Here is a 62,217-nt window from a genome sequence, read left to right as displayed (position 1 = left end):
ACCATGTAGGATGCAGACGTGTTGAACAGACGTGAGGAGATTTTTGATGATGTCCTAAACAACCTTTGATATAGGTGTAGACATGGCACTTTAGTCTGGGACCTCGATAGTGTTTGGCAGCAACACAAAGAACAGTGTAGTCATAGCCATAAAGAGCTCGCTGTTTACAATTCTATCCTTGACTTTGATCCAATGCTAACATCTTGAAAACTTACGTTTATTTCATTCATGTAATAACATTTAGAAGAAGCGCCATCATTCATGGAACAGAAGAAATGAAGTTTTCTTTTTACATTTTCATTTTAAGGCTAATTGTGTAATACATTTTTCTTGCCACAAGGCTCTGCTTTCAATTTGTTCAATGAATAAGCAGAGGACCAAATTCAGTGTGTTCCGAAGAATTATTAGCCCTACTATCTATGCAATTTTAGCTCATGGAGACTTCACCCAGTTCCACTGCTTTCTTGTACTATACAAAGATGAGAGCAAGTATTCCCTGTCTCATGAATGCACACTTACCTCCATGACCTCCCATCAGAACTGCATGCAAGATCCATAGGCAGGAAGCCAGCAGCCCTTAGAAAATCCCATGTGTCCATGGAAGCACTTTACATCTCTGCAGCACAGGCTGCCACAAATGTATCGGTATCTCCTGCTCTCAGCATCTTACTGAGTACTGAATCAATCCTTTTGTTGCTAGTGCTCAGTGGTATGGGCCTTGCATATTTAAAAGATTTCCTTAAGCTGTGCAATTTTCTCTGTCAATAACTTCACCCACTTAGAACATTTCTCCCATAGCGGGAGAAAGAAATTCCATAAGAACAGCTCACAGGCAATGGGAATAAAGTCCCTCTGGCTCTAAGGTCTGCTGTTTCCTACTCCAAGTACGTGTATATGCTGCATTTCTATGACTTTGCTTTTGTTTGCTCTCATAAAAATCAAGAACATTTAGGGAGTGTTCATGACAAATGAATGTTTGCCTCCAGGTAGGTAGGTTATACACATCTGCACTCTAAAGGCAACCCGGTCCTACCTGAACCAAAGCTGCCGTGTCACACACCATGGGAGTTTTTAGCATGCACTACGTGCTCCATTTGCCTGCCACATGTAGATGACACTGTTGCATTCGTTTACCCTCTGTGAGAATGATGCACTGAAGTTTTTCCTTTGTCACTGCTCACCCACAAACCTCATGTCCCCCACAAACGATGCCGCTAATCAATTCTGCCCCACTGCTTCAGCTGCTGCTCTGTGGAGCATGCCATGGTGACAAGCCCATCAGGGGGCCACATCCATCCTTCAGAGGTGCTGAACTCGATATGCCAGCAGGGAGCTGCTGTTCCCAGTGCCTGGGCACTGAATGGCAGAGGGGGACAGGTTTCACCATGCTGCAAGTCACGCAAGGTGTCTGTCCTCTGCAAGGCAAAATGTGACTATAACCTGAATACACATTCTCCCTCTACTAGTATTCTCAGTTTGGTGTAAATGTAACCAAAATAAAGCACTCTTCAGAGTCGGGCTCCTTTGTCAACATGACTGAGCATCCTGACTGGAGACTGGAGCTAAGGATGCCCAGAAACTGATGACTTGGCCCCACAGTAACGTCCTCCGCTTATGTGGCCTATTGTTCTTAATTCTGCATGGTCATTGCAGGCCAAAGATCTCCCTTTTCCCCTCACATGTCAGATTTCATATGAAGGCCAGATCCTTCAAGTCCATTGTGTACCGTGTAGCATCCTGGCCAAAGATTTTATGCAATTTCTCAGACCAGAGACACATCTGATGAGCCACTTTGGTTATTGTATGTGACCTGAAAAAAAAGATGGCCTTCACCTTGTTGAACTTGCATTAGAACTGCAGTCCTTTTACTGTAAATTGTTGGACCAGCTCCAATATTACTTCTGGGAAATCCACACAGCCGCAAAACCCTAGTCCTCTCCCTGCGTAGCCAGACAGGAGCAATGCTTCCTGCCTGATCTCCAGCTCACCTTTGTGTGACTGGAATTGGGCTGGTGTGGAATATCTCCCTTTTCTCATGGAAAAGAAGCATAAAAAGAAGAAAAAAAAAATACTACATAAAAGTCAATCAGGGATAAGACAGTAGAAATAGGGGAAAGAGTATCAAAAAGAAGGGAGGTAAAAGGAGTAGAAAAAAGCAGAGGGAAGAGCAGAAAATAGCAATAGCAAAACACACAACAAATTAAGAGCCAAATACTGAAATGGTTGCTTTGAGCCACAGTGCAGAGCTGTTCTTATAAGAAAATCTAGAGGAAACGTTTGGAGGAGCTCTACGTGCTAATGGCATGAGGTAGGGCAGGGGGAAGAGGGCTTGTTTCTGCTACCCATCCCCACTGCTTAGGGAGCAGTAGGTGGAGGAGTGAACGCTCCTGTCATCTGCACCATGACTTCATCTGGAGGGCAAACAGTTGTGCTCCAGATGTCTACGGAGAAGGAAAATAGCTCTTGCAGAGCTGAAGAACTGGGGACCCAGACCACACCAGGTAATGCACCCTCTGAAAAACAGGGTAGAGGCTCCTCTAGCTTACCACTGTTTATCAAGCCAGGTTTCCCCTGGCTAAAACTAGCATGTGTGAATGCTTTCCAGGAAAAAAATAAATAAATACAGTAGGAAAAATAAAATGCTACCCAATGTAAGAGTGATCTGAACAATTCTTCCCTGCAAAGAACCTGTGAGAAATGGCGAACCACCCCGTATGCAGCCAGTGTACAAGTGGAGGGTGCTCAGACAGCTGTGATCTGAGCAGAGTGAGAAAGGAGAACAGGATAGCTTTCTGCACTCTCAACCCAAAATAGTCAAAAGAGTCTGTCAATGGCATCAAATAAATATTGATACTGTATTTTACAGATAGAGAACACAGGGTAAGATACAAACTTCTACATTTAAGTTTCTACTTTACCTTAAGCACTATGAATAATCCTTTAAAACTGCTTAAATTAAGCATGCATTTCAGTGTTAGCAGAATAAAGGATCCAAATGACTCACCAGAGGTTGTAAAGACAACTGTGGCAGGTCTGTGAACTAAGTTCATGGCACGAGGGCACCAGACGGGAAGTGAAGAGACTTGTACTTCGCTCTTGGCTGTGCCACTGACTTGCTGTGTGGCAAATCACTTCCTCTTCAGGTGACTCAGTTTCTCCCACAGGCAAATGGAAATAATGATTCACCTTTGTAAAAGTCCTGTAAGAATGATAATGGAAAATGTTCTAGAAAAGTTGGAATTCCATCCCAGTGCTTCCCCACCCCATCCTTTGTCCTCCACTTGCTGGATTTTTTGGAGAATGGTACCTTTGTTACTGTGAATGGTATCCTTGTTAGAGATAACAAAACAGCAAATTATACAGAATTAAATGCAGGGTGACTATTATTTTTTGCTATAAACAAACAGAAGATGTTCTGAAAGAAAATTCTCCATGTTGCAATCAGTCAGCCAAAAAATAAAATGCCAGTTGGCTACTCAATCCAGAGGGAAAAACAGTATGTAACTATGTAATTTTAAAAGTTGTCATAACATAATCAGAAACAAGGTAGATGGATGTTATTATGCCTTTATGAGTTGTGTTGAAACAGGTAGAGATAAGAAGAGCTGAGTGAGACAGTGTTAGATCATGAAAGGAAGATTTTTAAAGCCAACAAGTTTTTTAACAGCAGAAACAAGAAAACACATTGCAGTAGAGGTAAGGTGTTAGACGAGGACAAAAATGGGTACAGGCCTTGCATTGTGGGTTTGTGGCCAGGGAAACTGAACTAACCCTGCTACAAACTCACTAAGCAACAGGGGGAAGATGAGCAAACCAAACTTCTCAGTGAGCCTTTTGCAATGTCTTCATTATTTTCTAAATGTCCAGGTTCAGATGAATACAAGACCAATTTTTAGAAATGTTCTTGCCAGATCTAAAAGAAATTAAATGGAAAATCATCTAGTAAAATATAGGAGGGAAACTCTTCCAGCTAAAAACTATAATTGCCATTATTAATTACTTGTATGCAAATTTTCAAAATCATACAAGCACATTTTCAACTTAGTGTACATCTGCTATTTGTTATAACCATATGACAATCCACAATCAGATAATTAGCCAACTGTATCTGAGCTAGCTATGTTGATCAAGATGGTACCTTCAAATTCATGATTCAATCTTCATTTTACATATGCAACTGAACATGTGCAATTTAGAAATTATGCTTCAATTATTATTATTTTTTTAATAAAGCATTTTAAACTCTTTGGCATTGAGAATGTTATGCAATCTCAGTAAAACCAACCCGAATAGGTCTTAAACATAATTTTACATTTTATCTTACCTGGGCAAGTTTTCCAAGCTCCTTTATGGTTCTTAAGCTCAGAAGCAACTGCATGCCCATTCTCAGATACATCTGGATCTATTTTGATCTTGTGAAAGAATATAAAAATAATTTTAAAACCAAATTGTTCCATGAAATCTGTAAGCACTTCAATTGCTTCCATAAATTTCGCATGACACTGTGACATTTATTTTGTGCTATTGTCTTGTAACTCAGTTTTAGCTTTCTTCTATAACATATCTTTGTTTTCCATTGCTTTTTTTACTGACTCTCTGGAGCATTTCCTATTTCAGTTTTCATTTACTGAAGCCATGCTTAAGGACATATTACTCCTTATTGCTTCCCTTATGAAATGATTTACCATGCACAGTACAGTACTTTTTACATCATTTTACATCATTCATATTGATGTTGTGTTGGCTGTACAAGATCCCTCATCCATTTTGTTAACTGTAGAAGTCTGGGCCCTTCTAAAGGGGTTATTTGCAGTTGTCGTTATGGTTTTCTGAAGAACTCATCCCAGACAAAAGTGGCTACATGCACATCACAGATATACGTATACATTTCAACAGTTTCCTTATCCACCTGTTGCTCTCAGAATTTGCATCTAACTTCCAGCTACTTCACAATCTCACATTATTTCTTCCCCTTTTGATATCTGGTAGTGCTGTAGTACCGTACCTGATATAATGAATGGGTTGCTTACTTCAGGTGCTGCCTGTGTCATTTGGAACCAGAAAGGCTCTTGCTTGCTCTCTGCAGTCTGCCACTTGTGTGAAAATATTTCTGAGTCCTGTCTATTGAGCAAACCTACTTCTTTGGGAATTTTAATGATTAAAAATCCTGGTGTACAAGCAGTATAGGCCTCTTGTACGTCACTCAGGCACCTGTTCTCACTACCTGCCCTCATCACAACCCAAAAGTCCTCTGCAATGCCTACTGACTTCAGCAAAAAAACATCACCAGCCTTCTGCAGAGGTTCAGTAGTCTATTATTTTCTCAGAATACCCTGTTTTAATTAGATAATTTTCAGATGTGTCATTGAGTAAATATGAAAGACCATTAATGTGATTAAAAAGTTTTGCAGTTATGCATAATGCCAAGGATGTCATATTCTCTTGCTGATTTTTGCCTTTTGCACTTTTTGAATTTGCTGACACCCTGTCCTTCTATGTCTGTTAGTGCATTTCTTCCCTTGGCTTTTTTCCCTGGATGTCAAGATCACAACCCTTGGCATTCAGTTCTCCAGATCCCTTACCTTCATTACTAAGGGGACTGCAAAGCCTTTGCCCTCAGCCTAGATGTCTGGGTTCCCTGTACTCTTCCTACACAAAACCCCCCTCGTAGTCTCTCCCCCACCAAACGATGCTACAGTTCAAAGTTGCTGAAGGTTTTATTCCTTCAGGTGGGAGAAATTAAGCTTAGCAAGTGCTAGAAACTCTACAAGATGTAAAACAGAAAGTAACACTTGAATTCCCTGGGGAACAGAGAAATCAAAACTTCTGTGGCAGAAAATAATTTGCTGGGGAAAGAATATTCCACAGCTAGAAAATGTTAGAGACCCTAATGATAAGCTCATTATTTTCATGGTGTAGTTCTCTGCTGGTTCCAACCACCTCACTGTCTCAATTTTTTCCTACAACTATCTTTGTCTATAGCTCAAGATACCTCACTTATTTTTGAGCAATGTTATGTTTTACAGCTTTCCTCCTACTGGGACACGTCATTCTACCTTTGCCTGCATGCCATGTAAGCAGAACTGCCATATGTCCCATCTTCTGCTAACACATGGATCTTGAATGGAGCTCCTAGAAAACACTCCTTCCAGGTTTCTCATTTCTGTGCTCCCACCTCTCTCGCTGCATGGTAAGAAAGAAGGAGAACTAAGGAAACTATGGGTTTTTATTTCAAGGAGAAAAGCAACTCTATTTTCTATTCTGCAAAAACATGGCCAAAAAGAAGAAGAAAAAAAAATGACAGGAAAGAGCTGAGAAATCAGCAGCTCTCTACCCTGTCATACTTAAATACATCCTTAAATGTACATGAAATCCAGGGTATAGGCAGTCCCACTCCAAGCATTTGATGTTGTCCACATCAGTCGACAAGGGGAGACTGACCGATGCCATCTACCCGTACTTCTGTAAGGCCTTTGACATGGTCCCACATAACATCATGATCTCTAAATTGAAGGGACATGGATTTTTAGCATGGACCATTCAGAGGATAAAGAAGGAATTGGTTGTATGGCTGCACCCAGAGAATGGTGGTCAGTGATTGTATGTCCAGGTGGAGGCTGCTGATGAGTGGTGTCTCTCAGGGGTCTGTCCTAGGACCAGTATTGTTTAATAGCTTCATCAACAACATAGACAGTGGGATCAAGTGCACCCTCAGCATGTTTGCAGATGACACTACGCTGAGTAGTGCAGTTGATACACCAGAAGGAAGGGATGCCATCCAAAGGGACCTGGACAAGCTTGACAATTGGGCCCAGGTGAACCTAATGAGGTTCAACAAATCCAAATGCAAGGTGCTGCACCTGGGCCGGGGCAATCCCAAGCATGAGCAGAGACTGGAAGAAGAAGTCATTGAGAGCAGCCCTGAGGATAAATACTTGGGGGTTCTGGTGGACAAAAAGCTTGACATGAGCCAGCAGTGTGTGCTTGCAGCCCAGAAGGCTGACTGCAGAGGAGGGGCCAGCAGGTCAAGGGAGGTGATTGTGCCCCTCTGCTCTGCCCTTGTGAGGCCCCACCTGGAGTACTACATCCAGGTCTCGGGCCTTCAGCACAAGAGGGATGAGGATCTGCTAGAGTGGGTCCAGAGGAGGGCCACGAAGTTGATCGGAGGCCTGGAGCACCTCTGCTGTGAAGACAGGCTGAGAGAGCTGGGGATGTTCAGCCTGGAGAAGAGAAGGCTCCGGGGAGACCTCATGGAAGCTTTTCAGTACTTGAAGGGGTCTTATGAAAAAGATGGAGTACAACTTTTTGCTTCGGCAGATATTGATAGGACAGGAAGTAATGGCTTTAAACTAAAATAGAGTAGATCTAGATTAGATATAAGGAAGAAATTCTTTACTATGAGGTATGGCAACTGAAACAGCTTGCCCAGAGCAGCTCTGGATGCCCCATCCCTGGAGGTGCTCAAGGCCAGGCTGGATGGGGCTTTGGGCAACCTGGTCTGGTGGGAGGTGTCCCTGCCCATGTCAGGGGGATGGAGCTGGGTGGGCTTTAAGGTCCCCTCCATCCCAAACCACTCCATGTTCTGTCATACTCTGATTCAGTTGGAAGAGCTGTGCAGCTTGGAGGTGAGAGGCAGCCAGGACATCATCACAGCAGCACCTGCACCCACAGTCTGTCAACACAACGTACAGTGAGACCAGCATTCTGGCCCCCTTAGGTCCACACCAGTTTTACTGCTGCCTTTACTGAGGCCAGGATGGCACCCCCCCCAGGTTTGAACAGGGAGGTTAGCAGGGCCACGCAGCCCCTTCCTTAGCACTGCTCAAAGCATTGAATGTGCCCAACACGCCATGCAGTGTATGAAGGCAGCTGGAGAATGCAGTTGAATGGCTGCGCTTTGAAAACCACATGATTTTTTGATTATTTCCTTTACCCACGCAGTCTGATGCCAGAGGGGAACATATGGCCCAAAGTGATATTTTCCCAATTTATAATACACATATTCTTTACCACATGCAAGACATGATTTCACACTATGGCACTTGCAATCGTTTCCATATCTAGTCTTCCCTACCACAGGGTGGACAACATACATTTTATTTTCCTGCTCCTAAGGCAGTGTCACTCTGATGGTCTTTTCAGACATTGGTTAATTTGCCAAGAATGCTCCTAAAAGATTTCAATATGCTTTTTGATTATTTTCCTGAGAAATTTTAACCTTATGATTAGTTTTAATTTGGATTTTGCAAGCACTTAGAGCTTTCTTGCTAGGCACGTCAAAGACCTCTTATGAAAGATGCTAGCATGATCCCATAGTTGCAGAAGCTGAGCTTTCAATCTCAAGTGCATGAGATTACGTGCATCAAAGGCCTTGTAAGCAGCCACATTCAGCAACAAATTGTATGGCCTCATACATTTCATTCCTTTCCAGTGAGCAATATTTATTAAATCTGCCCATTATCTCCTCCACTATATGTAGCTGTTACACTCTCTGAAGGTGATGTTGTAAATAAAGTAAGGTTCAAAATGGATGTTTTTTCTTTTGGTACAATACAATAAACATTTTGTAAAGGATGAATCGATGTTAGTAGTTAATGCTCTGCCATTTCTAAGGTAGAAACTTAATTGCAGCCACTCTTTTCTTCTTCCCTTTTATTTTTTTTACTTTGCTAAGATCCTTTAATTTTCTCTCTAAAACTGTATTAAATTCATCATTGCTTAGCACAAAACACTGCTCTCTAGTGTGGAAGAAATAAATCCCAGTACCTCTTTGTAAGACTGAAGGAGGCTATTTATCCCAGATTTAAGCAACTGGGACTGTCAAAAAAGAGCTAAAGGAGAGTTAGTTTATGCAGAAATAGGTTAACAAACAATATTAGCAACCTCAGAGAGCCCTGAATCTAACATAGACTGGATTACTACTGCTTGCATCTCATAACAGATTGATTTTCTACCTGAGAAGGTGCAATCTTTGACTGAAATTCCCCTGCATTTGGGACATCTGTAAGGTCTCATAATTTTTTCTGATATGTAGTAATGTGTGAGAACAGACTGCATCTTCTGTCACAAGCAGGGCATTTAGAGGGTATATCAAGGGTATACATAAAGAGGGTATATATCAGAGGCTATGTATTTAGAGGGTATATTCCCACTGTGGGAGAGGGAGAAACAGCTGGAGTTTGGTAACACACAGAACACCAAGAAGTGGAGAAGAGCAGGGCAAGAGGACTTTGGTTTCCTTAGCCTTCAAAAACGTCTGGTTTCCTTAGCCACTACAAAACGGGGGGAGGATTTCCCCTTCATCCTGGAAAAGCCAGATGAAATCTGGAAGTGATCCTGCTCAAAGCCAGGCCACAAAGCCGGCCTGCAGCACCCCCAGCGCTTCCCAGGCCCGGCCGGATCCTGGCTCCCCCTAGTGCCCTCCTTCAGGGGAGCCTTCAGTGAATTTTATTTATTTATTTATTATTATTATTAATTATATTTCTGCTTTGTACTACTTCAGAAATCCACCCTGGTAAGCAGAACAACACGGTAAAGGACATGGGATTTCTCCTTCTTCCCCAGGAGAAGGGGTGACGATCATCAAACGAATTTGCTCATCGAGATTTGAGAAATCTGAAACAGTTGAAACCACAACTGCATAGAAATGATTTGTAAACATGCAATAAAACTGAAAACAAAAGGTCTACATCTCTTTGATTATGATGACTTTGGTCCGATAGTTTCAAAACAAGGGTTCACATCTCTCAGTCAAACACGAAATCGACTCCAGAAATGGAATCTGCAACCCAACGCAAAGTTAGAAATCATGTCACCAGGAGAAGGAGCTGGGAACCAAAGCCTCCAGGTTGATAGCAATGGCCAATTTTGGAATTAATTGATAAAATGGTGTACACTAAAAAGCCACTAAAATCTAAACTTGCAACAATCTATTAAGATAATGAGAGAACAGTAAAAATTCACTAATCTAAACCAGTGTGTTTTGAAGTTTAAAAGAAGGTTTTATCTCCCTTTTAAAAGTCAAGAAATGGTACATGAGTTATAAGAAGCATGCAAAACATCACAAATCCAACAATGTGAAAACTTTTAAAACTCCCCAAACTGACACTGTGCACGTAACACATCCATGCATCGTAAGGTGGTAGTTAATAGTACAGTAGCATAAAACAAAAAATGCCTACTTGATACTTTATTTTATCCCAACCCTTCTTAAGCTTGCCCTAATCTCTGCTATACTATCAATTTTAATGACATAATTGTATGTTTTCACACCACCTCCAGGATTATCTGCCTGGATTCTGGGATGCTGCAGACAAGACTGAAGGTCTGAAGCCAGGCACCAAGAAATGAAGAACAAGAATTGGTCACTGTCTGGGAAAAATAATTCAGTAACTTGCTTATTGCCTCCTAGGAACATAACAGAAACAAGGACAAGGCTGCCTGTCTCTTCAACAATTAAATGATCACTTTTATTTCTGTCTCATTTGCTACACACTTTTAAAATTCAGCAGCAGATGAGGCAATAGCTCTAAAAATAATTGTCATCTTCAGTAGCCAGACTGATTCAAAGCTGGGCCAATTCCATGCTCTCCAAATGGTGAGCCAGGACTATTGTAGGAAAATAAAGAGAACAGACAACGGAAAGCTGTATCATATGTAATATAAAATAGGAGACGTCACCTACATCTAGACTGTGTGAAATTACAATCTTTGAAGTGCTGCTTTCACATATTTTTAACACTACATTACATAATATATTTTAAAATCACGTTATATTCAGACTAATTGAATGCAGAGTCTTTAATTTTCCATACAAAATTTCAGAAATTTCAACATATTCCAATTTCAGCAAAACTGATTTAAAATACAAATAGTTCTACTTTTTTTTTTTTTTTCTCTCTTTTCTCTCTCTCTCTCTCTTTTTTTTTTTTTTTATACTGCCAGCTCTTAATGCTTGCTGCTTTGGCCTGGCCAGCAGGACTGTAAAGAGATCTAATTTGCACTGACTAACCTTTGTTTCTGCTGAAAGTGGTGGGAATTTTGTGATTCACTGAAGTGAACCCAGTGAAGGCTGAGCACTTCTGAAAATCCTGCTGCAGTCTGGTATCTTTCTCCCTATTGAAATGATGCAGATGTTAGTTATTACCTACTGATGTTCACCGCAAAGAAACAAACAAGTACAGATGTATTTACCATTTCTACACATCTGAGGGGAAGCAGAATGTATAATTTGGGGGATGAAAATTATCACCTCAGGCTGTATTTATGCCCATTAATATTATTATTTATGCCCTTTTCTCTTTTTATGAATCATCAGTGATGATCAAAGGGCATCAGGCTCTGACTTGCATATCCCTCCCTCGACGTATCATCATTCAAACCATCCCTTCATTCATTCCAGGGCTGTCATCAGGGGGATGCTGTCAGCTGCAATGAAGATCAGAGCGTGCCACAAATACACCATAGATGCATTCCTATGCAAGTGAGTGGGACTTGCAGCCACATTCACAAAATAGTTCTCTTTTCATGTATGTTTCCCACGTCACTAAATAAAGAACCACAGAAGTTTAGCTTTTCCAAGTATATTCCCGTCGGCTATCCATAGGGAGCAGACGGGAATGGGAGTTGGGATAAAGGGGCATTTAAATAAGGAATCAAGAAGAAAATCAAGATCTATCTCTTTGCACTTCAATACAAGCTTTGCAGGCTGTATCCTCAATGTATGTCCTCATGGTGCTAAAAGGAAAGCAGCCCAGGGCAGCAGGCAGTGCCCTGCAGCAGCCCAGCCCCTGCACTGAGCCTTGCAGGTGCAGCTGGAGGAGGGGTGCACGAGGTGCAAGCACCTCACACACTCTGCAGGCACAAGTACCTACCCACCGAGCAATGTTTCAGTCAGCATCACTTATTTCTGCAGAATCTAAGCAGATCACTGTGGCATTTTCTACACAGGAGAGTTTGTGCTGTGCCACTGCATTTGCAGAGATGATGCTGTTCCAGAGCTGTTACTTGGCAATCCAATTCCACTCCGCTGCCAGATCTCAAGGAAGCCCCTTTAAGTAATAAATAAGAACACAATGCACCGTATTAGAATATACAAAATTCTTCCGATATTGAGGTCCTCTTTTAACCTCTTCCTAAAAGTGTTATCATTCAGATATAATTTCTCCTCACTGCTTTCCTCTGTAGATGCAAACTTAATATTGCTTGTGTAAGTTGGAGTTATGAAAAAAATATATATATATTTAATTTAAAAAAAAAATCTACATGGGAGCACAAGATCAAATCCATTAGAGGTAACATTTCTGAAATAATTAATATCCATTCACCTGTAGATATCGTGGGTCTCTTCATGATATAAATTTATGTGGTGTGGGCTTCCCTTCCCTTCCCTTCCCTTCCCTTCCCTTCCCTTCCCTTCCCTTCCCTTCCCTTCCCCTTTCCATTTCCTTTTCTATATTTTATTTTATTTTATTTTATTTTTATTTTGTTACTTCGAAGCCTCCCCTGACCGCCCGTCCCGGAGGCCGCTGCCGGCAGAGGGCGGCCTCGGCACGGAGGCTGCCGGGGGAGCAGAGGCTGAAGCCGAGGCGGGACAGCTCCACGGCGCTGCCCGGAGCTGTGCCCAGGTGGCTGATCAGGATAAGCAATAATTAATTAACCGAGAGTCTGCAGCCCCGCCACCGGGATGGGATGGAGCGCAGGAGCATCCAGGGAAACACTCAGAGGCAGAAAATAATCTCCAGCGCCCTGCTGGAGTGTTACAGGGGGAAAGTTAGGGGGGTTATTTTAACTTTATTCTGGTTAGATTTGGTTAATATATATATATTAACCAATATATATATTTTAACCCCCCAAAAATAATATATATATATATTCCTTCTGAAAGGACGCAGAAAATTTAGAAACAATTTACTATATATATTTGTTTTCGATTTAAAACCCGCGGCTCTGTTTAAATAACTTTTTGAACAGAAAAATTCTTTCAGCTTCCCTAGGACGAGTCCCGCTTTCTGCCTAAATGGCAACGTTTTGATGTTTTCCAGCTACCCCCCCCAAAAAAAACCCCTTTCCTCCTTTCACCATACGCGCCCCGACCCCCAGCTGGAGCACGGCGTGTGCCGGCCGGCCCCACGCGGGGATTTATTCCCCCAAAACCCACCTTTGTCACTTGTGGGGATGCTGCAGCTCCAGGAGAGGGACAGGGCCACGCACCGTGAGCCGCAAAATCCACGGGCATCCCCGCGGGACACCCACGGGGGGTTCCCCACGGGGGGGATGCTCCCATAGGGGGGTTCCCACGGGGATGTGCTCCCAAGGGGGTGCTCCCACGGGGGGGATGCTCCTTTGGGGGGGTTCCTACGGGGGATACGTGTTCCCACGGGTTGGGGGGGTGACCCCAAGCCCCCCCTCGCCCCGCCCCGCCCCGCCCGGTCCCTCCCGTCCCTCCCGCCCCGCAGCGGCAGAGGGCGGGCGGAGCCGGAGCGGAGCCGGAGCGGGAGCGAAGCGGAGCAAAGCAAAGCAAAGCGGAGCAAAGCAAAGCGGAGCGGGGAGCATGGCCCCGGCGGGGCGGCTGTGCGCGGCGCTGCTCTGCGGTGCCCTCAGCCTGTGCAGCCTGCGGGCGGCGGGGCGGCAGCCCGACACGCTGTACCTGTGGATCGAGGCGCAGCAAGCCCGGGTCCTCATCGGTAAGCCGGGGTCCCCTGCCCGCCCGGGGTGCCGCGGAGGGCTTCCCGCAGCCGCCCTGCATCGCTCCCTTCCTCCTCTGCCCTTCGCAGGCTTCGAGGAGGACATCCTGATCGTGTCCGAGGGGAAGATGGCCCCGTTCACTCACGACTTCAGGAAAGCCCAGCAGAGGATGCCCGCCATCCCCGTCAACATCCACGCCATGAACTTCACCTGGCAGGCGACGGGACGGGTAGGTGCGGAGCCGGGATGCGGAGCCAGGCAGGTGCTGCTCTTCCCCCTGGGGAAGCCCCTCCGGGGCACCCCATTGCTCCCCATTGCTCTCCATTGCGCCCCATTGCGCCCCACTGCACCTCACTGCTCCCCAAGCCGAGCTGTGGCCAGGCAGCCCCAGCTCGGGGGTGACCCTAGAGGCAGCCGGTCCCCCTGAGCTGGGGTCGCCCTCCGACCCCTGCTCCTCCAACCCCTGCACCTGAGGTTCTGAGAGGTGAAGATGGTTCTCTCGTGCACACCTCATTTTAGGACCTTTAACCCCCCAAATCCACAGCGAGCCCACATCTCCCAGATTCCTCTGTTGAAAAGATAAGCTTTGGTGATGCGCCTTCATGAGCAAACACGGTTTGACACGCTGACAACATGTGTTACTTGGGCACAAAGCTGAACCACGTTAGCCCAAGTTATCATGGGTACTGAAAAAATCCATCCTAGCAAACGTTATGGAGAAAATGAATTCATTTTTACAGTGCTGAACATTGTTTTTATGTTTTTTTGTTTGTTTGTTTGTTTGTTTGTTTTTTTTCATACATTCTATATTTTATTTTATCATAAAGAGCTTGGTAAAGATAAAACAATATATACCTTCACTAAAAAATGTGAAAATTGGGAGTATAATTCAGCTGATTGCAGCATAACAAATTTGGTTGTGGTTTTGGTTGTTTTAAATCATTCTTTCTAGCTACAGGACTTGTTTGGCTTTGGCTTGTCTGAGGCTCTTGTAATTTCTGCTGTCCTCACAATGTCTTTGAGTTCCCAAAACACTTTACCTCCTCTGTTAGAGAGGGAGGGGATATGGAGAGAGACCGGCTCAAGGTTGTTGGAGTTCCCATCCAGCTTTACAAAGAAAAAGAGTTTGTATGCCTAGGGGTGGGATTTAAATAACCAGGAATAATTGGTGTGTTTCAGGACTGTATTCCCTGCTGTTTCTCTATCAACATCTGTTATTGTACATGATGAAAATACCTCTTTTTGGAAAGGAGGTTCGAGGTGTCAGATTGAGCCCTGTCCCTCTTCTCTTGTCCTTCTTTCTTGTGCTCTGTTCTCCCTCTTTGGCTGCCTTCAGACAGCTCGTTAGGGAAAGGCAATTGTAACAGATTGGAAGAGAGTTGCAGGTTAAAGACAATGTAGAGAAGTGTTCTCTGTGAAAAACCCCTTCCGAGCTGCAGCAAAGCTGTTTAACCAATTTTTCCTCCTCCTCTTTGCTGAATTACTGAATTCCTGTTAGACAGAAGAAAATTTGCAAATGAAATACATAAATGGTTAAAGCAACATATTCAATATCCCTGTTCCTACAACAGTGTTACCTTTTAGATCTTTATGGGTCAAAAAAGTACTAAAATGGAGAGACTCTACCTTCGCAGATCTCATAATCCCACCTAGCTCCTCCTCACCAGCGCATCTGTGTGTGCAGTCAATACAAACTTTGGCACTCTGCTCTCATGGCTGTGGATATTTCAATACTGATGCAGGTCTGCAGATGAAGGGCAAGGTTTCAAACAGCAGCCTAAGCTAGGGAAGGGATTTTAGCCCTCTGGTGTTTTAGGAGCTGGGTTAAGAAATGGACTTATATCCTAGAGAAACCATCTACTTTTTGGTAGCACTACAAGCCCTGTTGGTTTCTGCAGCCCCTTAGAGGTGCTCAAGTACAGCTGCCTGTTCCCCACAGCTCTTGTGATCCTGTGGGGATAGCAGGTCACTGATTGTCCCCGTGCCACCCAAGCCTTTACCTGGTGAGAAGGAACAGGAACAAACACGAGGGTTTCTGCTGCCCATGGGGCAACAATGCTCACTGAGGAACCATTTTATACATCTTAACTGGACAGTGCCCACAGCAGTGGCACAGCTGGAGTAGCATAAAAGTTGCTTGTGACAAAAGAAAAGAGTTTCTCCAGAATTTCCCATATTTTGTAAAGGGGAGAGATGAGACTGTAGGTGTTACCAGTGGTTTATCATGGTAGTGTTTAGTTTTTAGATACAAAGGTTCTTAGAAGACATCCCTGACATCCCTGAATGTCTTAGAAGACATTCCCTGACATCCAGGAAAATGTTAAACACCTGCTACTTTTATTCTGTCAGAACAATTTTTTGTCCGGGAACTTCCTATGTCAAGGAAAGGGAGAGGAAAGACAGAGGAGAGGAGAGGAGAGGAGAGGAAAATGCAAAAACACTATTACTTTTCGAAAGAAGAAGGGCACATAAGACATTGAAGTACTAGACTGCTTCCTGTAAAACAGCCATTAACTAGCATCCAGTTGTCTCCTATCTGGCAAAAAATGAAAACTGAAACTTTTTCTTATGTGAGTCTTGTGTCTTGTGCCTTGCAGACCTCTTACTCTTGTATCCCACTTGAGATTTGAAGACGTTTCTCCAGGACTCCGAGGTTTTGGGGGCTGGCAATGGTATCTGCCACAGCCCCTAGCAGTATCTAGACCCCTTTTGGGTCTGTAGATACCAGACTTCTCCTGAGTGTGTACAGGAGATCATGTCAGTGCCCTGACACAGTTCCTAGCCCTGGGATCACCAAGGCAGGCAGGGAGGGAGGGAGCACTGTGGGGCCAAGTCTCCCCTGCCACACACCTTGTGTCCCTGCTTGCACCTGTGGGGATAAATATCCCGTGGGCAGGTCACAACTACCTGGTCCTGGGATAAACAGCCACATAAAGTGTGGGTTAGTAAGCAATCCAACCCAGAGAGTGGCAATGCTTCTCTTCTCTGTCCTGTGCTGCTGTCTCTGTCCAGGTTCTAGGTCAAAAATGCATGTTGAATGCCACGCTTTGAGGACTGCATTATGGCTGCATGCTGTGTAAAGTGGTAAAATCCCATTGCATTTGGATGTTATGTTTCTAATGCTGTGACTGGTGTATGATAACAGACAGTTAAAGCTGTTTTCACTGGAAAATATTAATCAAAGAAAAACACTTGTTGCTTTTAATCCCTGTTCCATTAGTCCTAATTAAGTATTAGGAAATATTAGGGAAATCCCAAAATGTAAGTATCTCCAGATGCTGAATCCCTGTTTTTTTCTGGCTAAGTCAAGATGAGGCAAGCAGGGAATATGAGAGGCTAGAGAGCTGCAGAACGGGATCACTATGTCTTTATGCACTTTATGTTTCTACCTGAGAATTTTAACATATAATTACAGATGTTGTGTTTTGTTTAAAAAAAAAAAAAAAAAAAAAAAAAGTTATCAGTGAATTGGCAACTAGAAAGATTGGCCCTTGATAGGGAAGATTACAAAAACAAAAAATTAGTGGTACTATATAGCATACAGTAACCGTCCGTGTAACCACTAAAACTCACTGGTGTTGCTTCATGCTCTTACATGTATTCTGTATGTTTGTTTGTTTGTTTGTTTTGTTTGTTTGTTTGTTTTACAAAAGAGAGAATAATGGCTTTTGGGCTCTTGTCCTATGGGAAAGATTGCCCTTATAGACTTCCCAGAGAGAAGAACAGACCCTATTATGCTAACTGGTACTCCATGTTTCACCCCAGGGAAACCACTGGAAGGTACCAAAGGTTGTGGTGATAACGTCATCTCAACAGCGCTTAGAAGCTTATTTAAGCTCCAAATCCATGAACACCAGTACATTGATTAACTTTCTGTGGCATTTCTGATAGCAAGAAAATTAACTTGACGTGAGTGAGGGTAGGTGGGGGAAAACCATATCCAAAATAAATAAATAAATAAATAGATAGATAAATAAAAAGGTAAATCTGCATAGGAAGATGTTGGGGACATGCCTTTGGTCTGGGAGTCTGGGAGTGCTTCTGGTCAGGGAAGCCCTAGAGACAGGAGGAAAGGGGACATCCCAGCACGTATTCCTCAGGGCTGATACATGATGCAATGAAATCTGTACCTGCTGGAAAAACTGGGATACCTCTGTGCAAAACGTTATTGATAACCATGAGTAAAGGGAAATGATACCCACCTCTTAGGGAGAGAGGATATACACCACTAGTGTATATTTTCTATACATATTCTATACATTCATATACATTTCTATACATGTATATATATATATATTTTTGTATACTAGTGTATACACCAAGTATATTTTCCACTATCATTTCCATATTTTGAACTGGAGCTTAGGAAAGAGATATAATTACAGCTCTTGGAGGCTAATTCTGATGTCAGCAATGTGACCATCAACCCCAAACAGCTCAGTGATGCCTCTGGGATTACCTTATATTGCCAAGACCTAGCTTGACTGTGAAGATAAAAAGGAATACCAGCTATGCCAGGAGAATTTTTGTTTCTCTGACCTGAGGAAAGCTAATAAACTACAGATTTAAAGGCAGTATTGTGACAATAGGGTGCTCCTTTCAAACATTACTGTTTGCTTGATGAACTAAAAGAAAGCAAAGAACAGTGAATTTCAAAACAAATAATTCTTCAAAGGAAACGTTTTTCAAAGAGACTGCCAAACTTTTTGTAAATATCTTATTCATACCCAGTGATTACAGTGATGCTTTCCAGCTTAAGAAGTGCCTAATACTCACAGCTCGTTATTTTTCCTATGGCTGGTCTGGAATTTTGGTCAAGGCAATCACGTAAACTTGTACTCCTGGGATTTACAGTAGTATCTTCCCTGGATTTCCAGTAGTACCTTTACTGCATTTTCATGTCACCAAACAGAGGAAATACTTTGTTTTCTGACCTCTGTACCAAAATTTCAATGTGGAATGTGAAGATGTTTACATACTGTGAGCATGATTTTTAGACAGGGGGCTCGCCTATCGAGAACACAGCTCCAAACCTTTAATATTTAGATTCTGTTCAGCTGTGGTATTTTGCATCTCAGTGTTGTAGACATGCCACCAGGGATCAAAGTAATGCTGTAGAGATCCCACTTCACTTAGTAAAGCAGGCATGTGCCAGCCATCTGTTGTATCTGCTGATAGAAAACAGCAGTAAAGTTTCTCAAAGTTTGGCCAAGAAGTAAAGGGGGGATTTATTGCTCAGCAGAGATGAGTTACAAGGCACCTTGTAGTGTAAGCTACATCTGGTTTCCATAGTAATTTACATGGTATATGTGTAAACTACACAATTATTCTTTTTACACAGCAGTGTAAAGCTGTGTTAAATAAACTGTTCTTCAAGATTCCCATTGTTTATCCTTGCTATAAATATTCTAATACATTTTTAACAAAAAAGCTTAAGTAATAAAATATTTTCACTACTTTTACAGTAGTAGTTGCGCTGTACAACACAACTGTTGAAAAGCACTGGAACTAACAGGGCACCCCAAAGTTTCAAGACTGTATTTTGTGAATGTGTACAGATTTTTCTCCCCATATTGCTAACAGTTTTTCTGAAATATAAAATCCATGATGTTTGGCTTTCATCTCCTTTATGCAAATGACAATGTTTTCTGTCAACATCACCTCTTTTTCAGAGGCAATTTCTTAAGTATGTTTTTAGTGGCCTGAAGTTAATGCCATTACAAGTAATGCCATGGAATTAAAAGAACAAACTAACCATAATGAAAACTAAATGGAAGAATTTCTTAATGTATTTACTTCTATTGGTACCAGGCTTCCCATGGAGTTTTTTGGTGTAGCTTGACTTTGGAACAAGCATGAATGACATGCTTCTAGCAAAGTGACCTATGTACATATAAATATATGAAACCACCTTTTTCTTAGTCCATGCACAGACATGAGGGATATGGTGTGATCCAGAACTTTCAAAGCAGCATACTAAGTACTTGCACCAAGTTGAACTTAGCTTTAACTATTGTGTACCTTTGCTCACAGCAGCAATGAGTTGCCAAAGTACCCCAGAGTTTTCATTTTAATGTAGCTGCAATCTGCTTTCCCTGTTACAAAAGTAATGGAAACTAATTGTCTAAGGGAGCCTTTGGTGTGGAAACTGGATGCAGGTTTGGGTGTAGGGAGACTGCGTTTTTTGACTGTTGTGTTATGGCCTGGCTGGGAAGAGATGGGTGCAGAGGCAAGCACCTTGTACAACTTTGTATGTGCTGTGTGAAACATTGCTTTTCCTTTTGCTTTGAATGTGATAATTTCTGTGAGTGTCATTGTGAAAATCCCTTTAGAAACCCAGCTAGGCAGTACTGACCAGGCCGTTCCTATATACTTGTTGAGATCTTACTGGATCCTGAAGATGCATTGCTCTGCCTTCCCTAGATGTCATTCTGAGTTGTGTGTCTACTCTTTGTGCCCTTTTCCTTAGCAGAGATGTCACTTAGCTCTCCAAGTCCCTATCAGAGCCTTATGCAAAAATTGGCGTTATTCTTGACATGTTCCTCTAACAATAAGTTTTGTCCCAACACGTGGGATCTCTGCAGTATAATATTGACTACCTCCAAACTCTTAGGTTACACCACCTGGTTCATACAATTTGTCACTATTCTCCACCCTGTCCTGCACCCTCAAAAAGCTCTGTTAATGACTTTTCAGTTTGAAACAACCCCTTAAGCTTCATGAAGTAAAGCTCTAGTGTAGGAATTTACTAAAGTTTTCCTCCACGAGCACAAGTGCAAAACATTCATTTAGCTTTTTCACACTTGTCTTTTTCAGTGAGGTTTTATTTGCTCTGTCTTCAGCTGTTAGCCCCATTGACTTGACAGTGGTCTGCTCTCAAAACGATTTTATTAGCATTTTGAAAGCTTTCAAGAAAATGCATCCCAAAATATTTTTTATTTACCTTATTGTGGTTTTACATTTAGTTTGCCAAGGTTTGTTTTTTATTTATCTCCCTTTTTCATTCAAATTCCACTTTCTGAAAGATGCTATTTGATTTCTATCAGTCTCTTTTATTCAACCTCTCTGTTCAACCATATTGGAATTTGTTGTTTAGTTGTTTTTGTTTGTTTGTTTCTTTTTTAAGGTTCAGGGAACTGAAACTGTTTATTTGTGGCCAAACTCTTCACTACAACAGAATGCATCCCAGACATAGTGGAAAACGCAGTCACCCAAAGCGCACAGAAAAGAACAACAGCAAAGACAGTTGCAGTGCAATCCTTAGTTTTTTGTAACAAAACCAACAGCGTCCTTTGCAATGAATTATGTGCATAAAGTTCAGTAGATATCTGGGGGTATGGGTATACATTTCAGTAAAAGCAGAAGATAGTTTTATTGGTATTTTCTGTTACGTAAGTGCCTTTTTTGAAAATTGTAAGGTAAATTGAAGAAACACAAAATCAATCACATTTTGGGTAAGTTTCTAAATGTGTGGTTAACTTCACATTTTTTCCCTTCTCTTTGGTTTGTGGAAACTGACATTTTGAAATCTCAGCTGTAATTAACTGTGATTGTAATAAAATGTATGTAACAATGTAATGAAAGACTGCCTCTTCCCACGTAAAATATCGTTCAGACCCATGCACAAAAAGTGTCTGGGCTATCTGTGACAATTTGGGCTGAGCCCATTGTGTCAAGTAACAGAAGCCCAGTTCAGTGGGTACACAGGCACTGAGGTCTGACACATTTTCCCCTTGGGTAGCACCTTGGCAGCTGATGTGTGTGAGCTGACAGTCCTCCAGGGCCTGACTGTGGTGCTGGCCCTCCCAGCCTTTAACGAGACCTGGCAGACTGGAGGAGAACCTGATGAAGAGCCACTTCTTTCCTTACACTTATTTAATTGAAGAAAGAGCTAAAATAGGTCAAAACAGTCATGTTTTCAAACTTCTGCGGGGCATGTTCCCATCCCTTCAAGCCCTTCTGATGGTCTCTCTGTGGTATGTCCATGCCTTTCTTGTACTGGAGAGTCCAGGCCTGGACCCAGCACTACAGATATGCCTCACCAGGACTGAGTAGATGAGAACAATTATGAGAAGAAGAAATTGTGAATCTTCTTGCTGGTAACAGTCTTCCTAATGCAGCGCAGGAGGCCATTGGCCTTCTTTGCCACCCACGCAATGTTGCTGGCTCATGGTCATTTTTATGTTCATCAGGACCCCCAGGACCTTTTCTAGCAAACTCTTTCACAGCTGATTAGCTCCTAGTGTGTACTGCTACATGGGGTTGTTCCTCCCCAGGCAAAGGACTTTGCTGTTCCCCTTGTTGAGCTTCTTGCCAGCCTATTTCTCCAGCTTGTCAAGGTCCCCCTGAATGAAGCACAACCTTCTGGCGTACCAGCCACACCTCTCAGTTTTGTGTCATATGCAGACTTGCTGAGGGTGCTCTCTGTCATAGCATACTGGTCATTAATGAAGATGTTAAGCAGTCTGGGATCCAGTATGAACCCTTGAGGTGCACCACTACTGACTGGTCTCCAGCTGGACTTCATGCTGCTGATCACAACCCCCTGAGCCGAGCAATGCAGCAGTCCACCTCAGAGTCCACCTACAGAAATTCCACTTTTTTCGCTTCTTCTGTGAGGATGTTGTGGGAGGCTGTGTTGAAAGCCTTCCTAAAGTCAAGACAAACAAAATGCACTGCTCTCCTCTCATGCACCAAGCCAGTCATAAACACAGAATGGGCTAACACAAAACTGAGACTGCCTTGTACAATCACAGCAAAGCAGCAAACAAAAATCTGCCTCAGAAAATATTACAAATGAAGCAAAGACAGTGATACTGTTGTATGAAGGCACTGAGAAGACTTTATACATCTATGATATCCAAAATCCACCACAGTATGTGCTTATTTAAAGCCTGTTCATAGGAGACCACTTAGCTACACAGAAATGCTGAGGAGTTAGCCTGACAAGTCTGCCTGACTTGGAGAAGAGACACTTGGGGGATAGACATGCCTTAGTAAAGGCTTACAAAGATTTGAGGTGGATTTGTTTCAGCCGAACAAGAAAAACCCTGATTTTTTTTCCATCTATGTATGAAAGTGTGCTTTGTTTTGTAACCGACTGGTGGAACCCAGCCTGTTTGGCCATACAAGGAGAAGTGGGCAATTACCTTCCAGCTGCTCCAGCACTTGCTGCCATCACTGCCAAATACTGCAATCAATAACTTAGAGACCAAACAGTGCGTTCAGAACTGCTCCCACAAATCCTCTGAAGTTACCCCTTAGCCTGGATAAAGAGCTAGCTCAACCTAGCCGATGCTAAAGGAAATAAATATGCCTGACATCAAACCTGGCAATCTCCCAGCCTCAGGGTTTGGCCCAGCACCAGGGAAAATAAATTCCCCAAACAGCAGCCCACTAATGAGAAGACCTGTCACCAGGTCTGAGCACTCAGACAGAGAGACCGGTAGCAAGAGCAGCAGAGCCAGCCCTTGCAGTGATGGTTGGCTGGAGGAGGAGATGGCAGGCTCTTGGACCATCCTGGCCATCAGAACAGAGAACCACTTCACAGCTTTCAGTCCTGTGATTATGAACCTGTTTTCATGAGGAAGGCATGGGGAGATCACCATCTTTTGATGAGCAGGAGAAGATAGGCTCTACCTGCAGTGAGCCTACTTGCTCATTGCAATCCACCTACTTGCTCTCAGCTTGCGAATGTGTGAATATTGATATACTCAATGGGAATCTGAGACTAAAAACCACATAAGCAAATAATCAAGTCCACTGAACAGCTTCAGTAAGGAGTACAAGTACCACCTTCAGTCTGTTCCTTTTAAACTTCAGTAAACACTGCTCTCATTTTTCCAGGTTTGAGCCTTAGCCAGTTCTCTTTCTTGCAGAGGTTCTGGGAAATAAATCAAACTGTTGAAACAGAGTCCACTTGAGTGACCAGGCTGAACCAAATTTATTTTTTCCTTGTGAAGCCACACGTACATTGAGTAGCTGCAAGCAGCTACGTGCCTGCAGGATTCAAGGCAGGGACCTTCAGGGAGAACAGACAGGTTGCACACAGAGCACATCAGGATGTGTCAGAGAGAAAAGAGAGGAGAAATTCAGTTATCTGGATCTGTAATCACAAGCAACAGATGATATGCATAGTCACATCAAGAGATGGGAAATAATTTACTAGCAGGGCATGTTGCTCGTTATCTTGGTTGAGATATATATATATATTATATATATATATGGTGCTGTTTTATTTTTTTCCCCCTTCCTTTTAGTTTTGCACAGGAACATCTATTCAGATTGAGTAGACCTGATCAGATTTCTGCATTGGCAAGGGAGCACAGCTGAAAGCTTAGGACCTAAGACATTGCTCCCTTCCAGTCAGAGCTGTGATGTGATGGTGGTAGGTACAGGGTGCAGAAGCTTGCACAGTCCCTCCCAGACAGAAAGCATCACATCAGGGACCACTGGGGTTTCACTATTTCATTTGATGTAACAACAGCATTCTTCTGATGGGATGAAGTCTGTGTGTTATCCTGCCCACTGACAGAGTTCACATTTGAATCATGTCAGTGTGAATATGCTGCTTACTTAATGGTTCCTTCAAAATCGTGCAGCCAAACATCTGCAGTCAGGTAAACTTCATCATTTATGTAGTGGGTGCCATGCTGCCACTGTTACTGTGGTTTGTTCAGACAGCAATTAACTGAAACCTCACAGTGTAATTGCAATGTTTAAAACATTTCTAAGCATTTAACTTGTTTATATAAGAGCTTTATTCATCCAAAAGTGAGTTTTTCTCATCCTGTAAAATATAATTCATTAGTACAAGTTCAATCGCTTAGGTTAATGGAGAAATATTTAAAAGGATAAGAAATCCTGAAGTTTGCTGGCAGGGTGCATGGTTACCTGGAGGCATAGAGCTTGAAGCATCTGCAAGTTCTCATGAAATCTGTTTCTCTACCTCTTTCCACCCCTAACATTTCTCAAACAGAAATTTCTGTCTCTGGTTTTATACGTCTCCCTTGTACCCATGCACAAAGACTGGGATAAGTGCAGTAAGGTCTTTGCCCCCTTCTTGGTTTAGAGTAGGGGATGGGGCATAGCCAGGTTCTTCCCCAGGCCAGAGGACTCGTGAAGAGTGGGAAGCAGAGAGCAAATTTTGTGAGTGAGAGACAAAGGGACAGCCGTTGTCCTTCTCTGAAAATGACATTGCAAATTTCTTCCTTCTCTGATTCTTTTATAACCTCTCTAATCAAAACAAAATAAGATCCCCAAACTAATCCTCTCTGGTCTGAAGAGACAGTTGTGTGAGTCTCCTGCATGGGTTGTGTCTGGTTATTGCTTCACAGGAGAGGGGACAATGGAGGAAGCAGCCAGTCCAGAGGTTTCCCTAAACATGCTGAGACAGGGGAAGGAGGGCTGCAGCTTTTCTTACAGTCTGAGCAGAATTTATTGAACTGATACTGGATTATGAGAGTTTGCACCACTGTTTCACACATTAATATCACAGGTAATCCAGAAGGTCTAGTAATGGTGTGGTTAAATTAGTTCCTATTGTAAAATCTAAGTTATATTTCTGGCAAGTGCAAGATGAGCTGTTGAGCACTCCCAATGCATAGGAAGTAAAGCCTTGGACTGAAATTTGTACAGCCCACCCATTGAACGTTCACTCGTTAACTAAACACATCTTTCAGGATAACATGGAAAATCCACCTTCTCACTGAGGTGTGTTGTTCACCTGTTGTCCTTTGGAGTATGTTAATAGCCTGCAGTTAAACCGTCATATTTCTGAAAACAGATTTCTACTACTTTAAAAAATCTGTATTTGAAAATGCAGGTGTCTATGTGCATATGACCAACATGATTTGGGTTTGACAATTTTCTACCATACGCATTTCCCAAAAAAACATTTCCAACAAATCTTGTGTTCAACAAGTTGCAGCATCCCAGTTTCTGCCACCTCCAGTTCATATGCATCTCAGTTTGTTAGATATAGCCAAAAGGTTACAGCAGAAGCTATTAAATTAAGGTAGTCAGCCTCTGTGTGCAAGCATATTTTCCCTAGACCTCTTCAAGCTATTAAATTAAGGTAGTTGGCCTCTATGTGCAAGCATATTTTCCCTAGACCTCTTCAAGTCTTGTACTGCACAGCGTGCAACCGTGTGGTTTGCTGTGTATCTGCATATTAATGCATCCGGTTGACTTAATGGGCCAGACTTTCAAAGGCTACTCAGCGTTTATAACAGCCCCTTGCTCTGAGGAAACCTGCAGGACTTCAGCACCACTTCTCCAGGTTTGTAAGATGCTCAGTTTTTGAAGAAGCTGAACAAAGTTGTGTGTCTTAATTGAGAGGTAGTATGGGATCATATACTTAACGAGGTTTTAATGTCCTGTAAAAACAAGGAGACAGCATTAAGTCTTGCATACAGCATCATTCACTGGTATTTCCTGAATTTTGACTGTTTGACTGGATACTATAAGAATTCTCCAAACTTTCTTTTATTACCATAAGTGGTTTAGGGAAGGAAAAAAAAAATAGCTTTGTTTCTCAGAGCCTTAAAAGTTTGCAAATAGTTTGCATGTTCCATAACTTAATCCCGTTGTCTAGACACCCGCGCATCCTTCCCTCCTCAGTGGGAGAGGGGTGCAGAGAGGAGCTCCATCCTTCCCTGGCCCCCCAGGCAGGGCTGGGGAGCTGCTCCTGGGGCCTCCCGCTCCAAGCTGTGCTTGCCTGGTCCTCCTCTGGTACGTCTGAGGAGATCCACATGAGGGAGCCCATATGCTGTGTGCACCACCGAAACTGAGAAGGCTGCAGGAGGAGTGTCAGGCTCTCTTGATCCAGTCTGCTTTGCTTGAGCAGCTTGGCAGCAAAAGTAGCAGAGCACAAGCCTCACCTTTGCACCAAAACAGCCAAGACAGGCCATGCATACCCTGTATGATCACAAAAGCCTCCTGGTGCAGCAGACCTGTCCACTCTCTTCTGTAACTCTTTGGGCAACGTTTTCCAAAGCTGTGACAAGACAGCCACTTGAAAGCAGATGTGCAGCCTGCCCTCAATTCATCTGCACAGTACACCTTAGTGGCATGCCACAGGCAGAAAGGCTTGTGAAGTACCTGGCATGTTTCTCACATTGCTGAGAGGTATGCCATTTTCCATGTGAAGAGTACAGCTCCCCAACTGCACTCAGGAATGTCTTCATAATCTGGTGCTGCTCCAAAGAAACCTGGAGCTTTAAACTCAAGCTTAAAAGCACGACAAACATGAGTCAACTTGCATTATTCCCAGTGCTTAACTTCATAAGCAATAGCAAGATCACATTTCTGGGGGTGGAATCACGTGTGTGGATTGTTCATTTTCATTTTGTCTGCTTGGTGGCACTGACAGTACCATCAGGAACGTGCATGTCCTATTTGGGGGCCACGGTCTGGTGAAACCACCTTCTATCCAATTTTTCACAGCTTAGTTTCTTCCCCACTCCAGCATAATGAAATCTGAGGGTGTGATGAAAATATCTGACATCTGCTAATGACAAGGGAACTCCATGCCACACTCCCAGTGTGGTTCCAAAGCAGCTTCAACCAGGCCAGTGAGCTGGGCTGAATCGTCACCTGCAAATGCTGCTCTCTATCCACCGAGTGTGTAGGAAGTTGAGGATGACTTGGCTTTAAAGAAGATGCTTCATTTCACTGCTGGAAAATTCCAGGGACTGCTGTACCTTAACTCCAAAGAGTCTATCAGACTAGTACTATAACTCAGGAATGAAACTGTACAGACACTGCCTGTGCAAACAGTCTGAAAGACAGAAAAGTTGTGTGCAGAAACTGCTCAGGTCCTCATTTCCTACATGGAAATATTACAGTAATACATGCCCGCAGACAGAGGTCTTATCTCAACAGAAAAATCAGTGCGATTTCAGGTACACAGCAAACACACAAGGCTTTCTTTAACCTTACAAAATATCTCTGGATTTTCAAAAATAGGCATTTATAATCCACGTGGCAGATGTTAAAAGAGAGCAGTGTTAGGGAAGTCTAAGAAGCGCTAACAACTAGTCAGAAAAGAGCTGATTTTTTTTTTCAAAACCTTTTAATCACTTGTTTGCTTAGGGTACAATGCAAAAGACCATTATCTGTGGAGCAGTAAATAAACAGCCTCACCTTCAAGGTGCCGCAAGCTTTCTTTCACTTAGATACCCACAAGTGGAAGCATCACCCTTTGAGACCACAGAAGGACTCAAGTCCGACAGAAGCTGCTGTGAGATTTCATAATTTTTGAGAGAGCTCATTGCTTATATTTCGGGGGAGATATTTATGATAGAGGAGTGCCAGTTAAAGCCAAGAGCAAAACACATGGACTCAATAAAGGTCCAATTACGTGACCTTTGCTGTTTGCCACGCTTTTAACTTGTGTAAGTTATTGATTACACTTTCATGAGATCATAATCAGAAGGTTGTTCTTTGGTAATGGTGTGCTAGAGGAGCTTTATCCTCCACTTCAAAGCTGTCCTGGGAGGCTTAAGAACAAACGGGTGGAAGTTTGAAGCACAGCCAAAATGAATCTGTGTGCATTATCCGTGTTTACCACCATGCAGGAGGAGGCTTAGCCTATTCTTCGGCTGTGAACTTTCTCTCAGCACATCAGACGAGCCACCATCTCTAAGGTTTACATTTGTGCTTTTAAAAAAAATTCCATTTAATTAAATTTACTGCTTGCTCAGATCTCCATCGTAACTTGTCTAAATACTTGTGTGCAATACTTGTGTGCCATGCTTGAGTGCAATAATTTCCCTAACTGTAGAGGTTTTATTGAAATTATTTTACATTCTCTGAGAAGACTGTGACTAATTTATTAAATACAAATAAATCTATCCATAGCTTCAAACTGCAAACAGTTTGTAATTACGTAAAAACGCATGCCTAGGACCATCCAGCCCAGGTTTACATTTATTTTTCAAGCAGCAAGGGGAAGAAAGTTACCTCCCAGTTTAATCTCAGTGTATTTAGAGCTGCATAGATGCATTACAGGTGAAGGTAGCAGAACTGTACAGCATTGTTTTGTTAGGAACTGATGTGATAAGACTTTATTTATTTATATTCTTCCTCTGAGGAGCGGTGATAATTTCTGCCTTTTTTATTAGCCTTAGGAAATTGGCATTTTGAACATCCCTGATCATGAAATCTCCATTGGAGACAGCACTGATCTTTTGTTGAATGACAAAAGAATGAATTAGCTCTTGTTGTGCCGGAACAAGAAATAACTTTTCAGCAGAAAGACTTTTACCAATTCACTGGATACCAGAAAAGTGTGTTTCATCAGACATTTCGAAATAATGTAGACTAGTATATCTTTAATTTTTTAATCTGAACTCTAAATACTAGTTCTTTTGGTGTACCACTTGCTTCTCTCCCCTTCTCCAAAGCAGAGAGATCTAATTTTCATGTGAAGGATATAGGAGGAAACAATCTGAAGGGCACTTGTGTACCATGTACACATTCCAGCCTGGTTCATGCTGAAAAATATCATTCCTTGATAAAGACTTTCATGACGAAATTAGCTGTGCATATTGATAGAAGCCTTAATGATTTCGTTTTCTTGTAGCTTAATTTTTTAGAAAGTAACTCTGGTGAAGCTGGAATAAAACTGGTGAGAACCTTTTGTTGTTGAGTAAAGCAAGATAGAGAAAGAGTAAGAAACTCCAAATCTTTCCTCAACAAGTGCTGTCAATTTGTTGTGACTTCTTTCTTTAAGAAATCCTGCATGCTGCATGCCTTTATAGCAGTGCTCTTGTAGTTACCTGGAGATTGCTGTGGATCTGTTCTTTCATGTGCTGCTTTCCAAGGTGCCAGCCTTGGTAAACATCCCCTCTGCATTTTGAGCCTCTGTCCCCATTGCTGTTCCTGCACCAAGGGATTGGCTCTGATCTACCCCAAAGGCATATTTTCGTTAGCAGACTGGCAATGGGAAGGAGCATGCAATAGGTGTTTTTTTGGCATTGTGTTTCAGGCAGCCTGATTTTTTTGTCACGTGAGGACAAGTTTCAAAGTTAACTCTCTGCTCAGGTATTTGTGTTATTTCTTTTCAATGGTGTCCCACTAGATCCTTGCTCTTTCTGCCAAGTCATTTTCCAGTCTCGGGTGGATTTCAAATGAGCTCTTCAAATGCTAGAGTTCTTCCAGAGCTCGAAGTCTAACAAGAGAAAATATCCGTTCAAAATGACAAAGTGTTTGCCCAGTTTCTCCCATCATCCAAAGAACAGACATCTACCAGAAACATAATTGCTAAAGGTAATCTAAATCCATGAATTTGGTTCTCACCATGTTTCCTGACAGCAGTTTCTTCATATTACTTACCTTTAAAGAAATTCTTGTCTCATTTCTTGGAGGAAAGGCCAATACATTCTGAAAACAATTATGTCCTTCTTCCCTGCACAAAGCATTCTTGGTACCTTGTGGCATCATCTGCCAAAACTTGGATCTCCTTTTGATAGTAATCAGGAAATATTTCTTTGATTGCTTTCTAAATCATTCCCTTGAAGGATCTGCACTGCCATCCACAATGACATGCCACAGGAGACATTAAGGACCAGTTAATTATCTTCCATTGACACAGTCAGAGAGTTTTTGTACCATTCTTCTTATAAAATACAAAACCATTATAACCAGAAGTTGTCATTGTTTAAAGTTGCATGTAGGGATTGTTAAAAAGTTGTCTTTGTCATCATGCATAGGTTTTCCTCAGTCCTCCACAGTTTTATAACGTGAAGAAGAAAGGCTTAAGATAGACTCTGCAGAGCCGTGAGCATCTCAGCACATCAATGTGTAATTAACACTGTAACACACTGCATTTTTCCTTGAGATATTTTGCTCAATTCTAATTTGGGTCCTTTTTTTTTTTTTTAGAAACACACAAAAAAACTCTCTATTTTGCCTTTCGTGTGCATCTCTTTTTGTTAATCCTACTGCTTCACTTCATTCCCATACCCTAACAGCTTTCCAGTCCTTTACACCTAATGGAAATCTGGCAGTTGGCTGGGATTAAGGTTATCCTGTCCTCTGTGTAGATTGGTTTTAATGGAGAACATTCCTATGAGGGCTGCACATCACTTTCTCAGCAATGTTAAGCGTGCCTCCCACTTTGGGGCTACCTCGTGAGGCTGCTGGCAGGTATCATTGAGTTCACTCTGAGGTGCAAAAAATGGTTTCCACATTCTGGGAGGGGACCAATTAGCAGGTAAGGCCAAGCTGCCTTTGCTGGCAGAAAACAAAACCTTCTAGGCAGACGGTTTATTATCTACTGTCTAAGGAGGGATCATTATGTTGTTCATTACAGCAGTGTCTAGACTGCACTGCAATAACAAAATGTGCTGCAGACATACTCATACTCTGGCCAAACTCCTTCAATAGCCTGGTACATGCAGTACAGCGAGAGCCTTCCCCCTTTGTTGAAATTCTTCTCATTTTGCTTCATGTTTCATCTTGGAACATAGAAGACCCACTCCTCTGACCTAATGCAGTTAATATCTTGGAGAAGCAATGGTCCATGCTGTAAACACCTAACAAGCACATACATTGCCTCACTTTGTGATTTTATTTATGGCATATGCAGCTGTGAGCATCTGCTGTGTATGATCCATGCTAGAATCTTCTGGTGTGTGCATAGCCAGAAATATCCACGGATCTGGGATAAAAAGGAACTTCTTAAGTGAGTTTCTTTCTTTAAATGAAGAAAATCAGTGTTAGGGTATATAGAACAGAATACTCAGAGATGATCTCTTCAAAAAAATGAGAAGGAAACATGGTTAATTTCTTACATCTCCTTGCAAAGGTAACACATCTCTTTTTTGTTGTTGTTATGTTTTGTTTTTGTTAGAAAGGCTGTAGATTTCATTAGGCTATTGAGCTGTGACATACAGCTGTTTAAGCTTCTCTGGTTTGCTTTAAGGTGCTGCCATTACTTCTAATCTTACATCTTTCATGTAAAATGAAGAAAACATAAAACACTTTTCTGTGAATGTTTTGATTAAATATGAAACAAAACCAAACTGGGCATGGCATGGCATTTAAGTGATGAGAAAACTATAATGCAGTAGATCTTGCCCTGAAGAAGGGAGTTCTGCAGGAATTTTAAGTGTAAAGCCAAACTGCCGACAGATGTTCGCTACCATACTTGTTAGAGGGCTTCGTTATATTTATAACCTTTTAAATTCCTCTGATTTATAGAAAGCGTCCACTTAAAGTCCATAAAAGTTAATCCTGACCATGGAATTATTTGCCTAGAATGAAATTTCCTGCCTTTGCCGAGGGCTTTGCCCCCATGGGGAAGAGTTGCAGGGTGGCTGTATGCAGCTACCTGCTGCCTCGAGGCACAAAGTCCCCAGACTGCTCACACAGGGGCTGCAGGGGACTTTCCCTCAGTTTTTTAGGGTCCCAGACAAAGTGTTCACATGCAGGGAAAGTGTTCACACTCTTCCTCGGGTGCATACTGAAGTCAAGCCAAAACTGAAAATTCTCTTGCTCATATAGTGTGCAATTGTCAAGGATCAACACTTTTTTGCAAACCCCAGTTCCTCCATCACCTCTGATAACACTGCTTCTTTAAGATTTAGCTTCAGTGCCGAATTTTGCCCACCAAACACCAGACACTGCACAGGCTGGCTTCAAAAACAAAGTCACAAGAATGTTTCTGTACAGGAAAATGGATTATAGATTGTGGTTTTTCCCCATTATCCCTCAAACAATATCTGAAGAAATTTTGTTTGCACTAGCAGGTCATTCACAATGACCACTTACAGTATGAATTGTGGCAGTCACTATACAGTACCCAAATGTCCGGATTTTAATTGCACAGGCCTATCTCCTCAATTAACCATCATGACCGAATTTCATGCTAGACTGACGCATGGTAAATATTTGCTGAGAATGTGTTGTTTGCTTTTCAGTCATGATGATTAATGCAAGTTAATTGGCAATCAACTCAAATTACACCAGGACAATGCTGGAGACTGGATGTGGAGATTGTGTCAAGACAGATTGCTTCCAAACTGATAAGATTTATGGCAGCCAAACCTCAGATTGGCAGGTTTGAGGAGCTCAACTACCCTCCTTGCAGCCTCTCTAGGCTGATTTTGTATGGTATTTTTAAGCCAAAATTTAACAAACTCAGTCCAGCACAAGTGAATGGCAAATATGCTCTGTAGCACGTGGCTTCATAACCTCGAAATCGTACTAGCTGAGTCTACCTGAGGACTTCTTAGATAATGTCATTTCAAGAAGTTGTATGGACCTTTCTTCAGAAATGGTGAGAGCAGGTATCTATCCCCAGTGCAGAGAGTGGTTTTCCTCCTGAGAAGCCTTTGCTTGTGCAGCATCTCTTCCCATCATTTTAATCCTGCCTCGGGCATTAATTGCTGCTGTGCCTCTATTCTGGTTAAAAGAATTCCTTCCTTGAAAGGCAGTAAAGATTGTAACTCATGGTGCAATCGATCCCCTTTCCCACAGAGAACTTGCTTTTTGTCTTTGTCTTTAAGCATCGTTTTAACTCCAGAAAATGGAATTCCAGTTCCTTTGCTACACATCAGAGCTTTGGCTCACAGGCTGACCTGCTACAGCAGCCCGGCTAGAGTGGAAACATGGGAGTGGAGCTATTTGGTTTAGTTACCAGTTGTTGTTTACTAGAATAGTAAGAACATAATGTTTTAATATCCCAGCCTATTATGACCTGTTTTAGATATAACCAAACATCAAAGCTAACCAATGAGAAACAGACAGTACAGCATTGACTCAGTCGCTGTAGTATTCTATAGATGTGTGGAGACATATAATTATTTTTCTGAACCAAAGTTTTATTTGAAAACAAAAATGTTCACAATCTAAGACTTTATGGCTTGTTTTCATATTTTGGCATTGTATAATGTATTGGAAAAAAAAATCTTTAATTAAAAGCAGCCTTTTGAATAGCACCCCAGACTTCAATTTTCATCTCCTGTTTTACTACTTCTCTCCATGTCCCCTCTCCCTCCCACATATGCTCCATGTGTTTAACCCACCCTTAACAACTTTCATGACTTCCTTCCCTACTGTTGCTTTGTGAGTCCTCCTCTGAGGTCTCCATGCTTACACAGCACCCTACATAACAACCTTTTTAAGCAGCTTTGGAGAGCTTTGCTGGTGCCACCAAAGGAGTATGGTGCCTCTGACAGGGCTTCTGCTCAAGTTAACACAGAATCACAGAAGGTCTGAGGATGACCTGAGATGAGATGATCTCGAGATAGAATAGCCTCTCTCTATATGTCAGGTGCTCCAATCCCTCTAGTCATTGTTGTGGCTATTCACTGGTCTCTCTCCAGTAAGTCCGTGCTATGGAAACTGGTTATTACGAGAGAAAAAGAACAGCCTTCTGGCTAAGGACATTGACTGCCATCTCATAGGAGAACTAACTGCCATTTATTGGCCCAAAATTCTCATAACATTTTGGCTTTAATCTCTCTTTACTTCACAGTCCTAGATAAAAGACAGGTTTAGCAACACTGTATATTATTAATAAGTTGCTGTATGAAAATACTTTTTTGACAGTTCCCATGCTAAGGATTCAAGTATTTTTCTGAGAGCAGCAGCTAAAGCTACCTATAATCGTACATGTTTCAGGTAAATGAAAAGCCTGACTTTAGGGAAAAGGTTTGTTTCCACTTGATCTGTGCACCTGCAGCTGTGCTGTGGGAATGCCCAACTCCATTAACAGCCGTGGAAGCCTCAAGTGCCCTGCTAAGATGCAAACACCTCAGGTGTACACAGTGTGCACATCTACACTGCAGATGCATGACACAAGGCAGGAGGAATCCCACTTTGTAGCAAATACGAAGAAAGACTGAGCAGGTGACTTAACAGAGAGGCCAGGATCTGGTGGAACGAAGCACAAGGCAGGCTGTCCAGGCTCACCAGCTGTTCCAGGGGGATTCTGCACAAAAAAAAAAAAAAAAAAAAAAAAAACAGCTTTAAGAAGTAGCCCAGTGTTCATACTTTTTTTTAATTTTTATTTTCAGTGTTTAGATGAAAGGTGTGGGTTGTAAAAAAAATGGATTCTCTGATTAACATTAATTTGCCATATGCATGCTATTTTCCTTGCTGTTATCCAGGTATTGGATTTTACTGTATGGTCATTTGCAATTTCTGAGATGAGAGAAAACTATGCTTAGGTAAAGAAGCAATTGTGGAAAAAATTAAAACAAATCCAGTGAATGACATAATGAAAGTGTAGTATTTTTCTGCTGTAGCTTATGTGCTAAATGGTTTGCTTCTGTGAATGCAATTAAAACACATAATGATTTCTCATGTCTTTTGTCATAGGCTGAGTACTTCTACGAGTTCCTGTCTCTGCGCTCTTTGGATAAAGGCATAATGGCTGATCCAACTATAAATATCCCTCTGCTCGGAACAGTTCCTCATAAAGCATCAGGTTTGTGCTGTTGGTATTATAAATTTTGTTCCTGTAAAAAATATCCCACAGCCAGTAAAGTCTACACACCTTCTTTTTAACAGAAGTTTTGAATTTTATTGCTAAAGAAATGCTTGTCATGGTGCTTGACAATGAACAGCGTGAGTGCCTTGCCTGACTACAGCAGCATATTTTGCTTGAGCCAAGTCACACGAAGCTTTTGTATGTAGATAAACCAGCAGAAAATAGTGCAAAATTTTTACATAAAATTAATGTATGTGAAACTTTAGTGGTGTTGAAAATGGATTTCATTGAAGAGTGTTATAATATTCATATCATAATTGCTGCAATTTAATTGATTGCAAGCCCAATAAGTTTGCAAATACAGACATTGACTCAAAGTAACCAAGAAGTCAGTCAGGAAGGTGAAATTCATATTAAGCATTAAGATTATTTCCATCTCCATATAAAGCAGGTGAGAAATGTGGAAGGCTGTGCACTCAGCATCCTCTAATATAAATTAGTTTCTCCTTTAATTTTTAACTATCTAGAGAGGCTAGATCAAAATGACCCCTGACTGACTGTGTTTAGGAAAACATCTAATCTACAAATGCAGGGAGGCCAGGGATGAGATCTCCTAGTTCCAGCAGAAGGTCTGGTAACCATCACGATGGGAGGTCTGATTGAAACCGAGATGGACTTACCCTGTCTGTGGTGCTGGTAGCTCAGTTCCAGGACTAATACGGGTATGTCCACGGTGTTCCCTTATGCAGACAGTGAGCAGTGCACTGCTGTACTTAGGATATATCAGCTGTGTTGAAGTCCTGTGTGGCATTATACTGCATCTGGTCTTTAACAGCAATTGATAATTGGTACATGCAGAGTATTCCAAGCATGTTCAGTATTTAGCAATGAGCCACTGGTGTGAAGGCTTTTTTTTATGCTGCTTGTAAGTTGACTTAAATAAATAAATGCTATAAAAATAGTGAAGCAATTTAAACTGGATTTAAATCACTCAGGTTCCTTAGACTCCTTTGAAAATCCTATCCCCGCATCCCAGTATTGCTACGTGGGTTAGGGTTGTTAAACCTAGCCACACGGTACAATATTGATATATGGTAAGAGGGCTGAAGAAGATGCCTTTCAGTGAGAGTTTAAAGAACTAAGACTACTCAGCTTAGCCAAAAAGAGGTGTTTGAGAGAAGCCTTGAGCAAGTAGATATCTGTTCAATGACAAAAGACTGCTCATTTCACAAGGGAACACCTACAAAGATCCAGTGGTTCAAACAAAAGTCAGCAAGTTCAAAACCAAGTCAGGCATTTTTGATGGTGGCAGTGATTAACTTCAAGCACCACACAAGTACCATGCTGGTGCCAATGTGGCTCCACATGAGCTGGCATGCCTGGTACCTTCCCCAGCAGCATCTCTGCTCACTCCACAGTTAGGAATCAGTTAAATTTTCCTCACTTCTGTGAGCACTCCATGGGAGGCAGGAGTGTAAATGTGCAAAAGGGGCAATTCTGTGGTGGGACAAATGCAATGTGAGCCACCACGGAGCTCAGTCAGGAGGGCCTTTAATGCATTTTTGTGTGCTGAGGAGTTCGGGCACGTGGAAAGTTCAAAAATATGGACACTTCCAGTTTGGGGAGTGCTGGAGGGTTTCTGACCTGTCCCCTTCAACTTCAGATGCATGACTGGTCCTTGCCCTGGGCACTTAAACCTACAGGCTGATGTCATTTGCTGTCAAATCTCCAGGCAGATTGGGGTTTTGCTACTGATGCAATGAAGTCTAGGAATTTCTCCTGTGCCTTCATCCCCACAGCAATTTGTTCAGCTAAGTCACACACATCCTCATACAAGCACTGAATTATGTCCTGCACTTAAGCTATGAGGAGGTTACTGCAGTTTGAGAAGTTCGCTGCATTTAAACTGCTTTTTATCCCTTGTAAGAGGTTTTTTTTTCTTACCACATGGTTACATGCTTTTCGTAATGGTCTTTTAAAAGACCAGTGTAAAGGCACTTCAGCAATGAAATTGCTTTATAATGAAAACTGCAACAGACTGTTCAGTCCATAGGACTTACCAGAAGCAGAATGTGTTTCAGCAATAATTATTGCAAGGTATTATACCAAGGCAGAAAATAACAAAAATTGTCTGATTATTACATGCGACATTTTCATAACAAGCAATTTAAAACAAACCAAATGTAAGGCTGTTAGCTCTACATTTTGTTCTGAAACCTCAGGCCAGCTTCAGAAGAAATGAATAAACAATCTCTATTAGCTGGATCTAATTTTTAAATGAGCTAGAAAGAGCCAATTTTGAAGAAATGACACAATCATTTCATCTGAAGATTATTTGAGATCACTTGTGACCATCACAGCGGAGCATTCCAGAGCTCTGAGGTATCAGGCTTGCTTCCTCATTAAAATACTCCAGATTTACTGGCCTTAATTATTTCCTTGGACTCTTTGTAGTTTAAAAGTGCTTGAATACTTTTCCTGGAAAGGCAATCTCCGAATATTGCTACACTTAACAAGTTCTGTCATAGTGATGTTCCTCTATTTATTTTAAATACTTGCACCCACAATCTTATTTATTAAGTGCACTGTCTTGCCAGCATATTATGGAGAAAGTTTTGATTAAAAAAGTATTTTATTTAAGTATTTTTAATTGCAAGATCTGTAACAGCAAAACATACCTAAAGCAGCTTTAAAAAAAATAAAAATGCATGAGATCTTTTTGGAGAAGTTATGTGACAGCCCATACAAGTGAGGCTCAGAAGAGATCAAGGCAGCTTAGAAAATTAAATATAGGCTTCTGGCTCATTTTAGTGGCTTTGAAAATAGTATCCTTAGATACCTCCATGAGTAACTGCCCTGTCTGCAGGCAGAAGTATGTTTGCCTTAAGATCAGTGTCTGTGCTGCAGACTGTTGGGGTTGTGTCAGCAAAGCAACCCAGGCTTGCCTCCCGTGCTGCAGTTGTTCCAGCCCTGCAGGTGTCTGTGCACAAGGTGACTCTAAAGCTTATCTGTAAATACTTATTATCTCTAGTATTTCAATGTATGCTTTTGTAGATATGCATGTAAATATGAATACTGTTGTTATTGTTGTCCTGTAAGTTGTCCAGGTTGGATTTCCTTGCCTCGGCAAGCAAGATGGGGTGGCTGCATTTGAAGTCAATGTGATCATAATGAACTCAGAAGGCAATATCATTCTCCAGACCCCTCAGAACGCCATCTTCTTTAAGACCTGTCAGCAAGGTAACACTAATGAGGACATGACAAAAACTGTTAGACCAGGTCACCTAACTTTCTTCTCTTTCATTCAGGATAATAATCATTCAGGATAATAATGTGGTCACACAATGTGTAGCAAAAGCTATGAATTCCAGGCTGTTCTGGCTCTATGTGTAGGTTTGCAGCTCATTTGCATTTGCTGTTCATTTACTATGTGTTTACTAAGCTTTTTCTTACTGTGAACTACATCTCCCTTAGCAGACTGGGTTGGAGGCATTCCTCCTCCTGTTCACAGCTCATCATTTCAAGGATGTTGATAGAAATGGATCATATGAGAAGCAAATGTCAGTAAATGATTTGAAGCATTTGGAGGAGAGTCAGTATTATGGGAAAAAAAAGCTGATGCTCACATTTTCAGAAATGACATAATTTTGAGGACTTAACTTCTGGGATCTGTAGTGGGGACACTGTTTTCAGGTAACACTGTTTGGTGTCGTAGTTCAACATTCCTTTAAATCTCAACTTGCACATCCCAATTGAATCAAAAAAGCAAAAATCAGAGAATTTTTGCAAAAGTTGGCTTACCTCCTCTGGAGCTCAAGATGGCAACGTCTTGGTTTGGGATACTACATTGTTCACCAGCCTCATCAGCAGGTTGCGTTGCTGGTCTGATAATTACAAAGTTTATGAGACACTTGAGGCAATAAGAAAATTCCCTCTTCTTTTATTAACACTTTACTATGTGTGTTGTTGATTTAATTTTGATAGAATTGTTTGCATAGTAAAGCATCACTCAGGGAAGGTGATGGAAGCTGGTCCTCAGTATTTGCAAGCACCAAGCAAGAAGCACACACAAGATGCATCGATAGAGGAAGGGCACCATGAAGCTATTGCGGTGTTTACTTGGAAAGCAGGAAACATGTTTAATCAGCCAATCTATGAACTATAGACAGTATGTAATAAGACTTTCTGGATTCATTTGATACATCATGAACAGCTGTAATTATCACTTTGAACTGAGGCTGTGGAGATTGAAAAAATCCATATCCAAGATCAGGCAGTTATCCCTTGCCGTGTGCAATTGTATCAAATTAACCCATGGCACAGCTGACGTACAAAGAGTGATATTTTTATTCTTCTCCTATTAAACCTCTGTTCCCAGTACTGCACTTTCTTCCCTGCGCTCTTTTCTCTGAGATAATTGGCTGGAGTGTGGCTTCAAAGAGCAAGCAGCAGGAGCAGGAGCTGTTTATTCTTTGAAAGCTCGCTGCACCTGAATAGCCAGGCTGCATCTCCTTTGAAGCCTTGCTGCTGCCAATTAGCCCAGGGAAAGCAGGGGAGGGGGGAGAAGTAGGGAGAGGAAGAGGAAGGAAAATGGGGGCCGAATGGAAGTAAAAACAATCAGACCTTGAGCACAAAGTTGTTCCTGATGTAAACACAGCACAGAACATTTAATGCCTTTTCATTGCCAGCTCAGTCCAAAGATACTGAACTTAATAAACTTTGGAAATAGTGTTGGGGTAATCTAATAGAGACAGCAGTTACAGGTCTGCATCGTGGCTTGTCCTGGAAAGGCTCCAAACTCAGTGTCTTAGCAGCATTCATCTGAGCTATGGTTTCCGTGCTTTAATTATTTTTATTATTACAATTCTGGTACAATAAATAAATAAAATTCAAAATTTAGGCGTATTGCATCATAAAACTCAGGAAAGCTGAGGGCAGTCACTGACCCTGAGCCAGCTGAGAGGCACAAGGATGGTTTTACAAACTGTAGAGGTGGGCAGAGGAGGAGACATCTCACCCCAGCTCATACTGGGGTAGCTCCCATTGCTGCTCTATGTCCAATGAGGTGGACGCCGCAGCATTTTGGGACAGATACTGCAAAGGACGAGGATGTTCCTACCAGTTTGTATTAGTGTAAGGGTGAGTTTCCTCCCTCTGAAAGCTGCCGTTTGTGGTGAGGAGCTCAGATTCCTCCTGCCTGGGCCCCGAGTCACTGTTTCCAGTCTTTCGTGGCCAGCCAGAGGGGCCCCCACCAGAGGAAGTGAGCAGAGTGAGGCAGCAATTTTGTGGGAGAAGAGAGGCTTTGTTGTGGCTCAGAGGTGACCGCACAAAAAATTGTGTTTTCCTATTTTTCTGTTTGAAATGGCATGTATTTAAGCATGCATTTTCTGTAATGAATAGCAGCTCTGCATTTGGTACAAAGGGAGAAACATTTCCAGAAAGAGTCCTAGAGTATACTGTTAGAACAAATAAGATTACGAAGCCCTTACTATTATTAATGCCACTGCAAACAGATTTACTTTTAAAGTAACACTTTTTTTTCCCTGTGTATCTATGGCCTTAGATGGAAGAGTATTTTAAAATTACCCCTTCTATCCTCTCTCCTTCCTGTCTGTTTCGCAGTTGCACATAGCACCCAGCCACCTGAATGATACATCAGATGTTCTTACCTTCTGTGTAGTCTTGGGGTTACCCTTCATATTCCAGTGAAGAGAGCAATATTACCTGAGTGTGGCAGAAAGTAATACTGCTCATAGCCATAGCTGATGGATATGTCACCTGATAACTATTAGGAAGAGGCAGAATAATTCAAATGTATTTAAGTCCAGGGTTATGTTTTCCTTTGTGTTAAGTTACGGTTTGAAGAATCTTTCTGGGCTGCAAGCACACATTGCTGGCTCATGTCAAGCTTCTCGTTAACCAACACCCCCAGGTCCTTCTCCTCAGGGCTGTTCTCAATCCATTCCCCACCCAGCCTGTGTTTGTGCTTGGGATTGCCTTGGCCCAGCTGCAGGACCTTGCACTTGGCCTTGTTGAACCTCATGAGGTTTGCACAGGCCCAGCTCTCAGGCCTGCCCAGGTCCCTCTGGATGGCATCCCTGCCCTCCAGCACGTCGACCACACAACACAGGTGGGTGGCATGGGCAGACTTGCTGAGGGTGCACTCGTTCCCACTGTCCATGGCACCAACAAAGATGTTAAGCAGTTAATGATGATGTTGGCAGGTGTCACCAGCTACTTTTGTTTACAGCACTGCTAGACCAAAGGATAAAAAAGCACAGTGCCAAAATTACATCCAACTGCAGTCTAATGGGTGATCTTTGAGTTTGGGTTGAATAGGTTGCAGTATCTGAGTGAAGATCTACCTTACCTCAGAATTTTTTGAACCTGGTCATTCGGAGTGTCGTGCAGTATAGCATCCACAGGAGAAGGTCGTGCCTACTCTGCTAGAGCTGCCTCATGGCCCTGGTCCCACTGATCACAAGTGACATACATTTTCTAATGGGAGTAGGCATCCCCTCCTGCCTTCCTTCTTTTCTGTGGGATATCTGGGAAGGCATTTTTGAGGAATTGCTTTTCTGCCTGGCAGTTGTGTTTTTGTGGAGTTCCACTGGGTTCATTTTGCCTCTTGTTTGATGGACTCCAGTGTTTTGAGGATGGTGATGATACCCAGATGTATTTCTCTTCCTTGTGTAATCCAGCCAGTGTTGCTAAACGCTTTAACCAGTGTTTGATCAATAGTTGAGATGTGAATAAGAGTTGGATGATGATACAGGATCACTGTGCAGGAATGCTTTCATCTTCCTTTCTGGCCTTCTTTCATCTAGCCTTGAAGCTGACTCTTTCATTTGAAGACAGATTTCATCACTTTGCCACCTTAGGAGCAACAGATGTAGCAATTAATGCAATGCAAGTTGCAGTGCAGCCAACTTCAGGCTGCAGAACTTGAGACCAGCCCCGCATGCTGGGGGAGGTCTGAGCAGTAATGCAGGTCCCGCAGCAGCTGCCTGCTTCTTTCCACGTGGAGAAAATGGGGCTAGGGTGTGCAGAGCACCCACGTTGCTCATTCACTTGCAGAACAGCAGAGCGATAGATGTGCGTGATCCGCCAACGAGCACATCGTGCATGTGTCTGCACACATGATCAAACCCGTATTTGTAGATGAACACAAAGGGAAACAATTTCGTTTGAGGAAAGGTGAATCTCCACTTTGGCCAGCATTTGTCTGTCTGTCAGCAAATATTTTTGTCATTATTATCAAAGGTGTATATTGGTACTAGGGAAAGTTGAGCAACAGCTGAAGTATGAAATATCCAACTAAGATTGTTGTTATATTTTATGAAGCGGAGTGTCCAGGAGGATGCAGAAATGGAGGGTTTTGCAACGAGAGACATGTCTGTGAATGTCCGGATGGATTTTATGGGCCTCACTGCGAGAAAGGTAACTTAAAAAAATCTTCTCAACTCTCTTCTTTACAATAATCTCAACAAAACTGTAGCTAGTGCATTGTAGCCACTCCTAAAAATATGAACGGCCTATTTTTAAGTTTTCATACATTTTGAGTCCACATATGTAAGTGAATTACTGTTATGATCCATGTTCTAATGGAAACACAAACTGTTCAGGAAAAAAAAAAAAAAAGATGATTTCTTGCTAAGGGATTGTTTTTAACAAAAGCTGACACAATTGTTAAGGGGTCCTTAATCACAGAGAATCCATCTGGCAAAAAAGATTAAATAAAATTCTTCTGCTAATAAGGACTAGCTGGAAAACAAAGCATGGGACTTTTGTTCTGCATTGGTTTATTTGGAGATAAGATCTAATTTGGAGACAGACCGACAATGAAGATAGGGAGATGAAGGAAAGAGTCTCCTTTTTCCTTCTATTAGTGACTAATAGCTCCAAATAACATTTCCAAGAGTGAGGGGCCAGGACACAGGACATTGGTGTGACTTGGTGAGGAAAGTAGCTCTTCTTTCTGTTTCTTCTTTCCTCCTCCACCAGTGGGAGACCCTCGCCAGGGTGGCCTGAGATGGAGCAACCCCCCCCTGTGGGCATCCTACTTCAATGTCATTCTCCTCTCAGTTCCCAGATGCTCTGGCTGCATCCGAAATATTAAATACAAAGGGTCAGGGACTGTTCTTTGGCCTGGAGGCCAACTGGCATGACACAGTTTGCATTTGCATGTTTAATAAACTCTCCTAGCTTCCAAAGCAAAAACCTCCAAACTCCTGGCTGGGAGGAAGCCGTGGCTGCTGCTCGCCCCAGGGCTGTGCCCGGGCAGCCAAGGACAAAGCCATGCCAGGAACAGCACCAAAAATTTCACAAGATGGATGATCCTGTGCCCCCACTTGGCCCCATGTCCAGGCACTTTTGAACTCTCTCTTATGGACGCAGCCTCGCAGCATGTACCAATTGTGGGCAACCACGAAATGAAATATTGCTGCCTGACATGCCTCCCTGGAAGGGCCTCGTGGGGTGGCCACGACTGCAGAGGAATCTTGGGAGAGAGCAGGGGCTCTGGAAAGAATTGAGAGGAAGCATGCAGGACAGTCTGGTCATCAAACCAGGCCACACTAGAGCCTCCCCTCCCCTAAATTATGTAGCAGTGCTTATGCACAGGTATGGAGTGGTAGGAGGGAAGAGTTCATTGTAGAGCCTGCCTGGGAACCCCACTAAATTGCTGACACCTCTGAGCACATTCCCAGTCACACCAGTGATGATTCTCCTTTTCTTCCTGCTCGTCAGCGCTGTGTGCTCCTCGCTGCATGAACGGTGGGCTCTGTATCACCCCTGGCTTGTGCATCTGCCCCCCCGGCTTCTATGGCATCAACTGCGACAAAGGTAACTGCAGCCAAACCCCTGGGTGCCACCTCCTGTGGATGCTCATTCCTCCCCGTGCTAATTTCCTTCTAGGAGTGCCTTTTGGAAAGGCAACCAAGCGGTGAAGTAAGTTTTACAGGACATAATTTCACGATTCTTCCTGAGGCTAAGAGCTGCAGGAAGCACACAGGGGCACACAATGCTTTTGCAGCTACATGTGCAGGCATCCGTACCTGCCAGCTGAGTGAGGGGTAATTTAGGTAATCTCTTTAGCTGACCCACTGAGAGCCATGGGACCTACCACAAAATTCACTTAGGAAAATAAGTGATCTGTATTTGAACTTTGGTTTCCTGGAGTAGAATTAGTTTTACTAATTAGTTAGTACACTAATTTGCTGCATCTAGACACACACACATACAAAAAATGGTCTATTCATCTTCTGTTGTTGTTGCTGCACTGTGGCTCAGGGATAAAAAGGAGCAATCAGTTGTTTAGAACAGTAATTTGGAACACTGCAAGTGACTACATAGAGAAAACCAAGTGGTTTGCTGCAGAAATACCACTGACCTGCTCATGGCGGAGAAGTTTGCAGAACACCACATTGCTTTTGTTGTTGCGCAACTACATGAAGTAGAGAGCAAATGCAAAAGGTCCGTGTAGTCTTTCCAGCAAAATAGTGGGAATATTCCTAGGCCTTAAGAAATGTTTGTACAAACTGCTGGAGTCAAAATCCTTCTGATTTGTATGTAGCTCTTTCTGAGACCTTTACTGCATTTTGAAAATATTTCCAAAGTGAAAATATTTCAATATTTCAATGAAATTCTTCCAATGTCTTGAAGAAAGTTTAACCCGAGATTAATGTGAATCTCAGATGTTTGGTGAAAAGTCACATCCAACACAATGTAAGTAATTTAGCAAGTGAGAGGGACAGCATTTGTATCTATGTCACCACACAGCAAAAATTTATAAAGGTTTCCTGTTAAACCTCAAATCTCCCATGGCATTAATTAAGAGCTGTGATGAAGTATCTTCTTGTGGAAGTGACTTCCAGTCCTAGATTGTGCTCTTTATACCACACATGACCAGTTTCAATAGCAATAATGACTTGATCCTTCAGTGAGCTCCACACATGAGGATTGATGAAGATGTAACACAACCTGTCCTTGGGAATCTCATTGCTGTATTGTTCACTTGTTTGTCTCTTTCTATGGACGTGTGTGCACGTGTGTCCCTGTAAAACATTATGTAGGAAATCTGCACTTCAGTCTTTCTTTGTAAACCAGGTGAAAATGTTTTAATGCAACTTTTTGAAACCTACTCAATGTTTATTTAGGGTGAGCAGCAGAAAACATTAAAGGCAAGTCAGACTGAGTTCATATTAGCAATTTAGTTCATTCCTGTTTTATTTGTTTCAGCAAATTGTACAACAACCTGTTTCAATGGAGGAACATGCTTCTATCTGGGAAAATGCATTTGTCCTTCAGGATTTGAAGGAGACCAATGCGAAATCAGTGAGTAGCATCTCCATGTGCATGCTTTTCCTTACATCAACTTATTCTGTTGTCAGTGTCTAAATTATCGAGCATTGCCTGCCTCTACTGGTTGGGATCCCCAGAGAGCCAGGTGCCTCCAAGTGAGACCCTTACTGATAAGTTTGACTCACTGCTAGACTGCCTCACCCCCTACCTTGTTCTGGTTTCACTAGTAACTGGGCTTGGTGACTACCTTCGAAACGTAGGTATGCAAGCACTCCGCTGTGGCAGACTGATGCACTGTTGCCCCAAGTCCATGCGGGGCAGCTGTTTTCAAAAGTTGCAGCAATTCACACTTGTGCACAGCAGATTAGGTTTAAGCCCATGCCTCTAAAAGGGCTGTGATAAACGTGGAGTGGATGGATTTGTGGAAAAGGGAGGACTGAACCGTAAGAGCTGAGAACTTTCACTTAATGTATTAAGTTGCATTCACATGGCAACTTGAAAATCTGAGTCGCAAACATCAAAAGACTTGCTATTTTCAGAAGTTTAGCATCAAAGCAATTGAAAATATTTTAGCTCATGGCTGATCTAAGTGTGCTGTGTAAAGCTGGGGGTGGAGATGTGGCCAGGCTGGAACAGACCTGGGAGGTCAGCTGTCAGGCATTTGATCTTGCTAAAAGAAGAGTTTTCTCACCACTCTGTTAAATTGGATTAATCCTATAGATGCCCACACTTGAATGGAGTATGAGCATTTGGGTTTTGGGGACATACACCCACATTGTTCATTCTGGGCTTAAAGCTTCTGCCAGGACACAGTGTGTGGAGCTTCCTTACCTTTCTGTTGTATATAATCCCACTGACTTTCAAAGAGCCATCACAGGAGCACAGAGAGCAGCATTTGGCCTGGGATGTGTATGAGGTAATTCCTTTGTATGCATCAGTAGAGACAGGCTCTCTCGCAGTGACGAAGTGCCTAGCAGCAAAGACTTGGAAACATATGGGAATAAACTAACACGTTGTCAGCCAATACGGGACAATACATTAATTACTATGCAAAGAAAGGACACAGATACCTTAGGACCTACATTTTGCACAGTATTTAAGTGTAGATAAAAGGTATGCAAATGTTTCACCATATTTCTATGCATTGCAAGGTATTTTGCAACTCGTTTTTACCTGATCAAAATCTGAGCCAAATAGAAGCAGTAAAGCTGTATTTTTATGAAATTATTAACAAAGATGGCCCTTTGCTATTAATTCAGATCAGGTGTCACCAAGAACAACAGAGTGAGTTTCTACTGAATTTACCTTTGTTTATATCGAGTTCATATGTGACACTGATAGAATGTCATTTCTTCCTTCCTTCCCCAGAAAGTCAACTATGTTGATACTTCTCAGATAAGGAGTAAGGCTTGGTTCAAAGTTCAAGGAGTAGGTCATTTTATGCCAGTGTTGTTGGTTATTGGGGTTGGGGAGAATCCTTAGAACTGATATTGCAGAATGTATAATGAAGGGCACTCCATTTAATTGGTCAGTCCCTGGGTCTCTAAAGCTCATCATTGTCTACTGCTGCTTGGAACAGGTGCAATTGACTTTGGCTTCCTGCAAAGGCTTACCTGTGCAAATTCAATTAAATTAATTAAAATACAAGCAGTAAACCAGTTTCTGTACAAAAGAATGTTGTTCAGGTTGAGAGGATGCTCAGAGCTAAACTGGGGATCTTTTGATGAGAGCAAGGAAAGCTTTGCACTTGCTTTGTCTTTTGTAAAGCTGGACAGCAATTGTTTGTATGTGATGGATGGCTGCTACCACCTCTGGGCACTGCCCCAGTACCGGCACAACAGTGGAGGACTGCAAGAAATGCTAGATGAGGCTTAAAAACTTCAGAGGGGAAACACAACTCCTTCTCTTTTCTTAGATCCAGAGCCAGCTACATTCAGTCATGGGGGTCTTGAAATAACAAGCGGAGAAAACTTTTCAACAGGCAGAAAGCCACCTTCATAAAACTGAGAAGTTTTTTTCTTTTTTTTTTTCTTTTTCTTTTTCTTTTTTTTCTTCTTCCCAGTGTTGTTTAAAGATTTTGAGTGCTTGTCTGACAGTTGAATCACTCTCCAGGACTCTTGGGAAATTTACTGGGCCCAGCCTACCATACTAGCAAGCATTCACAGTCTTCCAGACTTTTTCTCTAGCTATAGTTGTGCATTGCCTCTAATTAGTGTTGCAGTTTGAGAACGGAGAGTTTTACTTTGTTTTGGATTCCTCCTCCATTTGTCACCCACTGTTTTGTTGCTTTTCATTTCTCAGTTAATAGCAGAGAGTTTCCTCCATTCTGTGGAAATATTTTACTCTGAATTTAACTGAGCTGTGCTGAGTCAAATGCTTGCCTAATGCTTCCCTGTGGAAGTCTGTATTGCATGTCTTGACCTATGTTCTCCAGATTTATTTCAAGAACTAGGAAAATTCCTTGGATTTCCTTAGCATTGCTCCTTTCAGTCATTACTCCAGATCCAATTGCCTACAAAGTAGAAGGCCTACAGGTTCCCTCTCCAGAAGTTTCTGCAGGGAAATTGTGTTTTTGCAGAAACTCTCCTTAGCACAGTTTGTTCCTCTGACTGGTTATAAACTTGTTTTGGGGCTATTAAAATAATTATGCACATCAGGAACAAATGTTTCTTTTATATTGACAATGCACACATGCATCACAGAAGTCTGGTGGGGTTGAGAGCCCAGCAGGCAGTCCTTGGGGTGTTTAGTTCCCAAGGGGGCAGTCTGTGATCGTGAGATGAGTGCATTTCCTGAAGTTTTCACCACAGCACACCAGCAGTGGAAAGAAGGAGTGCTGGTGCTCAGATTATTGTGTGCAAGTCTCTGTTGCTATCCTAAGGGGAAGGGAAGGGAAGGGAAGGGAAGGGAAGGGAAGGGAAGGGAAGGGAAGGGAAGGGAAGGGAAGGGAAGGGAAGGGAAGGGAAGGGAAGGGAAGGGAAGGGAAGGGAAGGGAAGGGAAGGGAAGGGAAGGGAAGGGAAGGGAAGGGAAGGGAAGGGAAGGGAAGGGAAGGGAAGGGAAGGGAAGGGAAGGGAAGGGAAGGGAAGGGAAGGGAAGGGAAGGGAAGTTTGCTGCCCCAGATTCCAGCTTTTGTTTGCTCACAAACTTAGGTCAGTATTAGTGCTAAATGTTAGAGATTTAATTAGGTAAATGATACAGACAAATTCTAACAAGGGACTGAAAACCTCGTGACTGGGGACTTCATGTTAAGTGTGAGGAAGGCCCTTGGAGGCTTCTTGGCATGAATCAGGCCCAGCAGAACTTGCATGTGGCTCTGCTCCATCAGCATGGATCTCTTCCATCCTGGGTGAGTCAGGGCCAAGCAAACCATCATACATAGTCAGACCCAGCTTCTTCCTTTGGCAATGTATGAATGTGAGGGAAAGTAATTTCCGGACCAAAAGCCTTGAAAAATATCTGCCAATCCTAATTACTGTCACCAATGATGATCTGTTCTTGGCAAACAGGAAAGAAGGGCACATTTTTGTAATGTGCCTTTAGTTTCTGAGCCATGGCATGCAACATTCCTCATGGCACCACCCACAGCATCCTGGTCCTCCACAGCCTCTTGTCACAAGCTGCCAGGCCCAGACGATCTACTTATTTTCTGCAAGTGGCTGCCATACCTGACAGTTCCTGAGCTTCCCATTGCTTAAAATCTTTCTACTGCACCACCAGATTTTCTTCTGGATTCCACACTTTGCAACCACCAAGGGGAACCTCCTCGCCCATGGAGGGTGAGGAGAGCAGAGGTGACATTGACTGGTGGCATGGGGACACAGCAGAGTCCCAGTGGTTCAAGTCTAGGTGAATGCTGCTTGTATACATGAGCTTTGGGCATGCTCCCTTCTTGTGCTATTTTCAAAGCAAAAGAAAGTATGTAAATGGGGAGCAAAAACTTCTGCTGGAGTCCTCCTGACAGATCTACAGTGTAATATCACATTTACACTAGAGCCCGATGAGTTTTTTGGGTACAAGGCAGGCCTCTCAGACAGCCATCACGAGTACAGGGGGACTCTTCTGGGGGGTAAGCCCCTTGTTTTCATGTTTTCAATTTCTAGGTAAATGCCATCAGCCCTGTCGAAATGGAGGTAAATGTACCGGTAAGAATAAATGCAAGTGCTCCAAAGGCTACCAAGGAGACCTGTGTTCAAAGCGTAAGTACCAAAGTGCTCAGTTGGTCCTTGCTGGAGCATCGAGCTCACACAGGACCTCTTCCATGACAGCAGCACTAGCTGCTTGTTGTCAAAGTATTTCAGGTTAATTGACTTCCTCGACATACAGCATACACTAGGCTTTGGGGAATTATGAAACCAGACACATCTTTACAAAAGCCTCCCCGCAGTCTGGTCTGCATTCTGGGCTCCTATAAACCAGCAATGTGTCAGTGTAGCAATAACAGATGTTCCTAGAGAAACGCTTAATGAAACACCGGGATGTTGCGACATTAAAACCTGACAGGAGCACTCAGCTGGCCGCCTATGAGCATGGTGCTGGGCCAGTGTCCTGTACCACCCGTGATGGCAAGGGCCTGCTCGGCCTCTGGGCTTGCTTCCCCCTGCCAGTGGCCAGGCCGGAGCTGCCGCTGCCATGGTGGGGTGAGCTGCCCCTGTGCCTTCTCTGTGGGGACCCCCGCCAACACCAAGACCTGCAGCGTGTTGTCAGGAGCACGGGGAACCATGTCACCAAGTCCAACATGTGCCCTCTCTGTTACAGCTGTCTGCGAGCCCAGCTGTGGGCTGTACGGGACCTGCACTGAACCCAACAAGTGCCAGTGCAAGGAAGGCTGGCACGGGAGGCACTGCAATAAACGTAAGTGAGAACCAGTCCCCCGAGTCTGTGCCGGGGCTGTTTATACATGCCATGCAAAAATGGTGGCTTCCAGAGCCTTTCCACCATCATCAGTAGTACCTCACTCATCTTTTTTTCTTCATCTTTAATCCCAACAATAAAAGAGACTTTCAATTCTCCATAATGCTAACTACTTAAAAAAAAAAAACAAAAAAAAAAACTCAGAACTATTTAAAATTGTTTTACAAAACTGGCCCTTCCTTTCTTTATGTATCAGAACATCTAGAGCCTTGTGTCAACCAGGCCTCTGGGTGACCTCCTGTGTCTTCTACCTGTGGTGCAGGGCAGGTTGGAAGTCCTTCAGTACTCCCCAGCTGGCTTTAAAGCATCAAATAGGCATTTTTATGCATAAAGCTCTGTCAGATCTTAGAGCCCATTAAAAGGTACAAAAAAATAAGTGTTCTTTAGAAACTTGAGGGAAAATTTGCAGGCTTATGCAAAATCTAAGCTTACCATCTTTCATATTTTCTTCTACTCTTCCCCATTTGTGCTCCACAGACTCTGAAATATATTGTCTCAAAGCAAGGTTGAAGTCCTGAAAATTAGTTTCTGTTGTGCTTATTTGATATCTAATGAGGCAACCGATCATCAGTTGCAACATTTCACTGGATTTGAAACAGCACTATAAAATTATTTGAAATACAGTTGTATATATCCAGTAATAAATTCAGACTTAACTTTATAGTTGATGTGCAATAGGGCTTTATAAGCAAATCTTCAAGAGATATTCTGTACATTCTCCCATGAGGGATTAACATTTATCTTAAGCACTGTTGGCAGACTATTCACATTTAATATATTCAGTAGTAATGATAAAAAACTTTGCAATATTTTGCAGCTATAAAATGCATCATCTAGCCATAAGAAATGTAAATCTTACATGGCAGCATCAACAGAATGATCTTTTTTATTAAAAGCTGTTGATGCCTGTGATGTGTATCATGTTAAAATGTATCAGAATATATGTAGTTGTTTCAGTAAAATTGAGTATTAGATAACTGAAATGAATTATGCCATAAAAATTACATTTGGGGAGTCTGTTTTTCTGCTGTTAGCTAGTAGATCTGTATTTAACTATTTATGTCGTTCTCTGAAGGATAAATTCCATCAGTATAAGCTATGGTTAGAAAAAAGGTTACATGGAAATCAAGATAGACTTCAATTCATAAGTTCAATACACACTTTTTCTTCCTATAACACTCTTGTTTTTAAAGAACTGAGATAGCAAGTGAAAAAATTATGTACTAGGAATAAACAGCACTGAAGAAGTAAATGTCTGCAAAACAAAAACAAAATACAGAGCACCAATGAATGAAGATTAAGTAGTTTCACATTATTGCTAGCTCTAAGGTTTTGGAACCTTCATTATGTGGAGTTTGGGCACAAACCTGCTGCATTTGGCACTGCAAAACTCTCTGTATTCAGCAAAGACACTGAAAATAGACCATCAGAGTAAAATTTACCTCCATTTTAAGTGCCTACACGGGGCTTGAATGGCACATTCAAGTCTGTGTGGGATGGCAGTTCACATGGGGAACATCACAGTTTGAAAGGACCATCTTAAAAAAGTTCATGTTTATATCAAATGAATGGCTTCTCAGTCATGACATTTTCTTAAAAATAAGTGGTTAAGAAAACTGAACCTTGGACTCAGGTTTTCATAGTCATTTATATGAGCTTTATGGAGTGCAATGGATAAATGACACTACAAACAATGACAACACAATACTTCGAATTCCATATTTATTGTTTGTTTTTACTTTCATCAAAAAACAGCTCTGCTAAGCCTGTTTCAGACTACTTTCTTCCCCCTACATGCTTGTTGTTGCTGCTGTTCTTTCTTTTTTTGTCCTGCTATAAGACAAAGCAAAGTTTGCATGCCTAATGCAGGTTGAACCCAAAAGATGCTCAAGGCAAGCCATAGTGCTCGCTGGGGCTCATGGCTGATGTACACACTGCTGTGGGCTATGCAGGTGTGAATCTGTAGCCGGGTGACAGCCTGAGAGGGCTGATGGTCCCCATCTTTTTGGGTTAAGCCTGCCCAACAGCATCCTGCGCTTTCCAGAGCCAGGGGGAGAATGGGGAAGGGACCACATGTGTGTGAGGTGCAGCTCGAAGTCTTTCTTCAAGCAGGGGGACCATTCCCACTTCAAATATTAGCAGCACATCGCGAGGCTGCCTCTGTGGTTTCTTCTCTTTTGAGCTGGGTAATTTTCCAGGGTATGGAGCCAGTGGTCTGAGCGCCCTGAGGCCGGCCGGCACCAAGCACAGGCAGCACACGCCTTCACCCAAAAAGGCAGAGGAGAGGCACGCTCCACCCGAATCCAATTATATCTGGTGAACTCCAACATCTGAAATGGTTCGTGTTACACAAAGTTCATAGCCTTCATTAACCTTTCATGGATGGGATGTTAAAATGCTGTTCACTACAGTTAAGATTACTGGCTGGAATTTTATTAGCTTCATTATAAACCACTGAGCTGATATTTACTGCTCCTTTTAAGTTTTATAAATACTTCTATAGCATGATTATATAGGCTTCTTCTTTCAGTGCTTTGGATGGTGTTTTGTACTATACTTTGGTTATGTTTAAACTGCATTTGTTTTTATTATATACCTGCAATATAACATTTTCCAAAAATTAAGTAACAATATTCAAGCAGAAAACCTCCTAGATGCTAACCTGAATCATTTCAGTGACTGCAGATTTAGCTTGTCTAAGTCAAAGGAAAGTTGCCTTTTACATTTTTGCTATTATGTATTTAGACTTTTCCCTAAGAAAAATAAATAAATGTTACCTAATTTAAAAACTGAACTACTCAATTCAGCATTATTTTTGGCCTTACAGTTTTGCAAAGTGTTGTGTATTAAAAATACACTGCGGCAGTGCCATGTAAGCAATATAATATATTTAAAACAAAGTAGAACTATAATGTATGGACTTTTTGCATTGGCTTGAAGCAATATAATATATTGTAAACAAAACAGCTCTTATGTAATAAACTTTTTTATACTGACGGTTATGTGTAAAATAAAGATGCTGCTGTAGTTTTTCGAGTACTGCTCTGCGGGGCCTGCTCCAGTCTCATCAGTGCTGGTTTGGGATGATGGCTTCTCCAGAGGACTCTCATAAACCAGGCATGGACTGGTTTCCCCATCCCCGCTTCCCTGCTGCTGGTTTTACTGCACCAGTCTCAATGGCAGTGCTGTTGGACGCTGGCATTGGGCATTGCACATCCAGAAGAGCCAAGTTTTGGCCTGGTTGTGTCCCTCTTTGCGTCTCTCAAGCAGAGTTCCAGATGTGGAGACTCAGGTTTCACTTGCTCTATAGGCTTCCTTTCAGGTGCTGCCTTGGAAAGGCAGGAAAGGAGGAAATTGTCCATCCCCGGGGATGTTTGCTATCCCAGGGTGATGCTCTCATGTCCTGGTGTGCTCGGTATTTGTAAGGTCTGGGTGCTCCATCCTGTGACAGACACAGACCATTTGTAGTGTGATGTGGACAGAGGGAAATGCAGATGGTACTTTCCATGCTGAAGAACAACATTAATTCAACAAATAAATATTGACCCTTGCTTTACTGCAGTTCTGGGAGCCTTATTATCTGGGAGAAACATGAATAAAGAAATACACAGAATTTTGGGCACAAAATCAGTCTTAATGAGTGAAAGGTTTTGAGATACAAAGGGAAAAGACCAATTTATTAGCCTGATCTTGCTGGTCTTATTTAAGCAAGGGACCCACAAGCCAATGGAAAGGACATGCTTTGGCCAGAGAGGGAGGTCAGCTCTCTGAGGGGCCGTTCTTACACAGCCTTCCTGTGGTGTGACTGCAGATGTGACCCCGCAAGCCTGGTCCCACAGGAGACCACCTCTCAGTGCTCTCTGGGTCCAGTGCAGGGAGAAATGTGGGTGGGGAAGCTCAGGTTTGCTTCCTTGGTGTAGATGTGTGACTGCTGTGGCTGGTGGACCCCAAAGCCGTGACCTCTACCCAGCCCTGGGCCTGTGCCTCCCACAGGACCCTCGGCACCTCTCCAGCCTGCCAGGGGCTGGCTGGGGCATGGGGTGCTTGTTGTGCTGTGGGGGGGGGGGGCGGTTGAGGAGCAACCCACAGTCCCCAGAGCACCCCCTCTGCTCTTACCTCTGCCCTTGCAGCCTGTGGAGCACTCCTCACCACATCAGCTCTCCTGTGGAAAGGATCATCGGCTGGATCTGCAGGCAAGAGGGCAAAACACCAGGCAGTGGTGTAACCGGGGCTTCTGTGGGACAGGAGAGGAGCCCAGCTGCTGTCCCAACTCAGTGCTCTCCCAAAAGCTCCCTCTTAAAATCCTAAGAAGGTAAAAAATGGAGAGCATGAGGCACAGGGGGAGACACTTGACTGATGGAAACCAGGGAAGAAGGAAATGAAGAAGGAAGTATTTTTTGAGATTTTACCGAAAAGCAATGAAAGAAATAGAATGATACTAGGATGAGGTTAAATGTGTAACCCCAACCACTGCCCACTACATGGGACAACTGACTCCTCTGGGTCCTGGGATGTTTCCATCAAGAGAAGTTATCTTGAAATACAAGTCTGGTTCAGCTGTGTGTCCAACACACTGGTAAACAAACACACTCTTGCAAGGCATATCTGTTTTTAATCCATTTGCTTCTTTCTCACGCTGGTGTATTTATCTTCACATTTACAAATTCAACCATTTATTAAAGGACTGAACTATTTGCCCTGAACATAAAACACATCCACTGCTCTGTGCTTCCAGGGATGCTCCAGGAGCTGTTCACAAACTCAGATGTCACATTTTCCAGCTTTTTGCTCTTTGTGAGGCAAAGATTGGCTGATGAGATCAGTCACACACGGCAGGAAAAAATGAAGAAATTTCTGACTTAAGATTCCTCAGAAATTTTGGCTGAACTTCTCCTGATCCTGTCAATTTCTTAGAAAGTGCTTCCTTAAAAATAACAAGTGTATTCTTTGAAACTGAATAATTTATTTTGTTATTTGTTCCAGAGACACTAAGTGCTGCTGCTTTGTTTTTCGATTTTCGCTGCTGATTTTGGGAAAGATCATTACTCAAATGTAGAATATGGTCAGAAATAGTACAAAAAGAAAAAAGAAAAATGATCCTCAAAGATTCCCAGTGCATGTGCACTGTAACACAACTATTTTTTCTTAAATTACATCAACTCCCCACAGAGAAATTTTCTACCATAATCATTGATCATGATTTGACCAGCAGTACCCTCTCCAGCTCTAAACTGCACCAACTTGATTTCCTTAGAGGATATTTTCAAGTGCAGTAATGCAACAGCAGCTAGTTAAACAAACAAACAAAAAACCTCTCAAGTAAAATGAGTCCCAGTTGCTGTTGATCTTTTTTTGCAGCTCTGACAGGGTGGTTGCATGAAATCCCTGCATGGCTTCCAGGGCCAAGTTGCTGGAGCATTGCTCCTTGCTTGCCCCACAGGGCCCAGTGCTGCTGTGCAAACTCTCGTATGCTCTTAAGCAGGTGCTTATCACAGCAGAAAGTGGAGAGGAAAGAGACATGTCTTTGTTAAGAGAGTTTAGAAAGGTTCGTAGCCAAACCAGAAGCCAGGGGCTCTCCTCAGGTTGCTTTCTGAGGCACAGAGAGCAGCAGGGCAGGGGAACAGCGGGGTTTGGAAAAGGCTTGCTGGCAGAGCTGAGCAGATTTACTGCTTACCTGTGACTTTCCGTAGTTCACAACATCCACATTATATTAATTCAAATGAGGCATCACAATTTAAAGTTTTTACAGGTTTTTTAAAGCACTCTATCTTTTTGAATTAAAGCAACGTATTCTGTTATTTATACTAATTGCAGAAAGTGTATCTTAATCCCTTTCCAGATAACCCATCAGAAGACAGGAACAGCCTTGTTGCACAAATCTTTCATTGGAAATGTGAATGTTTCACAGGGTTTAACACGCATACCATGTCTGGCCAAGCCACAGCTCATGGGCAGTTTAGATGCTTATGAAAAACATTCTTATAAATCCCTTCTAACACTTGCTTTCCTGGTGTATCCTTGGAGGATCTTATCCCTGAACAGAGAGGCCAGCTTGTACTGTGTTGGAAATACAGTGGAAATGCTGACCTAGTTTGACACTTTCTCCCCTTCAAAATTATCGATGTTTCAGATACCATCGGCTAAACTGATTTAATGATTCATCTGGCAATATGGTGTGAGGGTTTTCCAGGTGGTTGTTGTTTTTTGTTGTTGTTGTTGTTGTTTTTCCTTTCCTGGGTTTCTTTAAGATCAGTGGGAGCAAGAACTTCCCAGCGCCCTGTGGAGTCCCACAGTGCTCCCAGGTGAGGTGGGTGCACTGATGCTCTGGAAGCAAACGCAGCTCTGTTGCCACCAAAGAGCTGAAACTGGGATCACCATAAACCCTGTGGGCCTCTGTAGCTCTGCCTGAACATCTTCACAATGCATGATTTATTAATAGCAAGCATTTGATTTAGGTTTTCTCCCTCTACTACTACATTTTTTGTTGTTGTTGTTGAGTTAAATCTCAGTAACTTCAAGTAAATAACAGGAACAAAAGTCAGATTGACCCCAAGTAACAGGAAATCCACCAGAACTGCATATGCTCAGAAGTCCCCCCTCCTGCCTGTTAGGAGAAGCCTCTCAGTACGGCAGTAACACTGCGTTTGACTGCACTTTTCCCCAGCAGTACCATGGTACTGCAGCGGCTTTGAGCACCTCGTGGACCACCCACAAGCAAAGAGAGCAGCAACCATGTGGCCAGCAGAGTGCCTTGAATGTGGCGTTTCCTTGGGGATTTAGGGGACAATAAGAAAACAGTTTGTTGGTTCGTATTTTGACTGCAATAGGTTTTGATCGCTCAGACGAGTCTGTTCTGCTTGAGGGAGAGCAGCCTTCTCTGAAGCAAATGAGTAGCACAAACACCTAAATCAAACGGCTGAGCTGCTGAGTGCAGAAAGTACCTGAAAAGAGACAGGAGGGTAGTTAAATATTTAGATCCCTCTTCACTTTTTAAGTGGATTTGATGTGTCCTCATGTAACAGCTCCGGCTATGCTGCAGTACTCTCAGATCCATTGTACAGGTTGTTCTGGAAGAGTTTAAGATAAAAGGAAAGGACCTGCTGCATGCCACATTTGATGGAAAGAGGAATGCAAAACCCCACATTTCTGTTTAACTCTGCTTCCTCTCCTAGGGAAAAAAAAAAAAAAAGAAAAAAAAGAAAAATAAATAAATAAATAAATAAATTTTTGTATGTGTCCCCTCCAGCATCCCAGAAAATAGAGAATAATTACAAGGAAAAAGTGGCTAATTGGGAGGTACGTATTATCCGTCTGTCTTAGTTCAACAAGCAAGGTCCCTAAAAGACAACTTTCAATGTCCCCTTGAAAAAGAGGAAGGAGGGGGACCTTTCAAAACCTTGCAATCTAATTATATATATTAATTATAACCTTATCTGTTATTAATGGCGCCTTCCTATCCGCTGTGTAACACTCCACTGAGGCTTTCTCCTCTTATAAAAAGATGATACAACAGTGTTACTTCAATTTTGCTGGGAAGCCAAAGTGCAGCTATACAGCTGCTGCCTCGTTGCTTTGAATCTGGCAGCAGAGCTGCACAGCACAAACCTGATTTGGCTCTTTTATGGGATGTGTTTGGAGCCTAGAAGTGACTTCTGCTGCATGCATGAGTGTTTGTTTGACTTGCAAGCCGTTCTGGGACTGCTGTGTTGGCCACTGCCCTTGAGCTCATCCCAGATCCTTGAGCTATGCGATCCTGCCTGCTTTCCCCAGCTTAATAGAGCTCTCCCAGCTGAGCTACCCATCAAAGCAGGAGCAGTGAAGATCTGACAGTGGCTCTCTTCTTTTTCATACCGTACTGAATCATCGCTCACATGAAAGGGCAAGAGAGGACCTTACAGCTATGCTGATGTAATTTTCTGTGACAGACAGGATTAAAGATCCTAACCAGATGTTGTTATTAAGGAGGTGTTGCGCTAGTCCCAGGGAAAAAAAAAAAAAAAAAAAAAAAAAAAATCTGCTTCCAGTACCCATATTTCAAAAGAGATCCTGGAAAATTTATGAGAATTGAGAAGAAAGCAGCAAGAGCTATTCAGAATCATGGGGAAGCGTGTCAGACTGACAGACTCTGAACACAATTCAACAGGACCAGCAGAGCCGGCCATATAACTCCCTGCTGCTAGAAGAGGGGTCTCTCCTCCACCCCACAGCCCATCCTCACAAGAAAAAGCAGTTTTCTGCCAGGTAAGCACCCTCAACCAGCCTTACAGCAGATCAGCAAAAAGGGGGAGATCCTTAACAGGTATTTCAGCCACACTCCTTGGCTACTCACAAGATCAACTCCCTTTTACAAAAGCATCCTGTGGGCTGAAAGATTGAACCTAAAGAAATTTCACACTGGATCCAGGGTACACGTTTCACTGTGAATTCAGTAACCATTAGGTTTTACCTGGGGCAGATTCTGCATCACCCATGCAGAACATACTAAATGGTTAATGACCCCAGAACTAGGGCCAAATCCCAATCCAGGTGTACTCTTTGGTTTCAGATGGCTTCCTCGTTCTCCTCCCTCTGTCCTGCAGAGCATGTCAGGGCAGTGTTGCTCCCCGTCCCAGAGGTGGATGGAGCAGGTCGGGGGCTGGGGTCACCGCTGGGTGCTGCTCGTGCCCCCATGCCCTGTGCACGAGAGGCACAGCAGCACCCCAGCTAGTGGCAAAGCCACGAACCCAAAGCTGTGCCAAACAACAGAATGTGTAATTTCTGACGAGCTGTGGCTTTTTTATTTCCTCTCTTGCTCCCAAGCTCCTGAGGTATGTTTTTCACAGTCCCATGGTAACTGTTTCTCCTCCATATGCTGGTATGTGAGAATTGGGATTTTAAAAAGCCTTTGTGAAGAAGTTTTGAGGAAAACTTCAAAAAATCACACCATCTGAAGCTCAGGAACAGAGAAAAGTTCAAAAGAAGGACAAAGAATAGCAGCATGCCTACAGTATGAACCACTGCAAAGACTGAGTGAAAGGCTCAGTGTATTTTAAATGAAGTGTTTTTGCAGATCTGATCACAGCCGCGTGGCTGCGTACCACCGTGTATGTTTTCTGGGTTCCACGTATGGGTCACGGTGGCTGACGTGATTGCTCCTGCATATCTTGGCAAGTTGGGTTTTCCAGGCCTGGCTAACCTCCACCCTGGACAAGTGTTGCCTTCATTTGCTGGCAGATCATTCAAGGGATCTCTTTTATGCGAGTGACAGCTGAAAGACATTAAATTGTACAGTAAATCATTTAACTGGAGCCTAGAATGTGTGAACATCGAACCACAAACTTTGACAGAAAAAAAAAAATCAGAATTTATTTTGTGCTTTGAACAGTTTTTAACATTAATGGCACAGTTTAACCACATATAAGAAGCATAATCTGTTCGGTTTTCAACAAGGTCTTCAGCTGGATATTGTATACCTCTGTGGTGGTTTCCTACAATTATTTGAGGTTTCTTACTTGGGATCTTTGTTTTTAAAATGAATTTTTCCCTCTTGAAAGGTGACAGAATGCTAGCTGAGGAAGACAAAGACTATCCGCACCACAGTTCAGCAGGGGCAGTAGCAAACCTCATGCACTTCCCATTATGCAGGCATGAGAAATGAAGAAAGAGTCTGGGACGAACAGCAAGAAACAATGACTCTCTTCACTCATCCTCAAATACTCTGGTCCTTGGCGAGGGTCTGCTTTTAGTCTTCTGGGTATGAAGAAATGCTTCCTATAAACACTTTTATCAAATCAAATAAAAAAATGCCCACGTTCTTATGGGAAATAAAAAGTTGTCTTTGACAAATCAGCATTTTTAACAAGAGCTGCTTTATTCAAAACCCCTAAATCGCTCCACTCAGAAGCATCCTCACCCAGTATGCGGGCAGTTTGGCCCGTTATAAACACAGAAGGCAACTAAAAAGGAAGGCCAAGCTCTGAAGTTAGAAGACCAAGCAAAGGAGAAAGCTGGGCTCCCCAGGCTCCTGCGACACTCAGAAGTGGCCAAAGCTTATCAGAGGTATCGCTTTCTGTCCAAGGAAGGTGCTCACAGCCACCAGCCACATATTGCCTCCACCAGCCTCAACAAGCACTGCAGTAGCAGTAGTACCATCCCTAGCACCCTGATATGACCGTGCTGGACTCTCTGGCAATCCCAACCTCTTTGTAGTCCCATATGTTTCTGCTGTGCAGTGCTTTTAACCTCATTATTTTCCTCTTGGCGCAGTGGTCGAATGCTGGTGGGGAGCTTGGCTTGTTGGTTTGGAGTGGCTTAATAAAGTCCGCGCTAAGAAAGGCACTCCCAGCACTGCCACGTCACGAAAGAGCAGAGGGATTCAGCTGCCTCCTTGCCTGCTGGGTGAGCATCTTCGGTCCTGCAAGGCGCTGCCAGCCTGCCCCACTGCTGTTCAAGGCTCCTGCCACGGTGGAGTTTCGGCCGTTTTGGCTCTTTACAGTTTGGATGCCTCCTGTGTTTGAAGCTGCTGGAAGCACATCAAACAGCCACACGCAAAGAATGCCGTCGAAGGATTTATTCAGCCTGGATATGAGTGTTGCTGATGGGAGAAAAGGGAGCAACAAAGATTTCTCAGCCACCATTGTGATCTACCCATTAAAAAAAAAAAAAAAAAAAGAGGTTCCTTTTACTATCAAAACCATTTGGCTGAGCATTTTACTGCAGACCCCAAGTAAGTTCCAAATTGCCTGGGTTACATAAATACCTCTACCACCAGTGAGCCTTTGCGAAAGGAAAACATTTAGAATTGAGTAATAAACCTTACTGAGTGACAATCATGTGAGACAGTGCATTGAAAACAAAACAAGCCAAGTGCCGGGCTTTTGAATTGAAAGCTTACAATTGTAAATACAAATTCCAAAACAATAAGTAGATTAAAATGTTATTGCAATTAAATTAAAATAATTTGTTTCACATTGGTAAAGTAATATGTTTACATAAAAAAGTAATAAACTGTATCTCTTTTTTTTTTTTGCTTAGAAAACCTGATTTTTAATAACAATCGTTTTTCTTAGTTCCTTCCCCCCACCCACCCCCACCCATATTTTATTGCATATTCAGGGAAGAACATCTTGAAACTTGAATTGAATGAAAAAATTCCTGTGTGGCATGAATTACCACAAGGGTGGTCAAACACTGGTCCAGGCATTCACGGAAGGAGTGGATTCTCCAAGGATGGAAAGGGTCCGTACCCTCAGTCCATACTTGCACCCAGACACAGCCCTGCACCCTCTGATGTCTGAGACCTATAATAGAATCACAGGCAGCTCCGAACTGTCCTTCAGTGTGTGCTGTTCGTGTTCTGCTCACTGTGTGGAGATAGGTCTGAGACAATAAAAAGCTATCCACATCAGACAAGCCCAGCCGGAGTGATTCCTTCAGACTTGGTTTGGTTTTTAAAGATACAGCACAGATCAGTTCAATTCTTGGGATGCAAAAGCATCACATGTAGTGCTCAGATCCAAACTCCTGCTACGTAACTGTACCTGAAGTCACCTAGAATTTGAGATAATTTAGCCCCTTGGATACACATGTCCAAAAGCCATGCTTCATTAGATACCTTTTCATTTGCAAGACCCACTGCAAATTAAGGCATGATTTCACCATGACTTGCCATGCTGTGCAACAGTCATAATCACACCTATCATTAATTAGTGATGTGCTTTGCACACAGCCATGGTTTGCAGTGACCATAACCCCTTAGGACTGCGGTTTCCTCAGGGTCTTTGGCCACTCTCCCTGCTGGACACTAGTGTCAAAGTAGGGAATTGGATGGGGAGAAGAGCAAGATGAGCTAGTAGGGCAAAAAAAAAAAAAAGCCTACCATAATATTTATAACACT

At 42.6% G+C, this 62,217-nt stretch overlaps 1 protein-coding gene across 1 annotated transcript; it reads left to right on the top strand.

Annotated features, from left to right (window-relative positions):
• Positions 1–13,552: 13,552 nt before the first annotated feature.
• Positions 13,553–53,333, top strand: WIF1 (WNT inhibitory factor 1). Its single transcript, XM_032199324.1, has 10 exons — positions 13,553–13,685; positions 13,776–13,915; positions 35,017–35,125; positions 38,228–38,368; positions 42,473–42,568; positions 43,877–43,972; positions 45,368–45,463; positions 49,532–49,627; positions 50,187–50,282; positions 52,541–53,333. Exons 1-10 carry the CDS (start codon positions 13,553–13,555, stop codon positions 52,660–52,662), a joined length of 1,125 nt encoding a protein of 374 aa, XP_032055215.1. The 3' UTR covers positions 52,663–53,333.
• Positions 53,334–62,217: the final 8,884 nt, after the last annotated feature.

The sequence above is a fragment of the Aythya fuligula genome, chromosome 1, assembly GCF_009819795.1.
Source record: "Aythya fuligula isolate bAytFul2 chromosome 1, bAytFul2.pri, whole genome shotgun sequence".
In the NCBI taxonomy this organism is placed as follows: domain Eukaryota; kingdom Metazoa; phylum Chordata; class Aves; order Anseriformes; family Anatidae; genus Aythya; species Aythya fuligula.
Note: the sequence above shows the minus strand (reverse complement) of the source record. Positions and strands in the feature narration are given on the sequence as shown.

Excerpts from the sequence above, each read along its gene's own strand:
- WIF1 (XM_032199324.1), top strand. The coding sequence starts at position 13,553 with ATGGCCCCGGCGGGGCGGCTGTGCGCGGCGCTGCTCTGCGGTGCCCTC. Across the intron at positions 13,686-13,775 it reads GCAAGCCCGGGTCCTCATCG|GCTTCGAGGAGGACATCCTG; the intron begins GTAAGCCGGGGT and ends TGCCCTTCGCAG. Across the intron at positions 13,916-35,016 it reads CCTGGCAGGCGACGGGACGG|GCTGAGTACTTCTACGAGTT; the intron begins GTAGGTGCGGAG and ends CTTTTGTCATAG.